Source organism: Sorex fumeus, unplaced genomic scaffold (assembly GCF_029834395.1).
Source record: "Sorex fumeus unplaced genomic scaffold, SorFum_2.1 ptg000047l, whole genome shotgun sequence".
NCBI classification, from domain to species: Eukaryota; Metazoa; Chordata; class Mammalia; order Eulipotyphla; family Soricidae; genus Sorex; species Sorex fumeus.
Window position 1 is genome coordinate 10,198,148 of NW_026606104.1, and position 72,089 is coordinate 10,270,236.

The 72,089-nt window shown below is 42.9% G+C and overlaps 1 protein-coding gene across 1 annotated transcript; it reads left to right on the forward strand.

Moving 5' to 3' along the window:
- The first annotated feature begins 8,606 nt into the window (after window positions 1–8,606).
- On the forward strand, window positions 8,607–15,022 carry BARHL2 (BarH like homeobox 2). The gene is made up of 3 exons (XM_056123272.1): window positions 8,607–9,989; window positions 11,961–12,186; window positions 13,925–15,022. The coding sequence occupies exons 1-3, from the start codon at window positions 9,365–9,367 to the stop codon at window positions 14,235–14,237; spliced, it is 1,164 nt and encodes a 387-aa protein (XP_055979247.1). The 5' UTR covers window positions 8,607–9,364; the 3' UTR covers window positions 14,238–15,022.
- The last annotated feature ends 57,067 nt before the right edge of the window (window positions 15,023–72,089 follow it).

The following is a 72,089-nucleotide window of genomic DNA, read 5'->3' on the forward strand; positions in this document are numbered from 1 at the left end:
TGCCTACAACTGCCTGTCAGCTCCTAAACCAATCGCTGTAATAACCGCTGGATCGTTTTAAATGTGGCTAAACCGACATTGGACAAAATCAATCTGCCATACGCTAGCTGGGAAGGAAATCGCTGGCGCCGTTTGACGGATTGCTTGCAGCGCCTCCAGCAATCCATACACCGCGCTCTCCCCTTCCCCTTCCTCTCCTCGGCATCCCCAAGCTCTCGCCCTTCTCTCGAGCTGCTCCCCCTTCTAGTTCACCCTCTCTCGCCGGCTCCAGGTAATCCGAAATGGCACTGACCCTTCTCATTCTCCCGTTACCTTTCGGAAGCATGAAGTTGGGATATAAAAAAAAAAAATCACACATCGGGAAATTCGCCGTAATTATTTTTGCGAGGCTATCAGCACCGATCAATCACCCACGCGGCCCAGTGTTGGAATGCCCGGCGTGGCCCGCGGCCCGCCTGACTGACAGTTTTGGTAATTAAGTGATTGTACAGCCCACTCAGACTGTTCCAACAACCTTGTCAGGGCCTGTCTGTGGACAGTACAAGCTGAAATCAATGTGCTTCCTGCTCTCCGAGAACTTCTGCTCATGTCCCCAGCACCCATCTGGGAGGAGGAAACTGACAAAAGGAAAACAGCAGTTCTGAACAATGAAGGAGGAAGAAAGTTTACTTCTTGGTGGGCTCCTTGAGGTGGGGTTCAGGGGCAATAGGAGGAGAAGATCGGACTGAGTCTCTGGAGCCTAGTTAGGGCACTAGCCAGGGCCTGGGGTGGTCACAAGTTGTGACCCAGGTGGGGCTTGCTTATCCTCTTGGGGTGAGGTGGGTGGGGTAGGGGCTTCTGGGTCTGGAGGCCTCAGAAAGGAGACCACCATCTAGGGGACACAATCCATCGAGTTCCTGATTACTGGCTCAGTGGCTGGTGGCTCAGTGTAAATGTCACAGTCATTGTTAATAAAGGGACGTTCAGAATGCTAGATTATGTGGTAGAATGTAAGTTCCCTATCCGGTTCCTGCACAAAAACCCTGCCCCACAGCCTTCTGAATATACACCACACCCCCTTGTATGTTACAGATACCTTACATATTCAGGGTGGTCTCACCCAGTGCCTCTGCAGCAGCACTCTCTTGGTCTGTGGTTCACATCACCTTGCCCAGGTGACCCCAACAGGCTGACCACTGCGACAGCCCAGAACTGGCCAAAGGCCACAGGCCCGACCTGCTCAGCTGGCATTGCTATAGAGCCACTGATACCGATTTCCACTGGAAACAAGGATCCTAAATGTTCAACGTCTAAGACATAGCCAAGGGGCTCTAGTTAAAGAGTATCTTCATTCTTTCTCAATGGCCCTCCTAATCTCACAACACAAACCAAACGGATTGAAGGCACATGCAAAGAAGGAGGGTAAGGGCAGTGAAATCAATCTTCTGAGTTCAAAGCCAGGGGTGTGGGACTAGAGACTGCCCCGGAGGCCGCTGGCTGCTTTGTGAAGTCATGTGGAGGGTCTCAATGACCTAGCAGAGACCCCTGGATTGCACCCATGCTCTTTCTTCTCTTTCTCTCCTCTCTTCTCTTCCCCCCTTCCCTCATTTTCTCCTTTTCCCCATTCTGTTTCTGTTTGTCTCTATCTTGTTTTGGTGTGTGTTGGGGGTTTGGGGGGCTGTCACACCCTAATCCATCCAGCTGTCTCCTCTTTCTTGCCAGCTAGGAGCCACAGCCCATCCTTACAAGAGAGAAAAATGTGAGTGTGAGCACATTACCCACCATTAGGGAGACACTACGGTTTTAATGTGACCTAATTAGTGCCGCTAACCGAGCAAATATTATTATATTGAATAATGATAATATGATGAAAATATTAATGCTTTTGAACTTGGCACGTGGGAGCCATTCTTCTGGTTCTCCTGGGATCTCCCAGGCACTCTCAGACCCACCAGCAGGTGAGGCACCTCCCCCCTGAAGGCGAGCCCACAGGCTAGCTCAGCCTCATCCACACCCATAAACTAGAAGACCCTGGGCCAGGCCACAGAGCGCCCACCCCGCCAAAGCCCTCCTCCCACCGGAGATCTCTTTCTTACTGCAGCCGACCGCAATAAACAACCGAGACAGAAATCCACTGGGGTCTCTCTTTGCCACGCTCCTGGCTCAGCACCCCAGGAATGTCGCGGTGTGCGCGCCTGGTGTGTTTCCGCCTTAACAAGGCCCTCCAGGCAGGTGGAGTTTCTGGAGAAGGACCCACTTAATTAGCATTTAAATTCACAGTCCCCTCTTATTGCCAAATACTTCTCCCGGGAGAATTTGGTGAAAAGCGGGCATTTAACAATTAGGAGATGCGGAAGGCCCCTCGAACTAGGAATTCTAAATCTTTCTTCTGACTTTGGAAGGCCAAAGTCGTGGGGACACGCGAATGCCTCGGGTGGGAGGCGGTGTGCGACGGGCATCCCGGGGGTTCAGCACTGGGCCCTCCCTCCTCAAACCCTCTTTCTTAAGGACCGCCTAGAGCCCAAAGCTAGGCACTCCTCGCCGTCTAAAAATTGTCCAGCTCTTCACTGCTTTCTGGTCCAGGCCAAGGGCCTGCGTTCCCAAAATGAAGGAATGGCCCAGGATGCGGACGCCTGGGCCCCGCCTAAGAACGGCCCCTCTCGGGCTGCATCGCATCCTCCTGCTGTGTACGGCCCAATTCTCTCCTTGCATCGCCTCGGGGGTTCAGTTTCCTGGAAGCCCTGTAGTTGTTTGCATGGGTTGTTTTCCGATGGATGCAAGCCCTCCACTCCTTCCCAGTACCCAAGAAACCACATTGCCCCCTAGACACACGAGCCCCAGGAGTTGGAGGTTTCAGCAGACCCTCCACCCCACCCCCTCACAGAGGCCGAGCGAATGCACAGACTTCCTCACCCCACCTCCAACCCGCACCAGGTCTGAGATCTCAGCCCCGCCCGCAGCAGAGGTTGGAGCTGGGGCGGGGAGCTTTCAATTTGTTCCAGTGATGGTTCTAACTTAATAAGGCGATTGATTAGCGCTCAAAGTGCCGTTTTAATTAGCCGCTTGTTAATTAACATCGCAAATGAATTTCCCCTTCCCTGATTGGCATCTTCGCCCAGCGCTAGGAGGCTTGCTTTTCCCCTCCGCCTCTCCACTCCACTCCTTCTTAACCTCTGGAGTTGGCAGAAGAATCAGCTGATGGTGCCACAGTGGGGCCCTTTCGTTTCTCCAGGATGGTTAGTGAACACAGATTCCGTTTTAGAAAGGATGAAATGAAATCACTTCTCGGTTTCCCCTGGTCTCCTCTTCCTACTGCCTCTACTCTGTTATCTTCTCAATCTATACTTCTAAATTGCGAAACTTCATTCTTCATCCAGAATGAAGGGAGAACTTAGAATTCTAGAAAACTAAAAGAAGCCATGGTTGTGGTGGAAGAGCTGTTACAGATTGGATTTGAGGAGATGGGAGCATCCCTTGGAGTGAAATCTAAGGTTTATGTAGCCTCCTCTAAAATTCTGCTGTGGAGGTGTGTGAACACCATTAGTTGCCTGTCATCCAAGCTGCGCGAAGAGTATTCCAAGGAGCACTCCCTAGAGCTCCTCCAAGCACTCAGGACAGATCCCCAGAGTCCACAGATTGTAGCCCAGTCTCAGAGGAAATAAAAAGCTTGAACAATGTGGGAACATTTTGCACCACCATTACTTAGCTACTATATCAATCCCTCTGTATATCCCTCCCTATTTTTTCATGACTGAAATACACACTTCATTTTTTTTAGGAAGTCTTTCTGTTCCCTAGCTCCTCCCATAGCCAGATGCCCACTTCCCTCTTTCCACCCCCACTGTATCACGTTCCTTTTTGCACCACAGCATTTATGAAAATTTCCAGCATATTCAAACCTCTGCCACCTCTTTAAGGTGTGCCTGTCTCCCATTCTCAAGCATCTGATCCATTAGTGATCTGATTATATTCAGGAGTGGCCATTGGCTGGGGGAATGAACCAGAGTAAAAGAAGAGAGAAGCTATATGTACGTATATATACATATTGCATTATTGTATATGTATGTACATAGCATATTATCAATTGCTAATTATCACCTTCGACCCGAGTTCGATTCCTCCGCCCCTCTCGGAGAGCCCGGCAAGCTATGGAGAGTATTCGATATGCCAGACACAGTAACAACAAAGTCTCCAATGGAGACGTTACTGGGCCCGCTCGAGCAAAATTATCACCTTTGCATTTATGATTTCATTTGAAAAATTATTGTCTTATTTGGTCATTATAAGAACTATATTTTAAGCAATTACAACTCTCTCTCATGAGGAGAAAGTTGTTGGTCTGATGAGAAAGGTTAAGTGCTTTGGGCAAGAACACTGGAAATGTCAGAATGAGAGTAAAACTCCCTATTCTGAAGTTATTTCTTCTATAGCTCTATTTACCTTTCTGTGGATTGCCTGACACCACATACATCTAACCCCCCAAAGGAGAGTCAACCTCACTATATCTTTGCTAAACTGCCAATACTTAAATTTCTGGATCCTTATACATCTTCTAAATTTTATTATGATTTAGAATTCATGCTTTCAACACTTTAATTCCTCATTACCTTATTCTTTCTTGTCTGCTTTCCCTTGCTCCCTATGCTCCCAATTTCAACTGTCATGATTTTAGTGCTTTTAAAAGATTCATTCTCTGTTTCATGAGTTTCCTTATTTTTTCGAAATGAGTATCACAAGCAGTTAGAAATAAGATAAAGTTTTTCAAGGTTCATGTTTTTGTAGATTTGAAATGCAGTGTGATTAAATTTTCTTCAGAAATTCAGTCCGAGTTAGAAGTTGGAGAGTTTATTTGTATATCATGCATTTTTTACGGTGAGAAACAATGGCTGATAATCCTGGTTCTCGGTTTGGGGCTCTTGGCGCCGCCCAGTGGAAGAAAGGGAATACAACTTATTCCCGTTCATTGGCATTGTCATAAGTGAACCCTGAGAAATGTTAAAATAAAACTGGCTTGGGAAGAAATACCAGTTCCAACTTTATTTTCAATCTACAGGCACATTTCTTCAAAACCGAGTCCCATTAAACAAATAAACAAAACCACATACTTCAAGTACTAAGCCGAAAACCTGGATATCAGTTGTAATAGCAGACCTCAAGAAAGTATATTAAAGAACAAAAAGTTGTTTTAAACATTCCAGTGGTGAACGACTTCTGTGGTGCAAATGGAGCATTTAAGGACTGAAATGTCTTTTGGAGCAAGAAAAAGAATTTTGTTTTTTAGTATCCGCAGTTAGCAAATGACGTTTTGTATAAAAAATTCAGATATCTTCCAAGGATTTAAAAAGTTTTCTTCCTTTATTCATCTATTATTGTTTAAGTGAAGACATGAAAATGGGAGTAATTTTCCTACATAAGTTTAAGATTATATATATGTGTGTATATATACATATATATACATCTCTATGTATATACATACATACACACATATAAAAGCACCCAGTGAGAAAGTCTGACATTTAGCCCAATTCATGTATTTTCTTGTATATAAATAGAATTTTAAGTATTAACATAAATTCTATTTTATTTAATAACATATTTTTAAATGAAAAGTTATGCTTGCTCTCATAGAAAATGCAGGACTTCTAGGATGTATACATTATAGTACTCTCAGAGTGGGTGAGGGGACTAATGGCAAAAAAAAAAAAAAGAACTGAGAAAAGTTAAGAAACAAAATCCAGTGCTGAAGGATTTATTTTTCATTAAGTTTTCAGTCTAGTCTTTTGAGCCCCACTTTTAGATCTTCAGACCAGTTAGCATTTCCTCCCTGATAGAGACCAAAAGATAGGAGGCTTGATAAAAGTCAAGGTCATGTTTTACCCTCACAATTGTTGCTTGGAAAAGCTGATCTCCTAACAGCCTAAAGAAATCCTCTATGATCTTAACCTTTTAAAAAGGAAATACGATGGGACGTTTTTTTCCCCCTCAGAAGGGGCCTACTGGGTTTCCCTTTGCTCTCCTTTAGAGTTTTCAAATAAGGAATATCACTCCTGCCTGACATTTTCACTTTCTTTTCTTTTTAGATGTTGTTCCCACACCCCTCCCCCCATAGGATCATATTTTTGTCTCCCCTGCTAATGTTGTAAATTATTGCAAGCAAAAGCCGTTGCAGAACCGACCAACACAAGCTGTGCCATCAAGCTTTTGAGTTCTTGAGTCATTTCAGGTGTCTGAACAAAACAAAAACAGGCTTAAATGAATTATTTATCAAGGTCGAGAATAATTGATTTGTGAGTGTTGTCAGTTGAGGATCTTAAATTTGTTTTCTCTCCCTTCCCACCTCCTGCCCGGGAAGAGGCAGACAGGGGATTGTATGCTGGAGCCTGAAGTCCGGGAAGGAAACGCATCTTTTTCAGGAAGCTGAGAACTGATGTCGAAATGAGAAGAACCCAAATTGATATTTGAAGGCAGAAGAATAAGAACATCGACCTACAGTGTCAGCAGCTCCACCGCCCTTACCAGGAGACCCACTGAGCCAAGGATGCGAGTTACTGCGGCGTTTACAGGCGGCCCTTGGCCCTTGGCTAGGTCTTATGTCCCCGGAAAGCCCAAAGTCCTGGGCGTCTGGAATCCTTGGCCGGAAGGCCAAGGCCTGGCCCCTAGATTCCTAAGAGGGTCGCCCCAGCCGGGGCGCACTTCCAATTCCAGGCCCCGATCAGGTGCCCCCGCGGCTTCTCGGCCCGGGTACTTTACGCTCTCCCGGCCAGCCAGGACTCCGCGGCCCGCCCTGCAGCTCGCCCCGCGCGCCGCCTCGGCCAGTCAACCCCCGGCCCTTTCGTCAAACTCTTCAGTTTGCCTAGAAAAACGGCAGCGTCAGATTGTACATTTCATTTCCCCGCTGGGCTTTCCATTCCCTAGACTACGAGATGGTCCCATAAGGGGGCGGGGGAAACCCGTTTGAAATAGCCCCACGCACCCTAGAAATAGCTCGGGCTCTTTATTTCTGGAACAAACACGCCGGAATCCCCCAGGAAAAAGCTGGGAGGATGAGCCTCCCACCTACCCTTTAGGCCCCGGGGGCGCACACAGCAGTTGCTCAGGACTGAAGCTGGATCTTGCCCCAGGAGGGTCTTGGGCTTCCTTGGTCCCACCCCCATCCCGCGCCTCTTCCTGCTCCCTCCTCAATGGGGAAAATAAAAGCTATTCTGCAAGAAGAGATCCTCGGAGTTGCAACTCAACCCCCGAGTTGGGCCCAGCCCTAGGAGACTTGAAAGGCCATTTTCTACTACCACCGTGCACCAAAGTCACGAAAGCGATGCCAGCCACTCAGATTCATAGGGCTCTTAAAATGGTAATTTGGAGTAAAATGTAACTCAAAGAACTTTGAATCATTCATTAGCACCTTATAATTACTCTGCTAATTAGGTTGACACGGCACTTAATCAGGAGTAATACGCCGTCTTGTCACTGGCACTTCCCATTACTCTGACATTCAACAAGAGACAGGTTGGAGACGTCCGGGAAAAAATAATGCAAGTTGATGCCCTCTGCTGAGGCGTCTCAGCCACATCTTTCTCTGGCTCCCAAGTGCACCCACAGTGACAGTCTCCTTTCCAAGGGTGCAGAGAGAGAGAGAGAGAGAGAGAGAGAGAGAGAGAGAGAGAGAGAGAGAGAGAGAGAGAGAGAGATGCACCCAATCCCCTAGTCCCAGTCCTGCCAAAGGGAACCGTGCCCAGTGGAGAACACCTCATCTCGCCCGACTCCGGACACTCTTTGTCCGTCTTGGAAGAAAGAGTCAGCTCAAGCATTCCTTCCAGCACCGGCTCTGATTAGATCTGCTCGGGCACCGGGTTTTGTGCATCAGGACCTCCCGGCCACGGTGCAAGCGGACCCCATTTCGTCCTCCGCCCCTTCCCAAGTGCGGGCCGCTTAGGTGGGTCTGGGCAATTCGGGGGTGGTGTGTGTGTGTGTGTGTGTGTGTGTGTGTGTGTGTGTGTGTGTGTGTGTGTGAAGTCAGAACACGAAATCTGCCGGCCCCAGAGTACTAGCTGTTGGCGTTGACACGCTCTCCCGGGCTTTCCTTCGGGGCTTTCCCTCAGCTCCCAGTGTCCCCGGTCTATTCAAGCGCAGGAGTCTAAAGGTAAGTCGAGAAAATTCCTTTCCCCCTCCTGTCCTCTTTCCCTCCTTCTTCGGACTTCGTAAATGAACGCCAGATCGTTATCGCCCACTTGCGTGTGTTCTTCCCACGCCCCCTCCCCCGGCGCAAGCAGTTCGCTCCTCTAGTCTTCCTCGGCTCGCGTCCCTCTCTGGCTTTGCCCCTCGCGCGTGATTGTGCACACCGGGACCGATGCAGGCGTTAGGTGTTGGGCTTTGGGTTGCAGGCAAAGGGACCAGCGAGTTCTCAAAAGAGCAGCGAAGCCCGAGCCGCGCTCGCTGACGGGTGGCAGAGCCGCGCACCGATTGGCTCCGGGCACGTCGGCGTCGTTCGTTCGCGCGGGCGCGGCCAATGGGGGCGCAGGACCCGGCGCGCGGCCTGGGCGGCTGGGGCGCGGGCCCGGCGCGGCGCGGGGAGCAGCGGCAGTGGCCGTGACGTCACGGGAGGGGGTCGGCGCCGCCCGCAAGAAGCCGGATTACAAGCGATCGCGCCCGGCTGCGGCCGGAGTCGCTCGGCGCCTCGTCTCCGCCGTCTGCTCCTCCTGCACCTGCTTCTTCCACCACCTCCTCCACCACCTCCTCCTCCTCTTTCTCCTCCTTCTAGTGTTACCGCGACCGCGGTGGCGGCGTCTGAGCCACAACTTTCCCAGAAAGTTCAGAAACTAGACTGTGGGGTGACCGAGTGGCGCGCGGCAGATACCTCGAGGACCCGGGAGCTCCGAGGGTGCGCGGCCACCCGGGCTCCGCGGACGTCTCTAGCTGCCACGTCCGCCGCCGCAGCTGCAGCTGGGTGCCAGGCTGTGGGCAGATCCCGGCGGCGGCGGCGTCGGGGGCCCCCTCTTGCCGCCTGCACCTTCGCCTGGGTCCCCAGAGCAGTCACCGCTCTCCCACGTGCGAGGTCGTTCTCGGAGCACACGCTCGGTGTTGCCTAAATTTTTTTTTCTGGCTTCCCCCCCTTCCCCCGGCCTTTCTTCCTCCCTACCCCTACTTTTTTTTTTTCCTATAAGGAAACAAAAAGAAAAAGGAAAAGAGAAAAGTTGTGTCGAAAGTGCCCACCGATTGCCACCTCCCGATAATCCCTCCTAGTCTCCCCGCCCCACTTTATTTGTGGTTTTGTATTTTTTTTTAAACTCGGCGACAACCTTGCTGAGTGTTTTGTTTTGTTTTACGATCGGTAGCTTCCTTTGCTTGGGCTGGCTGCTGAGCGGCGGAGTGGCGTGGACCTCATGTAGAAATGACAACAATGGAAGGGGCCAGCGGGTCGAGTTTTGGAATAGACACGATTTTGTCCAGTGCCAGTTCGGGCAGCCCCGGCATGATGAATGGAGATTTCCGCCCGCTCGGCGAGCCCAGGACCGCGGATTTTAGGAGTCAGGCCACTCCGTCGCCCTGTTCGGAGATTGATACCGTAGGAACGGCGCCTTCTTCTCCCATCTCGGTCACCATGGAGCCCCCGGAACCACCTCTGGTCGCAGATGGGCCCCAGCATCACCATCACCTCCACCACGGCCCGCAGCCACCGCCGTGCGCCGCGGCCCCCACGCAAAGTTTGCAGCCTTCGCCCCAACAGCAACCACCGCCGTCGGCGCCCCAGCCTCCTCCGGCGGCCCAGCAGCTCGGCTCGGCCGCGTCGGCCCCCAGGACTTCCACCTCTTCTTTTTTAATCAAGGACATCTTGGGTGACTGCAAACCTCTGGCGGCGTGTGCACCCTACAGCACCAGCGTCTCCTCTCCCCACCCTACCCCGAAGCAAGAGAGCAACGCAGCTCATGAGAGCTTCAGGCCCAAGCTCGAGCAAGAGGAAGGCAAAACCAAACTCGACAAGCGGGAAGATGCCCAGGGCGACATCAAATGCCACGGTGAGTCTCACGCCAGAGCCGGCTTCCTTATCTAGCATCCCCCCGCCTCGGTTTCCCAGTCTCCCCCCCCCCCACCCCCTTTTCCCCCTGCAGGCGCTCGAGATTCCGGGGAGTGATACCCGGAGCTTCCCCGGCCCATGGTTCCGTTGTCCAAAGCTGCAGTGTGGAGGGAGTGTGGAGTGGGGACTCGTCCCAAGTTCGTTTTTATTGTCTGTTTCTACCTCTCAACCCTTACCGCCATTCAGCACCTTCCTCCGTTTTAATCGGTTAGGAAGGGGGTGGCAGTGCTCCCACAGGGGAATTCGTTACTCTATCCTAGGAAAGAACTTGAAAAAATTTTTTTTCTGGCTGAGACCTAGATAGGTAGGACTGGGGGAAGTAGGACTAGAGAAGTAGGACTGGGAGAGAGAAACTGGTTTAGCTATCAAGCATGGTGGTTGGCAGTGATGGTGGTGATGGTGTGTGAGTGTATGAGTGGGGGGGTGTCACAATGTGGCGTTTATTCTTTAATGTGAATTATTTCATGCCACCTCCCCCCCCCACCATCACGTTTGCCAAATACCATCACAGGAATGCTCAAATTTAATGAATGAAAAATTTCAGAGGGGATGAACAGACCAACTTTAAGAAAATCACGATTAATCCAGGAAAGCCCGCATTCACAATCAGTTTCTTTAAACATCCTGCTTACCTCATGTGAACATCCACATTACAGTAGGATTTTTGGATCTTTAATCATAAGTGGGAGGTAGCATTTGTGAAAGCAAAATTTTAGGAGATAAAATTGTTCTATTTTGTTGAAATAAGAAGGTGGCAGTTGAAATTATCCTTTAACTCTTTTCCCATGTTTCCCTTGGAGAATTCTGTAAAAATTGTTCTTGTCTTTGCATAGCGAAAGAGTTTTAATGTACAGGAGAGTCTTTCCCCCTTTACTGATAAGTTTATTATTATTTTTATTATTACTACTTTGATTAATATTTGCCGTCTCTGGGAAAGACGTGTGCTGTCTGGAAGGTAGGATATTGGCACCTCATTTTACTATTATAGCATTAGCATAATAGCGCCCAAAACAGATGTACAGTCTGGGCTGACGATTTTTTTGTGCATCAACCTCCCCAGTGGGTCAATTAGAGAGATTATTGTTCTTCCTGCAGGGAAGATCAAGGAGCAGAGCAAAAACGGGTACAAACAGAGAGGGATTGACATATCGATTTCCCAGCATTTCAGGGAAAAACCAAAGTTGACAAATAGAATCCGGAAATCTCTGGGCTGTCACCTGAATGGGCTCAGTGATTCTGAGCTCAGCTCAGAGTCGTCTGAGCGATATCTTCTTTCTGAAGATTTGAAAGACCTTATGCAAAGATCTGCAGAGAGCTTGACTCCAACATTTCCCAAGTGCATCCAAAAAGAGAAACCAAATACCTATGGTTTTCAGCAAACAAAAATAAAATAAAAATTGTGCCTCCCCCTTGCCCCATTCCAAAAAAAAAAAAAAAAAGAGCACAAAATCTTTTAAGAACTCCCTAATCAGAGAAAACAGAATAAAAACAATCAAGCAAACTGGGCAGAGTTTCTCCACAGTTAAGGAAACAAGAACAAAAGGACCCTTTATTTAAAGTATTTATCCCCCTTTTTGACTTCTAATGCTAAGATGCTCAGAGAAACCTTTTAAGAATCCTTTCAGGAACTGTGGAGGAGATCCACACTCTCCAGTAAGAATTTGGCCCTCTTCCTCCATAGGAACATCACATCTAACATCGAAGTCTCTCTCTCTCTCTCTCTCTCTCTCTCTCTCTCTCTCTCTCTGTATGTGTGTGTGTGTGTAGGTGGGGAGCAGAATGAAGCCCCTTCCCTCTGTCCCCAGTCCCTGTGCAGTGGCTGGTTTGGGATTGTGGAATTGTCTGTGCAAAGAAGACAGCCACCTTTCCCTATCCCAGTCTCACTTATGGCTTGTCTGGGTTTCTATTGTAGGAACAAAGGAAGAAGGCGACCGGGAGATTACGAGTAGCCGAGAGAGTCCCCCAGTGAGGGCCAAAAAGCCTCGAAAAGCCCGTACGGCTTTCTCTGACCATCAACTTAATCAGCTGGAAAGGAGCTTTGAGCGGCAGAAGTACCTGAGTGTGCAAGACCGCATGGACCTGGCGGCAGCCCTCAACCTCACTGACACCCAGGTCAAGACCTGGTATCAAAATCGCAGGTAAGGGGGATGAGGATGGGCGTGGGGGGTGAGGGGAAGAGCTGCAGGTGCCTGGCCTCTCACCCACATTCTTCTCTCGGTGACTGGAATCAGAGGGCAAAGGGTGGGTGCTGGGAGCTGCCTCCTGAGCAGGGATTAGACACACCCCCATGGAGAGAAGAACCCCAGGACAATGTTGCACTTCTGAGTTTCTTCACAGAAACTACTTTCCCCCTCATACCCAAGTAGCTGAAATTCCCCTCTTTTCTCCCCAAATCAAGCCACCCACACTTTCTCAGATTGAGACATTCATGCAGCTGACACTTATGCCCCTAGAGTCTAGGAAGTACACCCCACGGGCCTGCCCCAGGCTGGTTTGGAATGTCTGTAGCCAGCCAGCCTGGCCCTTTCATACATAGTCTGCAGAGCTGCCCCAGCAACCTGCTTAGATGGCCTTCCAGTGGGGAGAGGCGGGTGGGTCGGCAGCCCAAGATTTTAGCTGGAGGATCAGGCAGCTGGCCAGTGGTTAGGCCTGGGAGATATGTCCCCTGTGCGGGCCATCTCACATTCAGCCTTGAATGCTGTTTTGCCTGAAAGAAAATTAAGAAAGGAACTGGTAATAATTACAGGCCCCTGAACGATAAAGCCAAGCAGAGACATTGGAAGCCTAGATTATGCTGTTTGCAGGCTTGATGGTTGTCTCCCCATCTCCATGTTCTCTTTCCCTCCTCTGATCTCGTTTGTGTTTTAATCATCCATAAGTGCAGTTGGAAATGCCCATTCAGTTGTCATCTTTACCATAATTTTCTGTCTCATTACATACGGCTTCAGCCACCCTAATTCTGTCGGAAAACATTAGTGTCATTTGTAGCCAATTTAAAATGGACGACATGTTTATTAATTTGGCTGGAGCTGTTGCATGAAGGCCCACCAGCCCTGAGTCCTTGGTGAAGGAATTGAGCAAACAGCCACTCCTCCCTTTCTAGCGGGTGTGGGGTGTGGGGAGGATTGGGGGGAGGTGGCCAGGAAAAGCTGATCACAGGTTTTAATTGTTACTATCTCCCAGAGGAGAAAATATCTTGAAAAGCAATTCCACCCCCCCCCCCCCAATGGCCCCGAGGTACTGTCCTCTTGAGAGAGCTCTCCCTCCAACAGATTCCATTCTGCAACCTCCACACCGGCCTTCTGTAAGCCCTGCTGCCTGGGGTCTGCTCCATCAGGGCTGTGCCTCACAGCCTTAGGGACTGAGAGGGATTGGGGCCAGATGCCCCACGACCCTCCTGTCCCTTTGTTTCAGTTTTTTTCTCACTGGACCTGAAGAAAGAAGAACAGGCAGAGAACAGGCACTGGAATTGAGTTGGAGGTGGGGAACGCAGTCGAGAAAAATTAGAGGAGGGAACATCTACAGTGGTCCAGGTTGGCTTCCTGGAAAGTTCTAGGAAGTAGCCTAAGGAAGGGGAGCAGCCGATCAGGGACAGGAAGAGGGATCAAATCTGGCCGGGTTACATTTGCGAGAGGTCTCAGGCGTCCAGGGTGTTCACTGACAAAACGGACTCGATTTAGGGCTCTGTGTGAGCAAGGCTGGGGGTGGGGGTAGAGGGTGGACAGGATGTGAATTAAGCTTAGAGCTCTTTGGGCCCTCTGGATCCCCGTGGAGAAAGAGGAGGCGAAAAGGCAGAGAGAAGAAGGGGTTGGGGCAGGTGTCCGAACGGCGCCCCCACGGCAGCGTCGCGCATACCTCTGTATTTCCTCCCCCCAGGACCAAGTGGAAGCGGCAGACGGCGGTGGGCCTGGAGCTGCTGGCCGAGGCTGGGAACTACTCGGCCCTGCAGAGGATGTTTCCGTCGCCGTATTTCTACCACCCGAGCCTGCTGGGCAGCATGGACAGCACCACGGCGGCGGCCGCGGCCGCGGCCATGTACAGCAGCATGTACCGGACTCCCCCCGCGCCCCATCCCCAGCTGCAGCGGCCCCTGGTGCCCCGAGTGCTCATCCACGGCCTGGGCCCCGGGGGACAGCCGGCCCTGAATCCCTTGTCCAATCCCATCCCGGGCACCCCGCACCCCCGGTGAGGAACGAGCAGCCCAACGTCGCCCCTTCCCCGCCCCGCTGCCCCCGGCCCGGCCTCGGACAGCCGCCAGCCCCTCCTGTCCCGCAGCGGGGCCGTCGAAGCACCGACGAGGGAGGCAGAGAAATGCAAGAGGAAGACGCCCACCCCCAGGCGGTGGCCCCCCCTAAAGGAACCCGCCTTCTGTTCGCCCACTCCCCAACCCCTCAGAGACAGGACTGCAAAGCCTCCCCCCCACCCCCAACTGCAGCGTGACTGGCGAGAACGCTGACCCCACACAAAGTGCGACCAGTAAGTGAACACACCCACACAAACAGAACCTCAAGTTCTTTTACGCTGTGACTTAAAGGACACGCAGAAAGGGGGCGGAGGGAGGGGCAGGAGGGAAGGAAGAAGGAGCTGAGAGGACAGCGCCCCGCGGAGAGAAGGGTCTGGGGACCCACAGCCTCTATTTTGGAGGCGCAGGGCGTGACTGTGGACATTGTCTCCCCCAGAGAAAAGAGGAGGGTAACTGAGAACTTTGCACTGATTTCTTATGACCTTTTTTTTTCTTTTGGAAAAGTGGCATGCTCCATAATATGAAAAAAAATGTACATTTGAAAGACAGAATGATAAGTGATATATCATATTTATTATATGTTGTCCAAAAAAAAAAAGAGTCACTTATATACGTTAGTAAAACATGATTTTTCTTTCCATGTCCTTTTCGATTCAGTCAAATAAATGCTTAGACAAAAATATAGATTTTTTTGTGATTGAAAATTACAAAAATAAAGTTTATCTTTTTTTAAACAAGCGATGAAATCCAAGGGAGCTGATTTTACTAAAGCAAAATGTGTTGTGGTTCTCTGATGACATGCATAACATGGTTGGGGGAAGAAAAAGAAAAAAACTGTCCTCCCGGAATATTCGAATGTACAGAATCTGTGAAGCCGTGGGTTTGATCTGTGGACCCCTAGCTCCCAGTGGTCATGTATTTGGTATTAACATGAATTTCCTACTCTCTGAATGAGCTTGGTTTCCCAGTAGCGCTGGCCACGGGAGAGTGTGCTCAGAGGCTGTCGGTGCGGCTAAGCGGCCGGCCAACTTTCGGCCATCTCTGCTTGCCGGCGGCCCCAGCTGAGCCCACGATGCCGCCTACCTCCTGCTCCTCCAGCCCCTTCTCTGGCTGCGCTCAGGCCGGGAGGGTCGGCAACGCGGGGCGGCGCCGGGCTTGCGGGCTGCTGCAGCTGCGGAGGGTGCCAGGGCCTCGCAGCTGTTCTGCTGCTGGCGCGTCGGGCCGGCGGAGAGCTGGAGGCCGCAGGGCACGCAATTAGGACCCGCTCCCTAGGGACTCGGTTAGGCCTGGTTAAGCAACATTCGTCGCGACTTTGATCCTTGTCTTTCCATTTTCCCGTCGGTGTCCCGTCCCCAGCCCAGGCGGAATCTCTTATAATCTGGGCTGGAGTGGGAATGCAGAGGCGTCCTTCTCCGGGTTCCTGGATGGGATTGGGACCCCAGAATGAGATCGGGACCTGGAGGACTTGCTTCATTCAGTAGGAGTGTGTTAATATTCGTAGCATCCTCGCAAAACAGGGTCCTCACAAGGTTAGTACTCAGGACTATGCTGATATGCAATGGAATGAAGGCTACAGCCTCATCTTGGATGGAGGTCACTTCCTGAGGAGCCAGAGAGTCAGATGGACCCCCCACTGGGCTCATCCCCTGTTATCTATTTCCATCCTCACCCCTGCCCCAGTATAGTGTCAAAGGGGTAAAGACATAGCTAGAACACATCGTAGCTTGCCCTCTGTCTCTGATGTTAGAACTTCAGTAGACTTAAAATAATTTTTCTGAAAATTTGCTGTGCTGTGGGGTTTTTGTATACTGGGTAGGAGCTGGAAGAAGGAAAGGAAGAGGTACCTCCAGCACCTTGACCAGATCCCAGCTTAGATCGCATAAATTTGCTTTAAGAATGGTCTTGGTCTTATTTAAGTTTAACAAAAGGGTCTGAGTTGCACCTCCTTTTCTTCCCACTGAGTTGGACTGGACTAGAAACTAGGTGGGCTAGAAACTGGGTATCCTCATTAAACTATGTCTGATGGGGATACCCGGTGCCTGGGTAATCCTCAGACTTTCCTTGTTGCGTTTCAGCTGCTGCTGGATTTTATAATTACATTTAAATAGTTCACAAATGGTATGTGTGGTCTCACAAGGCACTTTCCAAGAAGAGAATGCTACATCTTCTGTCTACATTGGCTCTGGGACCGGCTGGTCAACTTTGGGCATGATTGGGATCTGAAAAGTCACCGGAGTTATACACCCTCAGTTCTTTACAAAGAAAACCTCGGTCCCATTGGGGGGAAAATTTAAGACGTGCAAATATAAACCAGGTTACAAGTTCCCAGCAGCCCCCAGCAGCCTGCCAGTAGTTCACTGATCACTGGGCCAAGGAAGTTGCTGGCTGTCCCCTTATAGTCAGGGATGAACTTGAACTCCTTAGGTGGCTAGTGATGGGAAAGTACTACTTCTGCATGCTTGGCTTCTTATTAGTCTCTTCAGTTTTTGGCAAGTGCTGCTAGCAATTACTCTAGAATCATACCGATGCTTTAGATTTGCTTTTCTTAAAGTTGCATTTCCTTTCACTCCCAAACTGTGCTACCAAAAATGCCAATTCTCCTTCTGATTTTGTTTGGTAATCTTTTGTTGCATAGACGTTGGCAGCTTGAGATGTTGGAGGGGCTATTGTCCCAGAAAAAGGAGTGAGGGTGTCTTTTTCTTCTCTCCTTTCTTCAGCAGTATTATACTTCAGTAGACACCCTTCTATCCAGATATTCCAAGCTACTTCTTAAAAGTAAAACAAAAACCCTGTCATTACCCACAATATAGGCTCTTCTGTATTTATAGCAAAGTTTGAGGGGTAGCAAAAAGGTTAGTGGGTGGGTGCAACGGCAGGTTTTCTGGAAAGCAAGAAATAAGACAGCAAGGAAAAGTCTTTGAATGAGAGACCTGGAGTTAGTTTGGAGGACCAAAGAACACTCTCCCTGAGAGCTTTATCCCCTCCCCCCTACTTTGAGCTGGTATCTGAAGGATCGCCAACAGCTACACTCCATTTGGATGACTTCTTTAGTTAATTAAGCTGGGGACTGGCAACACAAGAACTTTCAGTGCAATATTTGCTTGCTAAGGAAACAGAGTTATACAACCTGTTTCAGAGATCATCAAACACCCCCCAAGTCCCTTGATTTTCCCACCCCAAGATCAGCTTCTGGGTTCCAGCAAACCTAGTACAAATCTGTACTGAGTGTGAAGATGTTCATGCCCTGGCTTTGGCCCAAGGTAATGTTTTCAGTGAGTCACCATCAAATAATGATTTCTTGCCTGCCTCCGCCTCCAGCAAATATACCTACCACCTCATATCAGTTTAGTTTTTGCTTCACTCTTTAAAAAATGAAAGCCTACAAGACAGAAAATTAGACAGCCAATTTCCTCTGCTGTGGAAGAAAGAAAAAGAAAGAAAGAAAGAAAGAAAGAGAAAGGAAAGAAATCCCACTTATCCTCCAACCAAACTTCCCCCCTCCCTCCCCTCATGCCATCTGACTCCTGTCTAGGCTACCCTTCCCCAGGAGTCTGCTGAATCCCACCTCCCATCTTTAAACAGAAGGCTGTGAGTAGTTTGTTTTGTTATATTTTTAACTTTCTAAAAATATTTGGAAAAGCTCTCCCCAGGGGGAAGGAAACTTTAGTTCCTTCTAAAGCACATGGTTATAAAAATATACTAGAAGAAAAGCGGCATGGTTTTGTAGAAACCCAGGTGCTGCTGTTTGAAATCAGCCTGTTGGAAAGAGACTGTTTTCACTGTTGCAGAGCATGGTCAGGGCCAGGGCCACAGCCCTCAAGGGAACTGACATTTTCTTCACAAGCTCTGCGTCACTCGAAGAGAAAGCTGGCTTGTGGCTAGAGGATGGCTAAGTACCCCAGTGGGGACTACTCCAGGGTTCAACTCCAGGATTCTCCGAGAATGGCCCCAGATTCCAAATTTCCCACTGGGTATCAGTCTAGGCTGCTTTCTTGGCCAGCTCCAGTCCTCTCAGCGGCTCACTTCTTTTCCTGGGGTTGGGGTACAAAGCCAGAGTCCAGTACCCCCTTTTTCCATTTTCTGATAGCATGGACACCCCCAGATCTGAGTTAGGGAGTCTGTGTGTGGGACTGAGAGGAGGTTGTGTGGTTTCGGAGAAGCGGTTGTTTCACGGTTCTCTTGCCTGGGAAACTCGGGTCAGCTGTCTCAGGGTGCTGAGATGAACCCAGTAGGGGGCTTGGCCCCTTTCGTTCTTTGGTTGAATCTGGAAGGTCTCTGCCAGTCTGAGTGGTGCAGGGTGAATTTTCTTGGTCAGCTTCTCAGCCTCTTCCCCGACCTCCCGGGTTTTCTTTTTCCTAGCACCACAGACAGCTCCCAGGGCTCTGGGCTGAGCGACTTGCCCGGGGCGGGCGGGCACCGGGAGGCCGTGGCGCCCGCAGGGGGCGCGCCCGCAAGGTGGTTACCAGGCGCCCTACACAGCAGCGCTTCCCGATTAGCTCTAAATCCAAACAGGGTCACATTCCAAAGAACAAAATCTTCAGATCAATAAAGTCATTTAAAACCCCCAAGATCTCGGGTAAGGAGTGCTCAGTGACAGATCAAGTCTAAACCGTCCCTATTTAAAACGTTCTTAGTGAAAGCCAACTGGGGCGGAGGAGCGGGAGGCCCCAGGGTGGCTGCTCCGAAGCCCTTGCACCGAGGCCACAGTGAGGTCGCCGGTGGAACTGCGTTGCAGGACACTTAAGAATTTTCTCTTTCCGTGTGGCCCGGACCTGGTCTTTGCAAACGGCCGCCTAAGGCGGGTGCCAGCCCTGCTGGAGCAGCGTTCCAGAAAGTTCCCGCCGCCCTGCAGGTCAGGTGGAGTGAAAATCCGGAACTCCACAGGGGCTCGCACCCGGAGGCGCGCCTCTTGGACGCGGGTTTGTCCCTCTCCACCTCCTGCTCCTCTCTGACCTCGGGAAATGGGGTGGCCCCTCGGGAGCTGTCCACGGACAGCAGATGACTTTCGCGCGCGGAAGGCTAAATTTGTTGGGCGACCAAAGGGCCCAGTCACTCCGTGCGGATTGTGGATTCCGCATCCCTCCCCACCCCAATCCTTATTTCGGGTCGCCTTGCTGTTTTGAGCCAAGAGGCCCCAGATGTCGCGGTTCTTCCCTCCCACTCCTACCGGCCCGGCGAGCACACTGCAGCCAAGAGGTTCGCGCCGTGGCTCCAGAGCCCCGCTTGCAGCGAGCCGGCTCCGCACCCGCTCCACGGAAGCACGCGAGCGCGCGCGGGGCCTCCACGCTCCTCCCGCCGCACCTTCCACCCCCCTCCCCCCCGTTCCCCTGGACGGCGGGCAGCTAATTCCTGCGCGGGCTCCCCGAGATTTGGGGCAGTGTTTCAGCGAGGAATAGGTGCATCGGGACTGCGATCCTGCAGACCAGGGATAGTAATCTAAATGCTCTCAGGACGGCTGCTTGTTCCGAACCTCCAGAGCAAGGAGCCTTCCCGCGCACCACGGTGGGCAAGGGAGGGAATAGAAGGCCTTCTCCTAGGAAGACAATAGATTCATCTTTGCTCCGTTGGCAGCTCCGTCCTGTACTCTCTTTTAAACTACCTCCCCCCAAAGGCCTCAATTTCACCCTTGGAAGCCAACGCCTCTTTGTTGATTAACCCAACCCCCGCCCTCACCCCTCCCGCTCTTCTTTCCGACTTTCCCATTACAGTTGGAGGGATGGAAATGCTAATGAATTTAGGAACTGATGGAGACTTTCAGCGGTATGGATTACCTACTTTTGTAGGTTCTAGCACTTAGTGGGGAGATTGAAAATTCCCCGCCCCCCAAAGTCTCTAGGGACTGGAAAAAGAGGAGTTCGAGGGTACTTCCCGTGAAATCAGAGGAAAGATTAGAGTATATGCATTTACAGTGTAAATATGCATTTACAGTGCCGCCTCAGGAGGAAGGAATTAGGTATTGGTGGTGCATCATTTCTCCACAACTCCGCATAAAAACTAAAGTGCCAGTTATGGATAAATACTCTACATTTTAGAAGGAATTGGCTTCTAGTATGTTAGGGAAAGAATTTAGAAATGTGCGCTGCTAGCTTCCTTCTTCAAAGCTAAGCTACTTGGCATCGTTTCCAAATGTGAGGGTCGTCCACATTTGGAAGAGACCACACACAGGTTTGTGGTTGAGTGAGTGATCTGCTATGAAATGGTTTGCTAATGGTATCATTTGAACTTCTTTCTTGCTATTTCGATTTTGAGAAATCGACGTGCCATAATTTCTGAAAGATACAGGTAACGTTTGGTTAACACCGCAGAAGAAGCAGATACTTCCCTCAGCTTCCCCTTGCATCAAGTCCTACCACCCCAGGCTGTGTACCACCAGGCCTAAGGGCAGGGCTGTTCTGCACAGATATTAACAGAGACAGAGTTGTCCAATGGAAGTAAAGCCACATGCACTTTAAAACATCAAATTATTATTCATCTGCCCCATTTTCCACAAACCCTTCTATTAATGGAAGCTTACCAGTAAATTAAGAGGATTGAACGAACACGTGGTGGCATTACACGAAACATGCTCATATATGAATAAATGCATAATCGTCACATAATCATTCATTACTATGCATCCAAAGTGTGGTCCCAAAAGTCACATAAAGTACAAATGGATAAGAACAGGAATAGGGTGCTTCATTTTGCCTTTCTGAATTGCTTTGAAAATTTCTGGCAATCAGTATTTTGGATTCCCAAACCCACTTCTCTAGATTTACTTTAGAGCACATCCCCAGGATACTGTTCTTTGCAACGGGAAACAGCCCCCTTTGTGTCACGTGGTAGAGCTTGGCCCGCCCACTTCAGTTATGCCCAATCAGAGAGAAGGAAAGGAAGTGGGGCCAGGTGGGACCCAGTCGTAGGCTATCCCCTGCTTCTGCATTCTCTTCCCTTTAGTTCCTACTTGACTTGAGTGGTGGCTCTAAACCAGGCCTGTGTGTGTGTGTGTGTGTGTGTGTGTGTGTGTGTGTGTGGGTGTGTGGGTGTACGTGTGTGTTTTAACTATGTTCTTCTACCCCTCACGATCATTTTGGGTTAAAAATCTCTGCCCCTACGGAAGGACATTATGCAGCTTCACACATGCCACCATGTGTCTTGTGGCCTAATTATCCCTGCAGAAGGGACAATTACTTTCACGTGCCCAACAGCCTCCCACGAAGATATTTATTAGGGTAAAATTCGATTATAATTTCTATAAACATTAAGACCGGCCCACCTCATTTAGTCAAGCAATAATAATCGCCTGCTTTTTATGAACAGAAAATGTACTTAAAGATGGTGCCCTGGAATCTGGTGAGAAGCTTTATATGAGAGAACTCAAGGGGAATGCTCTGTTATTTCCAGAGATTTTTGCTTTGGAACCATACCGGCAGTGCTCAGGGAACTGTCCTGACAGGCTCCAGGAGCCTATAGTGGTGCTGGGGATTGAACTCAGATCAGTCATGTGCAAGGCAAGTACTTTACCACTGTACTATCTCTCTGGCCCCTTTCCCAGAGATTTTTAATACCAAGGTACTGTTTTGCTCTCCATTCTTGATTTTTACCGTTCAGATTTTCAGCTTGTTATTTTATATGTATTCACTTTTTTTTTGAGGGGGAAAAAGTGATGGGCAAAGACAGTAATGTGAAAGGTTCAACTGAATTTATAAATATGTTGGACCTTTTAAGCATTTTGAAACAGAATTAAAAGAGAAACCAAATTATTCAAAACATTGTTTATTAAAGCAGCACTACATATGTTGGTGGAATTTCAGGAAGTATCCCCTTTATTTATTTGGGAACATGTTTTACCAGCTTCCCCCCGCTCTGTCATAATATAGTACTGTAGGAAAACATGATTATTACTTGGTTCTGGCCAGAAATTTGTAAGAAACTTATTTTCCAACCTTCACTTTGATATGTAATTTTAAGGAGATAATCTTGACCCAAACAACCCAGGATCAGAAGAAACTTCAAAAGTCATTAAGGTTTTTTGTTTGTTTATTTGGGGGCCATGCCCAGAAGTGTTCCAGGCTTCTCCAGGCTTTGTCTTAGAGAAGCTCAGGGTACAATAGCCCAGGCCTAAGGTCAATCTGGCATCTGCAAGGCCTTAACCCCTCTACTGTTTCTCTGGCCATGTCACCTAGTTTAGTACCTATTCTAAACTGTATTTTGTTCTCCAGGGTATTTGTTTATTGGTATTTTCTTCCCACCTCAACCTTCCAGTCTCTCCCTCTGCACTTTCCCCAATAAGGAGAGGGAGAGAGAGAGAGAGAGAGAGAGAGAGAGAGAGAGAGAGAGAGAGAGAGAGAGAGAGAAAGAGAGAGAGAGAATAAGGAAAGCAAAACTATAGGATTATAGCAGTTTAAGATAATTCTTGGCTTTCAATTTCATTGGAATAAAATTTATGTGGTGTTGGGGCCAGAGTGATAGTACTGTGGGTAGGGCACTGGCCTCCACACAGTAACTGGAGTTTGATCCCCTGGTATCCTATAGGGTCCTCTGAGCCCACTAGGAGTAATCCCTGAATGCAGAGCTAGGAGTAAGCCCCGAATACTGCCAGGTGTGTTCCCCAAAGAAGCAAGCAAATTTATGTGGTCAATACCAACTACTAAAGAAATTACTTTTTGTGAGAGTTAAAAGAAACTTTTCTATCGTAAAAGTCCATCATGCTCAGAGTAGAAAATTTATACTCAGTAGAAATAAGCAAAAGAGTCTTTTCTGTTACTCCAAGAAACTCACTGATAATATTATTTATAGATTTTTTGCTATGTATTTTACATAGTTATGATAATACTTCATCTGGGATATCATTTATGTTTTCATTATGCAAAAAGTATTTTTGTTATTTAAAACTATAATGCTTGGTACATAATTGTTTTCTTCTGCAACTGTCATAATTGAGTCTGCTATTCTTTTGCCATTGTGTGCTTAGATTATTTTTCTTAATTTAAGATAAATAATGCTTCAGCAAATGTAAAAGCAAGATCTTTAAGAATCGATTCTCTATACTATTTGGTTATCTCATTATTGCTTACCTTGATTAGGGCAGTGAAGCAATGAAAAAAAAGGATAAACAGTTCAAGAGGGAAAATTAACTACCAACTAAAGATAGTGGTTTTTATGAATTGCGAAACTCATCCTTAGTGAATTGAGAGCTATAGGAGTTAGCTGGTGTTGAAACTAAAAACATCACTCATAGTGAACATTTACGCTTCTCTGAATTTTGGCAGAAATTTGTCAACCTTCTCACTGGAGAAGGTTTATGGAATGGTAGAGGAAAGGTTAGGTCTACCCCTATTGGCTGGTAGCATGCTGCCCATCAAGCTTGCTCTACTATTTCTTTGCTCCAACTACTTTGTGGGTAAATAGAAGTCTTTAAAGCTTCTAGGACTGTCAATCTGGCACCTTTTATCAGAATTAAATTCAGGTTAAAGAAAAAAACCCCACCATAACCCACAAAGAAATTTACTTGTGGGGGTGGGGATCGAGGAAAAGAATGAAATCACGGTAGTCTACCCTTTCATTTACATGACACACGTTAACCGTAACATAGAAGTTCCAGGAGAACTGTCTTGTTCTCTTGTCTCCAGAAGCCCATGTAGGGCGCTTTAATTGCCACATTTTCAAACCGATATAATGGTGGGGATGTCTTAGTAATTACCTTAATGAGATAACACCTTTCCTTCCCTCAACCTACTCATTATCACGCCTCTTGTTCAAATTTCAACTACAAAGAACTATACTTGTAAGTCTGAAATGTATTGTTTCAGGTCTCATACCCTTAAAATAATCACATTGCACATATATTAAAAATATGAAAGAAATAGTACACACAGACCATTCAAATCTGCTCAAGGAATGGCTTGAGATAAGTAAACTAAACATCTGGGTGCCCTTTAATTATTCTTGGTTGGATTCTTTATCTTGACCTATAGTGATGCTAAGGTGCCAAAGTGATGAATTTTAAGATGTGGGGCTGTGAAGACGTGCAGCTGCAACACTGATGGATTTAGGAAGGGATGGTAACAAGGTTAGCTGCATGTGAAGTGTGAATTGAGATTTTTGCAAAGAGACTGTGATTGCAGATGGGCATAATGTTGTACCCTTGCATGAAATCTTGCTATTATTGTATAATGGTCAGACAGAGTGTGAAATGACTTATTACTTTTCTTTTATTCTTTAATGAAGTTGGTTAGAGTAGCAGTACTACTGCTAGTCAATAGCAGTAAAGCACACACACACACAAACTAGATGACAGGTGCCGACATATTAAATATTTATTTAGTTTTGACTTTTTCCCCTAATTTTCATGAATATCCATATGCAAACAGAAACATCTTTTTTATCAATATAGACAAATTTGCACTGGTTTGTGTATCTGTGCTTACCCTTATTATCCTGTATAAATACCCATACAAGGCCCTGATGCATATAAAAGATTTCAATGTCTAAGAGAATTTGAGAGAACTCTGAAATGGTTAAAAATGCTGTAAATATGTTGAAGCTGCTCTGTGCAAGAAATTCTGATTTGAAAACTATTTGAAATTATATGGATAATATTGAAATATCAGTTTGTCACTATGGTGACTAGAAAAATCACAGAACAAAATAGAATAGACACCCAATAAGAGGTACTCTCTGATTTAGTATATGGGGAAAATCAAGGCATGGTTCTTCGGTTTTGTAATGTAGAATACGTACCTTTCATTCTCACAGGGTATGTCATGTAAATGTTACCTTATTATGAAAAAAGTAATATCTTAGGCTTTACAAGTCAAAGGGAAATAGCATTATAATGTTAAAAACAAAATAAATAAGGATAAAGAGATAGTACAGTGGTGAATTCATCTGCTTCATATGCAGCTGACCTGGGTTTAATCCCTGGTACCCTATATGGTACCCTGAGTACCATCAGAAGTGATCCCTGAGTACTGAGCTAGGAGGAAACCCTGAGCATAGCTGGATGTGGACCCCAACCCCTGTGCCTCCCAATCCCCCTAAAGCTCCTTTTTCCTCTATAGTCAGTCTTCTACCACTAGTTACTTTGGATAAAAACACCAAGAAATGTACATTAAAAATATGCATTTGAAAACTGTGAATTTTATTACACAACAACTTTTAATATGACCTGCAGGATTCTAATCAGCCTTTTTGTATTGGTTTGAGACTCTTGATACAAATGATAATTGTTTAGAAATGATACAAAGATATGTCTTTAATTTATTCTTGAAATTGAAAATCAAACTGTGTGTGTCTATGTGCATGAGAATATGTGTGTGAGTGTGTGAGAGAAATTGGTGCTCAGGTGTTGCTCCTGGCAGTGCTCAGGGGAACATGTGGTGCTGGAGATTGAACCTGGGGCTCCCACATGCAAAATATGCACGTTAGTCCTTTGAGCTAGTTTCCTGATTCCCTAATGGAAAGTTTAATTTAAATTTGTTAGCATATTTCTTAATGTTATATAGTTATGTTATATAGTTAGGCCCAGATTTAACTCAATTTATTCTTCTGCATTTAAAATACTTTGAGATTCAAATGAAGTGCTTTAAAACCATATAAACATGCCTTCAGAGATAAACTTAGGACAATAAAAATAATATTATAGTTTATCCCTTGGCATCAAATTTATTGACCCCTTTTCTCACTCTCTTTGGGGAAAATCTATTTGCTCCATTGACAGAAAAAAAATCCATGTCTATGTACTTCCTTATGACCCCAAAATTAGAATAATATTTATTTACAGAAAATTAGGAAAAATATACCTCCTTTTTAAAAAATTAATTTTAAGAGACAAATTCCATTCTTTTGTGCCTTTTGTAGTAACTATAGTCTAACAATGATGTGAATGTTTGATTTCCTTAGGTTTGTAGACAATATTTTAAATTTTATTTATTTATTTATTCATTTATTTATATATTTGACAGTATTTTTTAATGGACTTAAATTTGTGAAGTCTATATATATATGGGCTGGAGCGATAGCACAGCGGTAGGGCGTTCGCCTTACAAGCAACCAACATGGCCGACCCGAGTTCGATTCCTCCGCCCCTTTCTGAGAGCCCGGCAAGCTACCGAGAGTATTCGATATGCCAGACACAATAACAACAAAGTCTCCAATGGAGACGTTACTGGGCCTGCTCGAGCAAATCGACGATCAACGGGAGGGCCTTTACTTTACTTTACTTTATATATTTATGAGGCTCATTTTAGGAAAGGCATACATTACTGATGCTGACTTGATGACGTAGTCCTAACAACAGAAAACTGGCCTTTTGACAGTCCTTTTCATTCTATATTCCTTTGAGTGAAGTGCTGTGATTTGCATGTAGTCTATTAACATCAGCTCTCTATAGCTATATGACGTTAATCAGTATAAGATAATCCATTTTCATTACTGCGTCAATTTCAAATGTTGAGTTGTATTTTTGGGGCTGGAGCAATAGCACAGCGGGTAGGGCGTTTGCCTTGCAAGCGGCCAACATGGCCAATCCGAGTTCGATTCCTCTGCTCCTCTCGGAGAGCTCGGCAAGCTACTGAGAGTACCTCACCCACACGGCAAAGCCTGGCAAGCTACCCGTGATGTATTGGATATGACAAACACAGTAACAACAAATCTCACAATGGAGATGTTACTGGGCCTGCTCGAGCAAATTGATGAATAATGGGAGGACCCAGTGTGCTCAGGGCTTGTTCCTGGCTCTGTGCTCAAGGATCTCTTGCACCGTTACTCTCTTGGGCTTCTCAACTAACTTTTTGGTTAATAGCTTTACCTTTGAGGTTTACACTATAATCTCATACTAAGATGAATGATATTCATCTTTATGTTTGAAAAAGCATAATGGTAGTTTGCTTTAGCTATATGAGAAACATTCTTTGTTGGTTGGTCAGGGAATGATGAAAAGAAACACTGAAAGTCTACTTCTCAAAAAAGGTATCAATATGTCTCTTGGTGTTGGTTTTTAAAATATGGATTGTTTTACTTCTACTCAGACTAGTGGATTAATATCTAGCATTGCCCTTTTAAATTTACTCATTTTATTAAATAGCACTGTAGCACTGTCCTCCCGTTGTTCATCGATTGCTCGAGCGGGCACTAGTAATGTCTCCATTGTGAGACTTGTTGTTACAGTTTTTGCATATTGAATATGCCACGGGGAGCTTTCCAGGAGCTTGCCATTTATAATATATTTATAAATAAATATATTAATTTGCAATTAATAAAATGATACACACAAAAGCATTTCATCATTTTTTTTTCTAATTTATATATTTTAATATTAAATCACTTTAAGATACAATACAAATCGCTTCAAGATACTCTTTGAGTACAATAATGGACTTTAAAAAATAAATAAAAATTTATTTTTAATATTAAATCACTGTGAGATACACAGTTACAAAGTTGTTCATGATTGGGATTCGGTCATACAATGTTCTAACACCTGTCTCTCCAACACCAGTGTACGTTTCCCACCACTAAGGTCCCAGTTTCCTTCTTTCCACCACCACTACTCCCCAGTCTGCCTCTATGGCAAGCACTTTTCTCCTCTCTCTCTCTCTCTCTCTCTCTCTCTCTCTCTCTTTTTCTTTCTCTCTCCCTCCCTCTCTCTCTGTCATTTTGGGCATTATGGTTTGCAATACAGATTCTGAAAGGTTATCATATATATTCCTTTACTCAGTTCTTGATCAGAGTGACCATTTCCAACTATCACTGTCATGGTGATCCCTTCTCTATCCTAACTTCTCTACCCCCAAATTGTGGCGAGGTTGCAAGCGTGGGCCAGTCTTCCTGGCCCTCTTTTCTACTGTCCTTGGGTGATAGTCTCATACTACAAGTCTTCCTGGCCCTCTTTTCTACTGTCCTTGGGTGATAGTCTCATACTATTTTTTGTATCTCTCAATGAGTGTGATCATTCTTTGTCTGTCCTCCTTCTGACTCATTTCACTTAACATCATACTCTCCATGTTCATCTACTTACAAGCAAATTTTATGACTTAATTTTTCCTAACAGCTATGTAGTAATTTCTTTCTTTCTTTCTTTCTTTCTTTCTTTCTTTCTTTCTTTCTTTCTTTCTTTCTCTCTCTCTCTCTCTCTCTCTCTCTCTTTCTTTCTTTCTTTCTTTCTTTCTTTCTTTCTTTCTTTCTTTCTTTCTTTCTTTCTTTCTTTCTTTCTTTCTTTCTTTCTTTCTGTCACACCCAGCAATGCTCAGGGATTTCTCCTGGCTCTGCACTCAGGAATTACTCCTGGCAGTGCCTGGGGGACTATATGGGATGCTGGCGATTGAACATGGGTCAGCCGCTTACAAGGCAAATGCTGTGTCCGTTGTACTATTGCTCTGGCCCACTGTGTAGTACTTCATTGTGTAGATGTACCATAGTTTCTTTATTCAGTCATCTGTTCTTGGGCACTGGATTGTTTCCAAATTCTGACTCAAGTGAACATAGTAGTGCAGAAGGCATTTCTGCTGTGTGTTTTTGAGCCCCACAGAGTATATTCTTAGACGAGGTATTGCTGAGTCAAATGGAAGATCAATTTCTAGTTTTTGGAGGAAAGTTTTTATTGTATTTAATTTTTTGATTTTTAGGCTACACTTGGTGTGCTCAGGGCTATTCCTGATTCTATGCTCTGGAATCACCCATGAAGGGGCTTGGAAAACCATATGGGGTACCTGGGGATTGAACCCAGGTCAGCTGCATGCAAGACAAGTGCCACCCCACTGTACTATTTCTCAGCCACTGGAGGAAAGTTTTGGTGTTTGCCATTCTTTGTGATGTGCGATGATACTTCATTGTTTATCTTTGCTGCCTCTTGCTTGGTCAGTGGTGTTTCATCTTTGAAGACGCCTTTACTAGCATTTTCCTTAATATGTGTTGCGCTTTCCTTTTGGTCACCTGTTTCTAGATGGTTGCCTAGTATAAAATAGGGATTTATATGGACTAGAAAGATATTACTGTGGTTAGAATGATTGCCTTACATGTGGCTGGCCAGTGTTCATTCCCTGGAACTCCATTTGGTCCTTAAGCACTGCTGGGTGTAATCCCAGAGTACATAGTCATAAAACCTGAGTACTGCTGGGTGTGCCTCCCCAAGTTTATATAATTGAACATGACCTCATTAGTTAAAAACAACATACCGAATTGATGTTTGAAAATTAATGCATATTCTCTGATGAGAGTTACTATGTTTGATTTTTTTTCTTGTTTTGGGTCATACCCATTAATGCTCAGGAGTTACTCCTGGCGGTGCTTGAGAGACTGTATGAGATGCCGGATATGGAACCCTGGTTGATCACATACAAGCAAATGCCCTACCTGCTGTATTATCTCTCTGGTCCCCTATGTTTGACCTTTCATGTATCTCTTGTCACATTTACTTAAAAATTCTAAAGTTACATAAATTTCTGTTGCCATTATTTACACTGATAATATAACATAAATTTTAAAACCCCAATTTTAATTTCAATTGTTTTTTTCAGTGAGAAAAATGACATCTAATAAAATTGTACTATTATATGACATCAACTTATTTTGTATTGATTGATTGTATCACTAACCTATATTATAATTAAACTAATTGGTTTTCATAGGTCTGAAGTATTTATGTGATTCACTAGATTTTTTTTGGTTGTTTTTGTTGAAAATGCTTGATAAGTAGAGTATTCTATTTTTGAACTCCTTTTTAAAAAATGAGGCTTTTATATAGGAATAAGAATGAATTCTCATATTAGACAATGACTCCATTTTCTAGTGGATCTTATATTCAAAATTGTGCTGTTAGGAAATTCAGACAGCTACATAATCTAAGAAGAGGAATAGAAAGACTTTAAGCTTATTAATAATGTTCTTAGCAGGGTAATGACAACTGGGAAATAAATTGAGCTGGCAATTTAATAGGTAAAATTCAAAGAGTAAACAGAAACAGTTAAATTTCATGGTTAATAGTAGTACCATTGTAATAGGCTGTTGGAAGCAGACTCTTAATGAAAACAGTGACTTTCAAAATGAAGCTACGTTTAGCAACTATTTTTCACTAGAAGTATTTGGCATGATGCTTCGGTTCAAAATTACTGTTCTTTATTGCTTAATGCATTGTTAACTGGAATCTGTAATGTGTGTGGCAGGAAAAGGAAGAAAATGGATTTTTTTAATATAATCTTCAGCTACTTTTTGTACTTCACCACACCGTATTTGAAGATGCTTAGAGAACAAAAGCACACCAATAAAGAAAAATCTGTAAAATTGTGTCAGATATTATTTATATATTATTATTCTGTTGTAAAAGATGTGAGAATATGAAGAATTAGAAAACAGAACAGCTAAAATAAGTTATAATGAATCACATAGCAAAAAACACACAAGGGAATAAAAATGCAATGGTAACACATTTTCATTATTCTAAAAACAAATTCTGTCTGATGGTTAAGCCTTATTAATTGGATATTTTAGATACTTACCAAAGGAATAAGTGGCCTCTCCTTAGAAGAAATAAAATAAGACTAGTATATTTCTATCTGATGATATTCTGGTTTCTTAAGGTGAGGGTTTTATGAAAAGAGTGGAGAGAATAAATGGTGATATTTCATTTGGGACTTCAAATCTCCTAGATATTTTAGGTACCAGGAAAAAAAGAATTGAAGAAACAAAGTAGGAGCCTCAGGGACATGATAACTATCCCCAGAGTACTACAGTGATTCATAATTCACAGGAGGGCAAGGCTCAATTGGATCTTACTTTTTATGGTACAAATGGGATTAATATTGTACTTCATAGTTACAACATGTTTATAACAAAGAAGGTCACATTTCAACTTCTATATACTGTATTAATACTTAGGAAAAAAGACTATTAAAATGTTTTTAAAGATTCCATATTAAGAAAAGACTTATGGTTAAAACTATCAAAAAGGGGAGGTAATTCTAAAGTAATTTTAGTTATTTTCCTAGGGCTTTGAAATCTCTTTATACTATAATGTTGCTATATTTGATAATTTTTGAAACACTTCTATGTGTAATCACCTTTTCAACCTAGAATTATCTTGTTGGCCTATAAATGTCAAGATTTCCCTTTTTGAAATTATAACTCCAGGAATAAAACGTCTGAAAACACTTATTTGCATGTACATTCTAGTTACCTCTGAGAGGTGCAGTCTTCAAAAACCAGGGTGAACAGTATGAGAATGAGATATTATTGCATGCGCACAATGGACTGGTCTATGAGCTAGTATTTGTAGTCATTCTACTGCTTTTCATTTTATATGTCAATTGATTTTTCTTTATTTTTTTCCCTTTTTCTCCTGGTGGTTTTTGGGGACCATATGGGTTGCCAGGTGTCAAACCTGGGTTGGCCATGTACAAGGCAAATGCCCTGCTCTTTGTTCTGACCTCAAAAGATACCCTCTTAGTTCCCAGTTTACCCTTGGTTCAACTACTTTGAAAGGATAATTTAAGACCTTTTATAGAGGAAAATTAAAATGTGTTTTCTTCTATTGAATATCTTGTCACCCAAAGAGGAATTGAAAGAGCTATGCTTGGAGTATCACACTTCACTCAAGTGAGAAAAGGAATCTGGAGTTCCAACCTCTGTCGACGATCGAAGATCAGGGACTCTGTCTTGTTTGCCAAGGTGTGGAAAATTAGATGGGCTGTACAGGTAATGCGATTTGGAGATGAACGATGGACTAGAGCTGTTACCGACTGGATTTCATGGGACGTCAAAAGAACACCTGGTCACCCACCTACGAGATGGTCGACTTCTTTGTTAAGACCCTGAATGAACTGTTTGATGCTCTTCATGTTCCTGGAGTGAGCAGATTCCATTGGGCTACACTAGCCTGAGACAGGGGTGAATGGAGACATTACTGGTGCCTGCTTGAGCAAATCGATGAACAACAGGATGACAAGTGATTCATGATCACGATCACCCTGTTGTTCGTCGATTGCGTCAAGCAGGCACCAGTAACATCTCCTTCGCCCTAGCCCTGACATTTTAAAAAAGTGCCATATTCAGGGCTCTTTCAGGATTAGAAAGATGAGACCCATCATTGTTACTGGTATTTGGCATATTGAGTACACCACGGGGAGTTTGCCAGACTCTGCCATGTGGGAAGGGTATATTCGGTAGCCTGCCAGATTGTCCAAAGTAAGAATGAGATAATAAGATGTCAGGCAACCGTGAATGTGGCTGTGTGCTTCCGGGAGCTGGGTTTTATAGTCTCTGGGTCTTGACCGTTGATGGGATTACACTGCGCTGGGGAGCAGTTGGTGGGTGTGACCCCTACCTACTGGAAGATGGAGGATCTGGGTGGAGGAAGCTCAGACCCGATTCAAGCAGGCTTGGAGATCTCAGCTCCGGGACCCACATGCCTTTGTTCCTCTGCCGGTACCTTCATGCGTGTGGAGAGTGATCTCAGCATGGTTGTGGCTGGTTCTGGAGGTCTTCGGCTGCCAGGGCTCTGCTCGGGATGGGGAGGGAAACTCAACCCGCCCCCCTCCAAGGAGCCCCGGTGAGGACAGCCAGGCGCGGGGGCAGGAGACAAGTGATTACAAGTGATTTATTATATCTTATGCCTGAATTTCGTTCAATTCTTTGTGATGCCAAAGACTGAGGAACCTTGGCAAAGAACATCTTCAGACTTTGGAAGTAGAGATTGCATTTACCTTTTTCAACTGCCCAAATATTTTGTCACTTTCCATCTCAGCAGGCACACTCTGCTCTTGCATAGCAACAGTGCATTTGGGAATTAGTATCCCCCCACCCCACTGCCTCCCTTCTACCTCCTGTGGGATTCAGACTTCCCTCTTAGACTATTCCTTGAAGATAAAGTTTGATACAATCTTTAAAAATATACTGTTTTGGAAGGATCTAGGGAAAGTCTGGTCAAATTATATGTAATGTCTGTAGCTTTTGTTCACTCCAATTGTATTTAGAATGTTATTTTCCCTTTAAGAAATAAACTTAGACGTAAGCAATATATTAGAAATGAATACTCAGTAATTTTCTGTAGGAGTCTCTTTTATTAAAACAAAAATTTATAATAGATGATGATCAGATAGTTAAATGATTCAAAATACTCTTCTAGAGGACTTTACTAAAAGCATTTTATGGTACATAGGTTATTTTACTGTGAACATTTCCAGTGATTGGTACAAACCTTTGCCAATGAATGACAAATTTACATACACATCATGTCAGCCAGCAATATTTTGCAGCTTTAATTGCTTTAGCTTCAGGCATTCCCTGTCAAAATAGAGTGTTTAATGTCCTGCAAGTCGCTCTGTTTCTTTGCAAAGTTAAATTATTCTCTAATTTGCCTGTTTTCTTTATAATGCATTGTCCATTAAGTTGTTTAAAATTTATAATATAAAATGTATGATGCAACTTTAAATAGACTTTACAGTTAAAAATTCTTTTTAAAGAAGTTTCTGGGTATGTGTCAATAAGACTAGAAAATCTGAAATGCATATGTATAACATATTTCCCCCTACCTTATATGTTTGTTAACAAGGTCCTTCATATGTTACTAAAGTTTTGTCTCATGTGAACTGTACTATTTACACTGGCATACATATGTAATAATGTATTTACTTTTGATTTTATATAAAATTGCATTTTTGGGGCTGGAGCAATAGCACAGCGGGTAGGGCTTTTGCCTTGCATGCGGCTGACCTGGGTTCGATTCCCTCATCCCATATGGTCCCCGAGCACCACCAGGAGTAATTCCTGAGTGCAGAGCCAGGAGTAACCCTTGTGCATTGCTGGGTGTGACCCCAAAAGCAAAAATAAATAAATAAATGAATAAATAAAATTTCATTTTTACTTAATAACTCCAGATAGGCAAAATAGAATCCATTAAAAGGAAAATGATAGTATTGAGTGGTCAACTACATTTAAATGATAATGTTAATTTTATTCAGTAAAGTTTAATAGTCTCCTGCTCCTGCGACTGGCTGTCCTCACCGGGACCCCTTGGAGGGGGTGAGGGCGGGTTGAGTTTCCCTCGCCGCCCCGAGCAGAGCCCTGGAAACCAAAGACCTCCAGAACCAGCCACAGCCATGCTGAGACCACTCTCCACACGTTCGGACAAGCCTCATGCATGAAGGAACTGGCAGAGGAACCCAGGCATGCGGGTCCCCGTGCTGAGATCTCCAAGCCTGCTTGAACCGGGACTGGGCCTTCTCCATCCAGATCCCCCATCTTCCAGTAGGTAGGTGTTACACCCATCAGCTGCTGCTGGCGCCAGGTGGTCCCATCAACGGCCAAGACCTGGAGACTATAAAACCCAGCTCCCGGAAGTGCGGGGCCGGGAACATCTTATTATCTCGTTTTTACTTTGGAGAACCCGGCAGGCTACCGAAAGTATCCTGCCCGCATGGCAGAGTCTGGCAAACTTCCTGCGTTGTACTCAATATGCCAAGTACCAGTAACAATGATAGGGCTCATTGTCCTATCCCTGAAAGAGCATTGAATATGGCTCTTTTAAAATGTCAGGGCTAGGGAGAAGGAGATGTTACTGGTGCCTGATCGAGGCAATCGACAAACAACACGATGATCGTGATCGTGATCATGAAAGTTTAAGAGAATGAAAGATATGAGAAAAAGTTGTTTGTGCTTGATAAATTAAGCTAATTTCAACAAAGATCTTTGGATATAGAAGTACAATCTTTGATTTTTCTTTTGACTGTTTCTTTTGAGTTATATGGAAAATATAGTCTTTACCTAACCTACTCTATATCTGAGTAATATTATTTTTAATTATTAGGAGTTTTCTTATAGACTATTTATAAAGAATTTAATTTGTTCTATAATTGTTTCTGATATAGTACTGTATATGTGTTTATATTGTGTCTTCAACAATAAAATTAGCAAAATTCAGAAAAATCTGCAAAACCCACATAATGTTAATTATTCTTCTCTCTATGGTGGGTATTGCAAAGCAGTGCTTAAGAGGTCCTAGGGCCCCACTGGTGATTCTTTACCATCCTGATGTGAATTCAGGTGGTTAAAAGCAAGGGCTGGAGGATGCGATATTGTTCAGACTCATTGGTGCTGGGGATTTCTGGGCCAAGCCAGGAAGTTCAGGGGTCCCTAGGAGAACCTGGTGATACTCCGGAAACCCGATGTTAGGATTCCAAGCCCGGTCTGCTGTTTGTCAGGCATGTGCCCTAACCTCTGTATTATCTCATGGCTCCTATTCAATTAATGTCATATTCATAGATAGCCTAATCCTTAGGTGTGTAAAATATAATTATTAAAATATGATTCACAATTATAATAATAAACATCCCCCAGTGTATAGTAAATATCTCTCTTTGCAAAATAGTATTAGAATCTTCAAAGAACTAAAATGGATTACTTTTATATTTTTAAAAAGTCCCATTTGCAAGAATGAAAAATTTTTATTTAAAATATTAAAAACAAAATCCACAATTTGTGTTATTTTCCTTTATAGTCACCAAAGTTTTATCTTTATTTTAATTTCTTTGGCTTTCCTCAACTTGTAATAGTGTTTTTCAACATTATTATGTTTTTTTTTTAAGTTTTGGTTTTTGGGCTACACCTTGGCTGTGCTCAAGAACTCAGACTGGCTCAGAGCTCAGGGATTACTTACCAGGTCAACCCCTTTCAAGCCAAGTGTCTCAATCTCTGTCCTATATCCCTAGCTCCTACCTTATTGGGTTTACGACTGAGCTCCAGAGTTATCTTGGGATATTTTAGTAATAATTTGTTGTTGGTTCTTTGTGAGCCTTAAATAAGTATCAGATAATTACATAATTGGCTTCATTAGAATTTTGGAGCACTGGAGGAATTTCTTGTATAATTCATTACAATGTATTAAATGTTTTGTTTTGGGGCCATGCGCAGTGGTGCTCAGGGCTCTAACCTCAGTGATCATTCCTGGTGGGGCTAGCCCTGAGTTTAAAGCCGGGCTGGCCACATCCAAGGCAAAAGTCTTACTAGCTATACTATTGCTCTGGCCCCAATTGAAGACTTACATTGTTGTGTGGTGTCAGGGATGGAACCCAGGGCCTTAAGCATATAAGCAAGTGGGCTACCCCCAGTCCTTATTCAAAATATTTTATACCTTTGAACTCAGAGGAAGGTATATTGCCTGATTAAAGAATCTCCAGATATAATTGATCTGTGGCTCTTCATGAATATCTCCTCTTGTTAGCTTCTCTTATGGAGGAGCTCTTCACACTTAAAAGGTATTTGGAACTCAGTCAGAATACTTAGTGTGTGTGGCATTAAAGATAATACCATATGTTTTTAAGTGTGTGGCACTATTTTAATGTTTAAAATTACAAAACAACATATCTATAGTACTTGAGTACCATGAAAAGGCTTTCTCCTTGATGTATCTTTTCATTTCATTTCCTAAGGCAAAGATTTATAAAGATATATATTTTGACTCCTTTCCCCAATTGTAAACTCAATTGATAACTTATAGCAAAGATCACCTTTTTTGCTTTTGTTTTGTTTGGAGACCACAACTGGCTGTGCTCAGGGCTTACTTCTGGCTTGGCATTCAGGGATCACTCCTGGTGGACTTGGGGGCCCATGTGGGGTGCTGGGGATTGAACCCTTTTTTTGGTTAGAGGAAAGACTGTTAAGAAAAAGCAGAAAACGTGTCAAATGAATGAAAGCAAAACCGTTTTTGGATTTGGTGGAATCAAATTTTATATTGTGACTTAGATTGTGAAACGATAAGCCAGTTTCTATCTTTACCTTTGAAATTCTGAATTAAGTAGTGGTTACAAGCATTTTCACTTCACAGTTTTCTAAACCGCCCAAGTCGATTTGAAAGAGATAGGCATATGCTCTGTCAGTGTTTGATTATCAAGTAAGTTTGGATTATTAACAATAACGTTATTTCATTTTTCTGCTTATTCTATTTGTGATATAAACTATGGTTAGAAAATTTTATGCAAGCAATGTCAATTGCCATGATTGTGGCTTAACAATTCCAAGAGGGAATGCCTACTGTTCGCTAATTTCCAGAGTAGTCCCTGGTAATTAGAACAGCCCTCCACTCAAAAAAGGATAAAGCTGGGTAAGTAAAGTCAGTTTTCCTGTTTACTCTCCCAGGCTTAGACTTCTTTTTTTTTCTTGCCATCTTTACGGAGTTCTGAGGAATAACTTTGTACTCCATCACCAGTCTGGGGTGGGGAGGGTGCAGAAAGGGTGAGGATAAGGGTGCTTGTGGCTACATTTCTGTATTGAATTTAATTTTTCATTGATAATTAGACTCTCAAAGCCACCTGATATTTTTGACCAGCAGGAAACAAAAGCCCACTGATTGACTCAGGGGATGCGCAGGAGCGGCCCCCACAGCGCTCACATAGCAGCGCCACAAAGACTCAAAACAAGAGCTGTGGCAAATTGGATCACCATGCAAGTTCCAACTGGCCCATTGTGTACAAGTAGTAAATTGGGAGCTGATATTTCTGAGAACTATTTATTAGCAAAGCATGGTGTTTTACTCCTTCTCCCTCCCCCTGCCTTCTCCCTTCCAGCCCTTAGTTTATTTTTATTTATCTATTTAGCAGACACATTTTTTAACCAGTTAGATAAACAATTGACTTACAGAAAATTCAGGTAATTATCCAAATAATTGTCCAGACTAGAAATGTACTGATTACATGTGATAAACTGAATAAAAATTCCACACAGTATTCTTAAGGCATTTATAGTTTTGTAATTGTACAAAAGGCAAGGGGTGATATTTGTGAGAGTTGAGTAAAAGGCAAAAAAAAGAGAAATGCTTTTAAAAAGAAATTATATTGCCTCCTGCATTATTAAGATTTTAAATGAAGATGTCTCAGTGACAACTCTGGTGGAGTGATCAGTGCTAACCATTTAGTACAAAAAAGGTGTGAAAATACTAGGCTGTGGCCAGTTAGCAGAAATTCTAGTTTTACAAGCCTAGACCTGCATGTCTTACAGAAGAATTGATAACTCTGGAGTTTTATCAATTTGAGTAATGCAGAGAGGGAAAAATGGAGTCTTTCTTTAGTTGCTTATATATGCTCTCTGTTTGAGAGTCTTCTGTCTGGGTGAGTTGTGAATATGGGGTTGCTACAACCAACATGACAGGTAAAATGTATACAAAAGCTTGTAAAACTGCAAAAATAAAGACAAGATCTTAGTCTTCCTTCATAAGGATTTTGAAATACAATCAATTCATTTTATAGGCATTTATTCATTTGCTATTTTATAGCCATTATCACCTATGGTGGATTTTTTATGTTTTTTTAATTTTCATTTACCATATGAACAATATTTTTGACAATCAACTGATTTACAGTTAACATGGTGAAAACTTGGCATTTCAGGCAGAAGACATCACAAAGCCTATCATAGAGAGGATGCAAGCAAGTCCTTGTTTTATATTTTTTTCTGAATATTAGCACTCAACGATGAAATAATAATCAATGCCTATGGTGTTCAGTAATGTCTCAGGTGCTGTAGGGCAGGAGAAGAGTGTGATGGTTGGTTTCAGTATATGCAGAGACCATTACTTAGTAAGCAAATAGACATTAGTGGCATAAAACCACTAGCAAACTACTTAACTACAGCAGTTGTTTGTAGAGCTGTGAATATTGAATGTTGTTTTATTTATGTTTTCTTTTAGAACAAAGAAATGTAGTTTTCCTTAACCTGAGAGTTAGCATGGGACTCCGTGCCAGGCTGTGGGGTGGGTGAGAGCCTTCTCCATCCCAAGGGACCCAGTCCCAGCAGCCGATCTCCACTGTCCAACCACTGCCATGTTCCAGGCCGCTCTCCGAACACTCAGGCTGAGCCTCACGCAAGAATGAAGTCCCAGATAATGTGGAACTTTGTGACCTTGTACTCTGGACTCAATGGGACCCAAAATAGAGATCTTCTGCCTGCTTCCCTCAGTCTCTGGTGACTCAGGGATCACACCCAAAAGCCATACCCTGCCAGCACCAGAAAATCTCCTCATTGGCCACCCTCCAGAACACATGGATACTCCTCCCAGGTGGGAGTATAAAAGGAGGCTCCCAGAACCATGCCACTGGACTCCACACCAGGCTGTGGGGCAGATGAGAGCCCTCCCCACCCCAAGGGACCCAACCTCGGTAGCTGACCTCCACTACCCAACCACCGCCACCTCCAGGCCACTCTCCGGACCGCACAGCTACAAAGTGACTGCACTACACATAAGACACCTCCTACCCATTTATGCCTCTCTCAGAGAGCCCAGCAAGCTACAGAGAGTATCCTGTCCACATAGGCAGAGCCTGGCAAGCTCCCTGTGGCATATTCGATATGCCAAATACAGTAATAACAATAGGTCTCATTCCCCTGACCCTGAAAGAGCCTCCAATTATTGGGAAAAGAGGAGTAAGAAGAGGCTGCTAAAAATCTCAGGGCTGGGAGAAATAGAGATGTTACTGGCGCCTGTTCAAGTATTTCAACAATCAATGGGATGACAGTAATAGTTAGCATGAGGCATGAACTTGGGATTCTAATAAGATTCAAGATATTTTAATTCACTAAAAAAAAGACTCTCCTTTGTTTCTTTGGAACCAAAGCAGACAATAAACTTAGAATTCAGAGATATTGAACTACATCAAAAACTGAGGGGATGTTATTGGAATATGGTCTCTTGAAGAAAACTTCACTTATGTGGTTTTGGTCATGCCTGGTGGTATGATGTATGGTGAAGGAGGAGAGGCTAGTCTTGCTAGGTCTTAGGAACCCTGTGGTCCCAGGGATTGAACCTGGAGCCCCAGCATACAAAGCATGCACTCCTTTGAGCCATCTCCCTGGAAACTTCTTGTTTTTGCTGATACATATATTTTAATATGGAGAAATTGAAGTGATGTGTAATGAGGTCTATTGGTATCTCCATCTCCTACTTTTCATAAATTTTAAGTTATGTAACTGTGCATTGCACAAGCTCTACATTAGTACATGTTTTTGCTAACTGAAAGAAACACAAAAAGCATTTTCACTTTTAGTACAAAGTTAGCAAACAGAAACTAGCATCTGTATTTGTTTTGTAGCAACCATTGTAGAGGTATTTTAGGAGAGAGCCTTTCAGGAGTCCTTTATACAAACTTTATGTCTCAGATTATTCATTCTTTCATCATATGTTAGTGTTTATTTTAGGTTCTATGTGCTGTTTTAGATAATTTTATAGGTTACGTTTTAGGTCTGGAAATGTGAAATTATTTCCATAATGGTCCAAAAAAGATAGCATAGGGCAGTTGCCTTGTGGGTAGAACTGTCTAGACCTGGGTTCAATTCTCAATAGCACATATGGTCTCTGGAGCCCCAGGAGTGATCCCTGAGCACAAAGCCAGGAGTAAGCCCTGAATAGCACTGGATGGGGCTCAATTTTCCCCCCGTATAAAACAATGAAAAATCCTTTTTTTATTTTATGCTATTTTAGCTTAAGTAAGTTTTCCTAGAACTCTTTTTGGATACAGTGGAAATCTATACTCGTGATACTTCCTTATTGAGATGCTCTGAGGATTAAATGAGGGAAAGCAGATAAAGTGACTGGCACACACTAGGTTTTAAATGAACGTTAATTATTATTAGAACAAGGCTTTTCATAAATACTGACTAGTTTCGATGGGGTGAGGAATAGTGATTGAGTTGGAAGTGATGAGTCTTTTTTCTCCATTGACTCTCAGAGGTCAGAAGGACTTGTAACAGTCACATGTATTCCTTTCTTTACCCTTTGTTGACTCCTAAACCACCTCCTTTCTATCACTACCACCACTTCCAAATAACAGAGTTAATTTCTATGTTCTGTGGATTTCTCTGTGTGTCATTTGGCATTTTGTCTTTGGGCCTCCCAAGTAGTGCTTAATGCTCAGGTGAGCAACTCAATATAGTTTGGTTATGGTGTTCATGGCCAGGAGTCACCAGAGCCACATCCAAAGGTGCTTCAGGACCATATAGTGATGGGATCAGACTTAGGGCCTAGCAAGGCATGCATTTTAGTTCTTTGAGATATCTTCCTAATCATTGTTTTTGGGTAACACCCAGCTGTGCTCAGGCTTACTCCTGCCTTTTCACTCAGGGATAACTCGTGGAGGTGCTTGGGGGAAAAGTATGGGATGCTAAGGATTGAACCCAGGTTGGTTGCATACAAGGCAAGCACCCCATCTGCTGTACTTTCTCTCTGGCCCTCCCTAACCTTTTGGACAATTCATTTTGCTCTTCCTTTTAATGTAATAAAAATTATTTTTCCCTTGCGTCTGGAATGATCACTATTTCTTATTTTTTTGCATATTCCCCTCATTCTGTGTTCTCTTCTTCCACTAAGATGAACACTTTTGCTTTTTTTTTTTTTTTTTTTTTTTTTTGGTTTCTAGGCCACACCTGGTAGTGCTCAGAGCTTACTCCTGGCTCTCTGCTCAGGAATCTCTTCTGACAGTGCTTGGGAGACCATAAACAGTTCTGGGGATCAAACTGGGGTCACCACATACAAGACATATCCCCTGTACCATCTCTGGCTCAACATGTGATTTATAATAAACGAGAATGTGCATCTAGAATTACTCTTCTATAGCATATAAAGTCTAATACTTGAAGGTGCTGGGAGAAAACAAGGCCAACGTAAGTGATTCTGACCAGGCTGAACAGAGAAAAAAATTATGTTTATTTATAATAGAGATCTGGTACACTAAGATTACAATTAGCTTCTTTCAGAATTAGAGAATTCTTGTGAGGCTGAAGAACACAAATCTTCTTATTTATGACAGAATGCAATTTTCTACATGAATTTATCTCTTCCTAAGTTTTTGACTTGTTTAACAACACTGTGCTTATTCTATTTGTGTTTATACACATTAGTCATTATAGGTTAGCATCCTTATTCAGAATTAAAGTGTGTTTCTAGGGATATTTCTGAGATAGAATACTCAGAGATAGGATATTAAAGATATGGGGAGAAGAGGAGTGAAGGAAAATTCAGATATGTCTGTCTTGGGAGACTGAGTGGATAGTGAAAGTGACCAAACAGTTCCAGATTGCTCAGGATTTTCTTATGACAAGTGTCATGTCTGGGAACCCTCTTATTTTCAGTAAAGATATACTAGGCAGATCTGTGTGTTAGATACTACATGATAGGAAGAACAAAACCATATAAAGATTACAGGAGATAGAAGAATTCTGTGTGAAGATATTGGATTCTAGATCACTTGTATCACTTGTCACGCTGTTGCTCATTGATTTGCTCAAGTGGGCGCTATTAACATCTGCATTCATCCCTGTTGTGTGCTAGTGTAGCCCAATGGCATCTGCTTGCTCCAGGAACACGAAGAGCATCAAACCGTTTGTTCAGGGTCTTGACAAAGAAGTCTGACCATCTTGTAGGTGGGTGGCTAGGCATTCTTTTGACGTCCCGTGAAATCCAGTCGGTAACGGCTCTAGTCCAACATTTGTCTCCAAATCGCATTATGTGTCTGGCCCATCTGCTTTTCAATGCCTTGGCAAATGAGGCAGCATCCCTGATTCTTGATCGTCCACAGAGGTCGGAACTCTGGATTCCTTCTCTCACTTGAGTGAAGTGTAATATTCCAAGCATGGCTCTTTCGATTCCTCTTTGGGAGACCCGAATAGTGTTCTCATCCTTTTTTCGTAGGGCCCAGGTCTCTGAGGCGTATGTTAATGCAAGAAGAATGGTGGAGTCAAAAAGATGTGCCTGGAGCCAGAGTTTCTTCATCCTCTTAGCTAATTCTTCGACACTCTTAAAGGTTCTCCACACTGCTCTCTTTCTCCTGTGCAGTTCTGGCTCCAAGTCATTCGTCTTGTTGAGTTCTTGACCCAAGTACACATAACTGCTGCATTTGAAGATGTTCATTCTATTGAGAGCAAATGGAATGTCAGGAACTAGTCCATTTCTTATGAACATTGTCTTTGTGAGATTCCGCTGCAGTTTGACCTTTCCACCGGCATGGTCAAAGTTGCCAGCATTTGTGTGGTTTGGCTAATGTTTGGTGTTATTAGAACGATGTCACCAGCAAAGTGGAAGTGGTGTAGTTGCTGACCATTCCCATTCTTCAATCCCATTCCTTCCCATTTCAGTCTTCGCATGACATTCTCGAGGATGGCACTGAAGAGTTTTGGTGAAATTGTATCTCCTTGCTCAATCCCTCTCTTTACGTCAATGATCACTTCCTTGTAGAATGGTGAGATCCTAGTGGTGAATCTGTAATACAGCTCATGGAGGATCCTGATGTACTGAGTTTGGATGCCCTGTTTGGCTAGGACTTCGATGGCCACTTCAGTCTCAACAGAATCAAAGACCTTCTTTAAATCAATGAACCTTAGACAGAGATTCTAGATATCTATAAAATATATAAGAAGAAAAAAATTGGAAATGAGTTCTTATTTGGAGAGGGCGTTACACCACACCTGGAGGTGCTCAGGTGATGGTCACTCCCATTAATAGTCAGGGGACCATGTAGTGCTGGGACCAAAGCCAGCTTCCTGCATGCAAAGTATGAACTCTCTTTCTATCCCATGAGATGCATTTTTAGAAGCCAGTGGGGAGACTGGGGAAGGATAGAAAAATGTGTCACCAGATGAGAATTACTGTCATGCAGTGAATAAGAATCTTCTTGAGAGGTCACGCAGAATAAAAAGAAAAAGGGGCTGAGAATGGAACTATTTTAGAAAAAAATATTTTAAATTAGAGGAGTTTATTTGTTTTTTTTTTTATTTTTATTAGTGAGACATCATTAGGTACAGTTGTAGACTTACAAATTTTTGTGCTTGGGTTTCAATTATACAATGACTAAATACTCATCCCTCCACCAGTGCCCATTTCCCACCACCACGGATCCCAGTATCCATCCCACCCCGCAACCCCCTCATCCGACCCTTCCTCTGTGGCAGGACATTCCCTTTTGTTCTCTCTCTCCTTGTGGGTGTTGTGGTTTGCAAAAGAGGCATTGCGTGGCAATCCTGTTTGGTCTATAGTCTACTTTCAGCATGCTTCTTCCATTCTGGGAGGATCCTCCCAATGGGTCTCCCTTCTGTATCTGAGCTCCCTATTCCCCTAGCATGTGTGGCTGGCCTCTAAGCCATGGAACAAAATTCCTGGTACTAATCTTAGCCATTCTTGGGTGTTAGTCTAGAGGAGTTTATTTGGGTTGGAATGATACAAAAGTTTATGCTTGCCTGTATGAGACTGACCCTGTTTTATCCCTGATGCTATATATGGTTCCCTAAGCACTGGTAGGAGTGACCCCTAAATACAGAGCCAAGGGGTATATCTTGACTATAGCCAGATGTGACCTTTTCCATTTTAAAATAATTATGTGTTCCCTCCTAGAGATGTCTTTCCTTCTGTATAAATGTCCTTGGAAAAAGTGTCTTGGGATTTATTCCCTTAGAATAAATCTGGACATGAGATGCTTAGCACTGTAGCTGCTGACCTAAGGTTGGTGGACACAAGTGTCTGATGAAAATTTGAAGCTTACTTGGTGACATTGCCTTGTTTTATAAATTTAGGCTTAAAACATCACTGAAAAGCTCAAATCTTAGGAAGCAGATGGCAACCCATGAAAAGGCCTCTGGCTGACACTGCAGAACCATTCCTTTTCTAGTCCAGCTTTTTTTCCTTTCTCTCAGCCTTTGTCCAGGACTTTTCACTCTTTTCCTCAGGCTCCTGTAGTTTAAGTTGTCCTCCAGAAAAAGAAAAAACCCACCAAAGCTCTTCAATCTTTTGTCCATTGAATAAATTCTTCAATTCTCTTTCTTATGCCCTTTAATGTTTTTTTTTCTCTGGGCTGAGATTGGGCTCCTTGGTTTCATATTCTATTCTCTGCGGGAAAGCATTAAAAATAAGAACTAAACAAAAAGTTTTACTGTAAGGAGAATTTTTTGGCTTTCTTTCTCTCTTTTTGATGTTAAATCTATTCTGCAAACACAGAATCTTTGTTAATTTGTCTTTCACAAATTTATTTGTACTGGAAATGTGTGTATGTGTGTGTGTGTGAGAGAGAGACAGAGAGACAGAGAGAGATATTGTGTAAATATGTGTGCATCAGAAAAAGATAAAGAAAATTTTCATCAAACATATCCTTTCAAGTGTTTTCAGCTACTTTAACAATCTGTGAATAAGAGGAGGAAATAGATGGTGATGTTTTACATGGCAACAGCTTTTTGAATTTTGAAAAGTTATAAGGTAGCAGTTTTCCCTGCCAGTTTCTTTTCTTTTTGGTTATTTTTGTTTTTGAGCCATACTGGGTGATGCTCAGGGGTTGCTTTTGGCTTTTCACTCAGGAATCATTCCTGACCAGCTCAGAGGACCACATGGCAAGTGTCTTACCCTCTGCATTATTGCCCTGGCCCCTCCCTGCCAGTTTCTTAATTTCTGATGTCTTAATTTCCTTCTCCACACCTAACCCCATTCTACCACAGCTTGGTAAATTTAATTTTGCAAAGTTGTCATTATTTCATGCAATTATTAACTTGTTTTGTCTCTCAATATACCACAGACCATGATGTATATATTTATAAAAACTATTAAAAATTTCAAAATATTGTGGGCTGGAGAGACAGCACAGTGGAGAGGGCATTTACCTTGCATTCAGCCAAATTGGGTTCGATCCCTGGCATCCCATATGGTCATTAAGCACTGCCAGGAGTCATTCCTGAGTGCAGAGCCAGGAGTAATCCCTCATCATTGCTGGGTGTGACCCAAAAGGCCAAAAAAAAATTCAAAATATAAGGTACCAGAGAGGTAGTACAGGAATTGTAGAGAACAGAGGAAATACAGCACTTGCCTTGCACATAACCAACCCTGGTTTGATCCTGGGAACCCTATATAGTACCCTAAGTGCTGCCAGGACTGATCCCGAGTTTAGAACCAGGGGCAAAAATATATAAGTATAGCTGGGTGTTATTCGAGAAAAAAAATCAAGCATAAAAAATAAATGAAATATATAGATAAAGTCTATTTATTACTATATTTTACCCAAATTCCATATTTTTCTTTTTCTCTTTATATACTACTATGTCAGATTACATTCTTCAGCAAACAGATTCAGGGACTGATATTAAAAAGAGAAACCGGGGTGTGGTGCCACCAGCAGATCAATCTGTATCTGCAAGGTGAGTGCATCAGCAGCCTGAGGGTGCCTTAAGTCTTCCTGATCCCCAAAACTGCCTCAGTGACTCTGGCTGGACCCCAACAATTTGAGACCAAGTTTCCTGAGACATTAAACGACCAAAAATTAGGTCTGTGGGAGCCACACCCACAAACCACCTCCAGCTCAGCTATACAAACTCTTTTTTAATTAAATTAAATTAATTTATTTAACATTTATTGACCCTGCTTCAGACACCCATAAATAAATCTAGAAAGAGTTCAAAAGCTATAGTTAATCTCTGATGCAAGCAAGGCTGAACAGACAAGGGTAAATCAGAGGGAGGACAGTTCAACCTAGTGCCCATCCACGCAGAGCCCCTGGCAGCTGCTTGCTCCTATAATCCCAAATCACTGCCATGCCCCCAGCCGGATTCCCCTGTCTGGGGATAGAACTCACTGATATATAGCACTGCACTGTCCTCCCGTTGTTCATCAATTTGCTCGAGCAGCCCAGTAAGATCTCTGTCGTGAGGCTTGTTGTTACTGTGTTTGGCATATTGAATACGTCATGGGTAGCTTGCCAGTCTTTGCCGTGTGGGTGAGGTATTCTCGGTAGCTTGCTGGGCTCTCCAAGAGGAGTGGAGGAATCAAACCCAGCTCAGCCAGGCTGACTGTATGCCAGGCAAATGCCATACCAGCTGTGCTATCACTCCTGCTATAATCTGCTAAAAATTTGGGTATGTAGGTTTTGTGACTGAAATCTCCAGGCTATCTTGGAATTGGCATGGGCTATCTCCCCACACTTCCCTGTACTTCTGGAAGCCTTGGCAGTCCTGTCCACTCCCCAAAGCTGCCACCCATTTAAAAAAGCTTCTTCATCCTTACCTTCCTGATAAAAATACTCAACACCCTGAACAAACACAATGACCTCTTAGTATCTGTATTGCAAAACATAGACACAGAAGGAGAGAGAAAAAGAAGAAAAGTACCTGGTGGGGGTGGTATTGGGGGATGGTGGGAGGGAGATGGAGAACACTGGTGGTGGTTAAGCGTACAATTTGTGGAAGGATGGATGTTGAATCATTCTATGACTGAAACCCAATCATTATGACTGAAACCCAATCATGAATAGCTTTGTAACATTCTATCTCACGGATATTTAAAAATAAAAAATAAAAAAAGAGAGATGGAAGGAAAAGAAGAAAGTATATAGAGAGAAATAAAGCTAGAGTAGAGAAAGGAAGGAAAAAGGGAACAATAGGAACAATGAAAGAATAAAGAAAGAAAAAAAATGGGGAGGTTTTCATGGGTAATCACAGATATACTTGTGAAAGGTGAGGGAAAAAGAATTGGGTCAAGTTGGGAAGTGGTTGAACTGTGATTCAACAGACATTTCCATTGATCCTGAAGCTGAGTCTCTATTAAACAAAGGTTGTTCCCCTGAATTGATTTGTTATTAGATAGATTCTTTCCTGGGAGAATATCTGTCATTTTGGTAAGATAGATTTCTTCTGAGTTCTGAGTCTGTTCTGATTATTCTATTATAAACATGTTTGTACAGGTTTTTATGTGAACCTAAATTTTTATTTCTTTGGGATGAATACCTGGAAATAAATAGTATTACTAAATTTGGTAAATGTAGGTTTAATTTTTTTAATGGAACCAAATTGTTTTCCAAACTCACTGTCACTGTCCTCTCGTTGTTCATCAATTTGCTTGAGCGGGCCCAGTAACGTCTCCATAGTGAGACTTGTTGTTACTGTGTTTGGCATATTGAATACATCATGGGTAGCTTGTCAGGCTTTTCCGCGCGGGCGAGATACTCTGGGTAGCTTGCCCGGCTCTCCAAGAGGGGTGGAAGAATTTAACTCGGGTCGGCCATGTTGGCTGCGTGCAAGGCAAATGACTTACCAGCTGTGCTCCACCCCCTTTCCAAAGCAGTTGTATCATTTGATTTTCTATTGACAATGTGTGAGAGTGATTGTTGCTTTGCACCATCACCAGCACTTGATCAGTAATTCCCACCCTCAGCCCTATTTAAATACATAGAGGCAGGCTGGGGTGAGGGTGGGGGGCAGGTGGGATTTTGAGGGAGGGAAACTGGGGACATTGGTGCTGGGAAATGTACACAGGTGAAGGGGTGGGTGATGGAGCATTCTATGACTAAAACCTATTCATGAGCAACCCTTGTAACTGTGCATCTCACAGTGATTCAATGAAAAAATAAAGCAGCGAGTAAAGTCAGCTTATATATATACATATGTATGTATATGTTTGTATAATAGTTTCTCAGTGTGATTATCATGTGCAATTCCATAATGTCTAATGATGATGGCTGTCTTTTCATGTATTTATTAGACATTCATTATTTTCTTTTTAAACATTATCATTATATTTGAGATGGTCACAATAGTATTTAACTCTGTTATTATGATGATTGCAGTCCTGGAACTTTCTCTAGTGTCCCCATGTTACTTCCAGTGTGATTTTCTTTCCTGTTTGCCTTTACAACTCAGCTCTTAAGTCTAAGATAAAGTTTGTCATTGTTTGGTGTTTTATGTATTCTCTTATTTTGTCTCTCTGTGTTACACAGATAAGTAAGATCATCTGGTATTTGTTCTTCTACCTTTGATTTATTTCGCTTAACCTGACATTCATATATTTTCTTTGGTCAAGTAGCTGTACTTATCTTTTTCTCATTTAAATAATTAGACTAATTGTTTTTATATTGGGCTGGAGTGATAGCACAGCTGGTAGGGCGTTTGCCTTGCATGCAGCTGGCTCGGCCGAGCCGGGTTTGATTCCTACGCCCCTCTCAGAGAGCCTGGCAAGCTACCGAGACTATTTCGCCCGCCCGGCAAAGCCTGGCAAGCTACCAGTGACGTATTCGATATGCCAAACACAGGAACAAGTCTCACAATGTTATTGGGCCCACTTGAGCAAATCGATGAACAATGGGAGGACAGTGACAGTGGCAGGTTTTTTTATTGCTCAATTTTGTGAGTTTGTTGTATGTTCCCAGAACATATTTTGTCAGATAGACCATTCACAAATAGGCTTTCTGCAATCTCTTTTTAAAAGTTTCTTTAAATTTTTATTAAGACATTGTGGTTTACTAGAGTTGTTTCAAGTGCACAATGTTCCTATACCAATTCCACCTCTAGTGCTCCCCTCCCCATCAATGTCCCCAGGTTTCCTCTCACCCCCTCACTATGCCCCCTTGGCGGACTTACAACAAATTTGTTTCATATTACTTGCTCGCACAAAACTTAAAGGAGTGGCAAATAAGATTATCAGAAAATAAATAAATAAAAATCAGTTTGTGAATTGCTAAGTGATTTAACTAATATAAACAAGACATTAACTCATTACTGCAATGTATAATTTTTTTGGCAAGGTATGAATAAACATACCTTTTTAAATCTAGTAGAGGGTAACAAAATACAGTTGGTGAGTGCCATATTCAATGACATGCTGGGAAGTTTCTCCTGTCCTTTAGAGAAACTTTTTGCAAAACTGGCTTCAATGCTATGAATTCCCTAAACTGTTGCATATCCATGAAGCTCTGTTTATTTCCTTCACATGTGAATAATAAGCTAACTGGGTAGAGTATTATTGGTGAGGTGTTCATTTTGTTGAGTTTTTTATTTTTGGCTTTTGTGGGTCACACCCAGCAACGCATAGGAGTTACTCCTGGTTCATACACTCAGGAATCACTCCTGGCGGTGCTTGGGGGACCATATGGGATGCTGGGAATCGAACCTGGGTTGGCCGTGTGCAAGGCAAATGCCTTACCTGTTGTGCTATTGCTCCAGCCCCCATTTTGTTGAGTTTTTGTATTACATTCCTCCATACTCTTCTGGCCTGCAGAATTTCATTTGATAGATCTTTTGGGTTTTCCTTTGTATGTAAGTTCCTTTGTTATCTTGCTCTTTTAATATTACTTCCTCCAACAAAACATAAAGGAGTGGCAAATAAAATTATCAGAAAATAATAAACAAGATCCTTCTCAGTTTGTGAATTTTTACAAATTACAAATTGATTTAAAGAAGGACTTTGATTCTGTTGAGATGGAAGCAGTCATTGAAGCCCTAGCCAATCAGGACATTCAAGCCCAATACATCAGGATCCTCCATGAACTGTATTGTGGATTCACTACCAGGATCTCACCATTCTACAAAGAAGTGATCGTTGATGTCAAGAGAGGGGTTCGGCAGGGTGATACCATTTCACCGAAACTCTTCAGTGCCACCCTCGAGAACATCATGCGAAGACTGGAATGGAAAGGAATGGGAGTGAAGATAGATGGTCGGCAACTACTCCACCTCCGTTTTGCTGATGACATTGTTTTAATAACACCAAACATCAGCCAAGCGGCACAAATGCTGGCCGACTTTGACCGTGAGTGTGGAAAGGTAGGACTACAGCTGAATCTTATGAAGACAATGTTTATGAGACACAGCCTCGTTCCTGATGCCCCATTTGCTCTCAACGGAACAACCATCTCCGAATGCAACAGCTATGTGTACCTAGGTCGAGAAGTCAACATAACAAATGACCTGGCACCCGAGCTGGCAGGAGGAAGAGAGTGGCTTGGAACGCCTTCAAGAACGTTGAAGAAATAACTAAGAGGACGTAGAACCTCTGGCTCCGGGCACATCTCTTTGATTCCACTGTTCTTCCTGCATTAACATATGCCTCAGAGACCTGGGTCCTACGCAAACAGGATGAGAACGCTATTCAGGTCTCCCAAAGAAGAATTGAAAGAGCTATGCTTGGAATATCATGTTTCACTCAAATGAGAGAAAGAATCCGGAGTTCCGACATCCGTCCACGATCAAGAATCAGGGACGCTGTCTCATTTGCCAAGGTGTCAAAAATCAGATGGGCTGGTCACGTAATGAGATTTAAAGACGACCGCTGGACTAGAGCTGTTACCGACTAGATTCCACGGGATGTCAAAAGACCGCATGGCCGCCCACCTACCAGATGGTCAGACTTCTTCATCAAGATCATGAATGATCGGTTTGAGGCTCTTCATGTTCCCAGAGCGAACAGATGCCATTGGGCTACACTAGCACGCGACAGGGACAAATGGAGATGTTACTGGCGTCTGCTCGAGCAAATCGATGACTAACGGGAAGTTAAGTGATTTTAAGTGAAACAAATAAGAGTCTGCCTCTCTCTTTAAATTTTGTCATTTTGAGTACAATGTGTCTTGGAGTTTTCCTCATTGAGTCTATTTTCACTAAAACCCCTTCAAGCCTTTGGGTGGCTCTCAGTGCCTGTACTTTAAACTCTGGACAATTCTTATTGATGATATCTTTAACCATTGTTTCTTCATCACATTTGCTTTCCTGTTCTTCAGGGTTTCGGATGATTCTTATACCATTCCTCTTGAACTCACCCCATAGTTCTTTGGCATACTGTTCATTTCTTTTCAGACTACTTTTCACCTTCTGCTGTTTCCTAGCAGTTTCCTCCTTCTCACCTTGGAGCTCTTCAATTTTTTGCTCAGTTTCTGTTTATTATTCAGTTTCTACCGAGCTTTTTTTTTTTATCACCTACCATGTTCTTAATTTCTGTTTGTAGTCGTTTTTCATTTTGACTCAATTTTCGTGTGCTTTACTGATAACCTGTGCCATCATTTTTTGGAGCTTGTTCAGAATCCGCATCATGGTGTCACTAAAGACATTGTCTGAGGATTTACCGAGCTGGTTGGTGTTGTTTATTTCTTCGGTGATATTGTTTCCACTCATTGAGCTTGATGGGTTTCTTCGTGTTTTCCCTACTGGTTTTCTAGTGTTTTAGTTGTGCTGGGGATAAATTTTTGTAGTTAGACCCCTGGTAGATGCTGAGGGATTAAGATAAAGCTGTTCTCTTTCTTTTCTGCACATCTTCACCAAGTGACTAGAGAAATAACTGAAGTGGTGGTGCAGCTGGCAGAAGGTCAAGAAGGAGCTCTGATGTGGCTCATTTATTTGGTGCAGGTCAGTGTGGAGGCTCCTGGGAGCTTGAGAGAAGGAAGGGGCTCTACCTCCCATTCTGGGTTAGTCCCAAAGATATAGGCAGACCTCACCCAGAGTGATAGAGCAGTGGGCAGAGTTCAGTGTTTTCTGTACTCTCTTATTTATCTTTTCACTTTATGACTTACTTTATGGAACAGAACTTTTTAGTGTTTTTTTTTTTCTTTTTGGAAAACAGCTAGTGATGCTCAGGTGTTACTCCTGGCTCTACACTCAGGAATTACAACTGACGGTCATCAGGGGGCCATATGGGATGCCGGGGATAGAACCCGGGGTTTGAACCTGGGTTAGCTGTGTGCAAGACAAACACCCTATGTGCTGTATTCCAGCCCAAATATTTTAGTTTTGATAAAGTCCAATTTATTGACTTTTTATCTTTAGGAATTTAACTTTTGCTATCCTAAAAACGTTTTGAGGGGCATGAGTTTAGGGCATACCTAGTGGTGCTTAGTGCTTACTCTGGTTCTGCGCTCAGGGGTGACTCTTAATGGTGCTTGGGTGACCATATGTGGTATTTGGGGATAGAACCTTGGCATGTGAAAGGCAAGCACCTTGCTATCTCTCTGGCCCCTAAATTTACTTTGGCAAACCCAAGGGCATAATTTTTTTCTTACTATTATCTTTTAAGAGTTTTATATTTAATCCTGTAATTTAAAAAATACTTTTAACTTTTACTTTATTTAATTTATTATTTATTTTAAATTCATGGTGTAACAAAGTTACAAAGTTATTCATATTCGGGTTTTAGGAGTTTGGCCTGTGATTAATCTTGAACTCACACTTATATACAATGTTAGTATAAGTTGAAGTTTGCTTTTATATTTTATTTTATTTTTTTTTGGTATAGAGAGATCCAGTGAAATGAATCTGGACAAGAATTGAATACTGAAAGTACCTTTATCCCAAACCATAATGCCCAAAAGGAAAAGGAAAGGGGGAGAGAAGGAGAGAGAGAGAGAGAGAGAGAGAGAGAGAGAGAGAGAGAGAGAAGGGAGGGAGAGAGAGGAAGGGAGGAAAGAGAGGAGGTGAGGGGGGAGAGAAAGAGGAGTGAGTGAGAGGGAGGGAGAGAGCCAGAGCCAGAGAGAGCGAGCAAATGAGAGAGAGAGAGAGAGAGAGAGAGATGTCTCCCACAGAGGCAGGTTGGAAGGGGTGTGGCAGGAAGGAAACTGGGGATATTGGTGGTGGGAAATGTACACTAGTAAAGGGATGGGTGTTGGAACATTATATGATGGAACCCCAACATGAACAACTTTGTAACTGTGTATCTCATGGTGATTCACTAAAAAAATTACAAAAAAAACCCCAACACCCAAAGAGATCCAGTTGTGCTAGCACTACTGGGATCATTTGTGGTGGAGAATGGGTACTGGTGGAGGGATTGGTACTCAATCATTGTATAACTGAAACCCAAGCACAAAAGTTTGGTTTGTAAGTCTACAACTGTACCTCATGGTGTTTCACTAAAAAAAAAAAATTTCTAACCCGCCCCCCCCCCCCCCAAAAGAAAGTTACATGCTTAATCTCTAGATCTACTTTTGGTTCTTGCTTCTGAGTAAAACAAATCCTTAAATCAAAGTAATCAGAATTCTAAGGCAAGATATTTTGCTTTGTGTGATTCAAATTATTTTAACACAGTGAATTTAATGATGAACCATTAGTCAAAGAATTTCTCAGAGATGAAGAATTCAGGCATCCAGATGCAACAGTTTCTAAAGGTCTCAATGAAACTAGACTAAAAAAGGAGAACTCTAACTACCTGGTTCTTCCTGAAAAAGAAAAGAAACGAAAAGAAAAGAAAAAACTCTAATGTTATTCTCTGATTGAAAAAAGCTAAAGAAGAAGATGGGCTACTGAAAGCAACAAGATAAGAAAGCAAGCAGGGGGTATTGTGCCGCCAGCAGGTAAATCTGTACCTGTGAGACAAGTGCATCAGCAGCCTGATGGTGCCTTCAGACTTCCTTAAACCAAATCCAGATACCCCCCAAATTGCTGCTGTGCCTTTGGCCAGAACCCAAAAACTTGGGGCAAAGTTTATCAAGAAAGTAAATGGCCAAAAGTTAAGTATGTGGGAGCCACACCCACAAAACATCTTCTGCTCAGCTATATAGTTGGAGGCATGGACGCTCTGGTTCCTGATTCAACTGCTTAACACCTATGATCCCAGAGACTCAGAAACAAATCTTGGAACCCAACGGCTTTTGGCAGAAATGCATCCAGTCCCTGCAGGAGGCTATCGGCGCTGGGCCACCCCAGGTGGGAATAGGTTTCATACCTTGGCCTGTTCCCCCTGGCAGCCTGGTGACCGTCATCCTGGACGGAGGCCACTGAACAGTCAGGTTTGGGCCCGCAGTGAGGGACACGTGGGGCCTCAAGGGATGGGGGTGGAGCTGGTGCTTTCCTCCCCATACCAATGAGACCCCCAAGTCACCGCCCACGAACGACCTCTCTGGCTCCTGATCAAGCTACTTAACGGCCATGATCCCAGAGACTCAGACACAAATCTCTAAACCCAGTGGCTTTTGGCATAAATGTGTCTGGACCGCGCAGTAGGCTATTGCCGGGGCCACCCCAGGGTGGAAAGGGTGTTGTCCCTCCTCCTGCTCCCCCTAGGCAGCTCAGTGGCTGCCATCTTCCAGAGGCCATTGGACAGTCAGGTTTGGGCCCGCAGTGACAAAACTTGTTGGGCCTCACAGGATTGGGGTGGAGCCGGTCCTTTCCTCCCCGTCCCAATGAGACCCCAAGTCGCTGCCCACAAACAGTCTCTCTGACTCCTGATCAAACTACTTAACAGCCATGATCCCAGAGACTCAGAAACAAATCTCAAAACCCAACGGGTTTTGGCAGAAATGCATCTCGTCCCTGCAGTAGGTTACTGTTGCTGGGCTACCCCAGGTGGGAATAGGTTTCCTGCCTTAGCCTGTTGCCCCTGGCGGCTCAGTGACCACCATCCTCCAGAGGCCAGTCAGGTTTGGGGCCTCAGTGAGGAGACACATGGGGCCTCACGGGAAGGGGGTGGAGCTGGCCCTTTCCTCCCTACCCCAACGAGACCCCAAGCCATCGCCCACGAACGACCTCTCTGGCTCCTGATCAAACTGCTTAATGGCCATGATCCCAGAGACTCAGAAACAAATCTCGGAACCCAGCAGGTTTTGGCAAGAAATCCCTCCGAATTTAATTGTTAAAATTTTGGAATTTCAAAATCGCACAGCCACTACTACAGCCATGCGACATCATATGTTACTCATAACCAGCAATAGAAAACAAATTGTCTACTGTTGCCTTTATTGCAGAAGTAAGTGTTGTGGTAAAATCCCAAATAATAATGGTGAGTGTGGTGTCGAAATGCTGAATGTAATCAAAGTATCGAGAGATTAGTTTAGAAATTATCTGCCCCACAGGTAGGGAGAGGGTGTGGGATTGGGGGTATACTGGGGATTTTGGTGGTGGATAATGGGCACTGGTGAAGGTGTGGGTGTTTCATTGTATGACCGAGACTTAAACCCGAAAGCTTTGTAACTGCTCTCATGGTGATTCAATAAATACAATTATAAAAAAAGGGAAGAAAAAAAGTAAGGTGGGGTTCATGCACAATTCAATCAGCCTAATCAGTGGCTGAATAAATAGCAGTACTCCTACATAAAAAAAAAAAAAAGAAAGATAGAAAGTGGGGCTGGAGAGATAGCACAGCAGGTAGGGCTTTTGTCTTGCACGCGGCCAATCTGGGTTCGATTCCCAACATCCCATATGGTTTCCCGAGCACCAAGAGTAATTCCTGAGTGCATGAGCCAGGAGTAATCCCTTTGCATCGCCGGGTGTTGTAAAATCTTCGCACACAGAAGGTTGTGTGTTAGCGAGCTCTCTGGATGGCACTGTCTCACCACCCGAGGTTCTGTGCTTTTGAGCCTCTGTGTGTGGCCTGGATTGGGATGGCTGTTGGGCAAGAGCAGATGAAGGAAGAAACGAGGGCCAGGCTGGTCAGTATCACGATTATGGTCACGGTCCTCCCGTTGTTCATCGATTTGCTTGAGTGGGCCCAGTAACGTCTCCATTGTGAGACTCATTGTTACTGTGTTTGGCATATTGACTACATCACAGGTAGCTTGCCAGGCTTTGCTGTGTGGGTGAGATACTCTCGGTAGCTTGCTGGGCTCTCTGAGAGGGGTGGAGGAATCGAACTCGCATTGGCCATGTTGGCTGCATGCAAGGCAAATGCCCTACCCACTGTGCTATCACTCCAGCCCGGACGGTGTCAATTGTAGTTTATTCCAATCCTCTTCATTCCTGTCTCGCCTCTGCCTCCTTCTCTCCTGAACCCTAATCTGGAATCCTTTCTCCTTCTGGCTCTGACTCTGGATCTCTGGAGCCCGAGCTCTCTCACTTCTGACTCTCCCTCTCTGAGTTTACATTCTTAGTTTATATAGCAGTCATGTAGGGTGGTGACACAAAGGTGGGTTGAACACTAACAAATCAACAAAGAGAGGTAAGACCACTCCTCCAGGAGATTAACTCAAGGATAAAATCTCACCTAAAGAGATTACTCCAGATTACTAGGAGATCCACTCAAGGGTGGGATCCTAACAAGGGTGTGTTCTTTCTTCAGCTAGTAATCTACTTAAATAGTTGTAGTAAATCTACTTCTAATATTTCTAGCAATGTCATTCTGTGTGAGCACAGTAAGAGATATGAACATCTCACTATACATTTCGCAGTCCTCAGGCCAGGTTAGTCTTCCTAGCCCCAGCAGGGTCCTAATCTCATTGTTACTTACTTTTGGATCATGACAGCATTTGTCCATGATCATGCTCTCAACTTACAGTTGAGTATCGTGGCTCTTTGGCCTGGCCCATTTCGATGCCAGGGTAGCTCACAGCTTGCCCTGGGTCTATTCAGTCCCTGTTGGGACCCTGCTTTTGGTGGTGTGCTAGGAACTAAGGGCAACTGAGTCAAGAAAGCAGATGTCCAGGAGTAAATATTATTCGGAGTCAATCAACTCCCAAATTACAAAGCATAATATTAACTATCCTCCTATGTCCATACAGAAAGGACATTGCTTACAAGTTCATTGCCTGTCTGTCCTCCAGATCTCAGAAAGAGCACCTTTTTGGGGACAAAATCTTTGATTCTATCTACCTCTGAAAGGTTCTTAGTATATTTATATTTCTTTTATGGCTTTTGTAACTCCCCTGTCATTGCTCTTTGGTGGAAGAGGTCTCATCTTGAGCTGTGTATGACAGATTTGATAAATATTTGTTGAAATATTTGCATGAATTAAGGACATTAATAGAATTTTTAAGAGCCCAGAGCTATCCTCTTAGCTTACTCCATTAGTTTCTCACTAATGACAAAGTGCTGTTCTAATTCATAACAGGAGCACACAAAATAAACACTACACAAACCAGTCTGTTTTCAGTTCTCTTTTTTCTTGGTGTGGACTCCTAGCAGAGTTCAAGGGATAGGGCACCACACCAGTAGATACTGGGTCAACCAGGCCAGTGGTCCAGTGCTAGGGCCCAAGGATGGGTGCTTCTTGGGTCCTTAAATGCTGGGAACACCAAAGTAACACTGAAATTACGTAGGGACCAGTAGGGCCACACCTGGTGGTCCTTTGGGGCCTCCAGAGCCATACCATAGTGCTGGAGAAGAGCATGGCTATTTCACTTTGGGAATTAGGGCTTGCTGTTTAGCTGATGCAAAGAATACGCCCTGACCCCAGTTCTATTTATGTCCCCAGACCCTTCAGTTATTTCTCATTGGAAATTGGCTTTCTACAGAAATTTCTGATTGTTTCTTCTTGGACAGAATGGTGATGCTGTGGAATGTAGCTGGAGGAGCTAGAGTAGGCTGACTACTTGTGACATGGACCACAATACTGCAAGTACTGTTGGTGGGGGTGTTATCTGTATATTTACAAAGAGTGCTTTAAAAATATGATACAGTCTATGTAAAGCATTCCTTTGGATTGAAAGAAGGTTGGCTTACTGCTTAGTGCATAACTCTGAGCTTTGCATCTTGGTGTTTATTTCCCATCTGGACACTGAGCATCAGGTGTTTCAGCCCAAGGTGTTAAGGTAGGGAAGGCCATGTTTATCCTTGACAACCTGGGTCTGGGATGATTATCTAGAGAGCTCTTACAGTATATGAATATCAGTTTTCCCCCTTGTTCAATGCAAGGCAGGTGTAGTTTTCATTACCATGTTACCTAGTTAGTTAGCAATTCTGTGAGACTGATTATATAAAGTGTACAGAGAACTTTATTCATGAACTTATTCTAAAAAAACAAAAACACACACCTCAAATCAGAAACAACTCACAAAGGCAAAGAGCTAAGCCAGCACATCATCTAATTCTCAATGTAAAATAATGCAGAAGTGCGGAAGATGAACATCTGATTTGTCACATCTGATACACTAATGTTTTATCCAAAAGGAAGAACACATTGTAACTTGCTCAGTCATCTGCATAAATACCACCTGGCCCTTTACAGGCACCTACTCCAGTAACAGGAGTCCTCGAATAGCAACTCACTCCTACCCTTTTTTACTAATAGAAACAGGAAAATCTCTTTCCTTCTTTAAAAACAAAGAATTTATGTATTAAAGAATTAGCAGCAAAAATTTCCCCCCAACAACATCTGATTAAGGTGATTAAAGTCAAGCTACTGAAATTGTCAATATAAGGGAATATCTGATCAGAGATTCTCAGTTTTGAGCAACTAAGAAATATTGTTACCCTTTAAAAAGAGGGAAGAACAAATCAGACTGTGTGCAAAAAATTATTTATTATAACATGAGACCATACTCCTACCACCCCAGGTATCACTTAGTAAGTCTTGCATTGGAATAGTTATAGATTTCTAGCATAAAATATTTTGCTAGAGAAGGAAGTTTTTCCTTCCCTCAGAACTGACACATTCTGATTGTATGCCTCAGTGAGCATACCTTTGTGCTACATTACACACACAGAGGTAGCATCACATTTTCCAGCCATTCTAATATGAAAATGAGGAACCCAGACCAGTTAAACATATTATCCTAGTTTTGCATGTTTTTAAACGAAAGAGTGAGTGGGAGGGTGAATGATCCTGATAGGCTGTCTTAAAGAAAGGGCTAGGAAAACAAATTTTACTTGTCTTTACATTTTAAATTGGCTAACTAGAGAGTGTCAACTACTTTGTTTACCCCATTGAGAAAATCTGGCCAAACCTCCATGTATTTCTGCCAACAGAGAACAATTAAATATGTGAGTACCAGCTTTTAATTTTTATTTATTTGTTTTTGGGCTACACCCAGTGATATCAAAGGTTACTCCTGGATCTGCACCCAGGAATCCATCCTGAGGTGTTTGGGAGATGAGGAGGATTGAAGCTGAGTTGGCCGCATCAAGACGAGCACCCTATTCACTGCGGTATCTTTCCAGCCCAGCTTTTTATTTTTAAACCAAATATTTTTCTTATTTTATTTTTTCAAGTGTGTTTTTGGGTCACATCTGCAGTGCTTAAAACTTACTCCTGGTTCTGTGCTAAGGAATAACTCTAAGATCATGCTCAGTGGATCATAATTAGTGCCAGAGATTGAATCAGAGAAAGCTATTCAAAGCAAGCACATTATTTCCTGTACTATCTCTCCAGTCCTCCTTACAAGGTTTAAGGAGGCACAATGTTCAAGAGTCATTGAACTCCACCCTTGGCCCACGTCTTTATTGATTGCCTGTGAGCCCTAGATTTTGAGAGTCATCTATTACCCTCACACTCTTCCTGGGGTCATTTGAGAAGTGACAGTTCTATTGGATTTCTGGATTATATGCCCAGAGTTAGAGTTTATGCATCTCTTTGCTCATGATGGTTGGGACCTATTCACTCTTGGATTTAATATCTTATGACATTCTATAGATTAATTGTACAGGACATCTATGTCACCCTAAGGCAAATGCTTTATTTTAATTACACTGTTAATGCATCTTTTATTTTGCATAGAATTCTATCTTCATTTTATCTCTTGATTTGTATTGGAAGTAGATGCTTATATTAGGAAGCAAGAAAGAGCTTGCTCTTTTCACACTTCCTAGTGTAGCCTGGAAAGGAACTTCATGCATTCATTCATTCTAGTAACAACCAAGAGTTTCTACTAAGTTCCAGTGTTGGGCAGAGAATGATAAAAGTGTTGGAATGAGAATGATCCATGCTTTATAATAAACTGTAGCACCGTAGCACTGTCCTCCTGTTGTTCATTGATTTGCTCGAGTGGGCCCAGTAATGTGTCCATTGTGAGACTTGTTGTTACTGTGTTTGGCATATTGAATACTTCATGGGTAGTTTGCCAGGCTTTGCTGTGCACGTGAGATACTCTCGGTAGCTTGCTGGGCTCTCAGAGAGGGGTGGAGGAATTGAACCTGGCTCGGCCCGACCTGCGTGTGCAAGGCAAATGCTCTACCGCTGTGCTATCGCTCCAGACCTTATAAGTCCTTAGAAGAAACTAGTTTTATTTGTTTTTGGGTCACACCTGGCTGTGCTCAGGGATTACTCCTGGCTCTATGCTCAAGTATCACTCCTGGCCGGAATCAGGGTACTATATGGAGTGGTGGGGATTGAATGCAGGTTGTTCATGTGCAAGGCAAGCACCCTACCTGCTGTACCATCTTTCTAGCCTCATATAATAAATTAGAATAAATAGTCATCTTAATGAACTCAGATTTTAAAAATTTGATATACACATGAATTGCTACAAGTGTGTAGTCTAATGCATTCTGAAGATGAGTGTCCTTTTTGTTCATAGAAAAGACTAGACCTACTTTTGATGGGTTCCCAAATCTTTTCCTGAGGTGAAAACATTTCACTAGAATATAAGTTGGAGCTAAAAATTAAGCATAATGTTATTGTCCCGTCCCTTTTTTTGGTTATATGTCATACCCAGAAGTGCTCAGAAATTTATACTCTTGGCTCTGTGCTCAAGGTCATTGCAGACAGTGCCAAAGATCAAACTGGGGTCAGCCACATGCAAGGTGAGTTCTTAACCCCTGTACATCTTTACAGTCCCTGATTTTGCTCCTTTTTCTTTTAAGACTGATATTCTTGATTATTGTTTATGGCATTGAAGGATCTATATTTTCTTGTAAAAACAAAGTACCAGGGAAACGTCTTATTAGGATATTCAACTACAGTTCTTTCCCTAATATGACAGTTTTGGTTAGAATATTAGAACTGGAAGGAATATTAGTAATAATTTGATTTTTATTGATTCTTATAATCTCAAGTTAATTTGGATATGATTAATTTTAATTTATAAACTTATAATAAATTACCAGTTATAACCTTTATTTTGATTTAAAACCCAGACACATTTCAATCAGTCAGTTTAATTTTATTTGTTAGTTTATTATGTAAATGTCTCATCTAGCATCTATTATATGGCCATTATGTTAGAATCTGAACATAAAGTAGCTGAACAAGATAGATGAAGTTCCTGGTATTATGAAGTTTATATTCTGGGATGAGAAGAAGAACAAATGTTTTGAATTTTAGTCCAAGTGTAGTGGGACTGATGTGATTCATTGTATGATTCCAAAGGGTCATTCTGTCTTCTTTGTTAAATTTTTAAAATTTTCTTATTGAATCACTGTGAGATAGAGTATCACCTGCCTTCTGATGGTGAACAGCAGTTTCACTTCTGAGCATGATCTGAGTTCTGGCAATTAAAGCTCCTTCCTGAAAACCATTCTAAAAGCCTTTCAAAACTTATCATTTAAAAAGCACCAGGAAGGCAGCTATGCTAACCACTATACCAAGTGGTGGTGGGAAATGGGCACTGGTGGAGGGATGGGTATTTGATCATTGTATAATTGAAACCCAAGCACAAAATTTGTAAGTCTACAACTGTGCCTCATGGTGTCTCACTAATAAAAATTAAAACAAATAAATAAATTAATTAAATAAATCACAGAAAAAAAATAAAAAGCACCAAGAAGCTGTGGGAGCAATAAAGGCAAGAAGAACCACAATTTCAGGGAAGGAAGCTGAGGACCAGGAAGCACGGTCCCTTCTGGGACATTTAGTGATTCTAGACCTGGCCTGAGGATGAGATAGATGATGGTCCAGACTGAAGACTGTTTCTGGGGGAAAATTAGGCTTGAGTGCTTATGTGCAGCTCGAATGACAAAATTCAAGATTGGCAGAACCTCAGATGCATGGCGTTTCCTCCAAGAGATAGTAGTTGCACTTTTACAGGAGACTAAATAGTTAGGTCAGAAACTTCTTAGAAGAATAAAATACCTTAGAGTCTTGTGATGCTCAGGAGACAGACTCCTCAGGGGAGAAGGCACAAAAATCATACAGGAAAGGGAGAAAATCCCTAGAGGAAATGGTGAATTAATGTGCTGGTACTTTTCAGCTGGGAGACTCATTGCATGTTAGGTAGTCTGGAGCTTAAAACCCAGTCCTGATCTTTGGTAAAACCGTTCTTGGAGGGCTAGAGTGATAGCACAGTGGGTAGGGCATTTGCCTTAGATGCGGCTAACCGGAGTTTGATTCCCAGCATCCCATATAGTCCCCTGAGCACAACCAAAAGTAATTCCTGAATGCAGAGCCAGTAGTAACCCCTGTGCACCGCTGGGTGTGACCCAAAAAGAAAAAAGAAAACCCATTCTTGGAAAACAGAAAAACTCATAGAAATTTTGATTTTGGAAGTTTGAATTGCAAACTTGGAGACCTAAGAAATCTCAGTCTATAATTAAAATAAGACATTTATTTGAAACTCTATGGAGGGGCTGGAGAGATAGTACAACAGGTAGGACATGCCTTGCACTGCCTTGCATGCAATAGACCCATATTTGGTCCCTCATACTACACACCCCTGCACCCAGCTAGGAGTGATTTCCTTAGCACAGAGCCAGGAATAAGCCCTGAGCAAGATGGGTGTGGCCCCCAAACCAAACCAAACCAAACCAAACCAAACCAAACCAAACCAACAAACAAAAGACTCTCTGGGTAGAGAGCTGAAGAGCTAAGTGCTGAAGGACAGAAGTAAGGTGATGTGCTCAGTGTAGAACAGTGCCTTGCATGCCTAAGTTCTAGGTTTAATTGTCTACACTTCGAAGGTGGGGAGTGGGAAGCAAAACCCAATAAAGGTAAAATTGAACTTCAAAGGTGGAAAGTGGGAAGCAAAACCCAATAAAGATAGAATTGAACTTCTTTAGTCTTGATTTGAGAAAGCAAAGCCAGTTTGCAATTAAATGACCTGCAGGGAACCACATGCTGGGAATCAAGCAGAGCTAGATTGAATTTTATCAAAATTTTTATCATTCACCAAATCCCTGACTGGCTTGTAATGATCAGGTCTTTTCACAGTTGTCTTTGCTATTACCAGAAAGTGGCAAGACCTTCTAGAAGATGAGTCCTAGACTTTTTCATTTTGCTTCAAAATTTTTATTTTTAAATTGGAGAATAGGTGAAGAGAAAATATTTAAATAGAAGTGTGTATGAAAACACACACACACACACACACATCAAATGAAACGCTCACTCAGATTTCTTTCAGAGCCGGCTGATCTCATGGGCTCGTGGGTGAGTTTAGGCTTCAAAAAGGGCTCTTCTGCTTTCCCTTGAGTCTCCAAACACTAGCTTCCATCTGGCATGAGTCATTTTTTTCCAGCTTCAGGACACTGCCCAGTGTCTGTAGGTGATGTGTCAGAGTTCAGTCATTTGCAAAGTGCCTTTATAATTGGTCTCCTATCAATGTACCAACTGCTATATTTAACATTTTACAACATTGATGGCATGTTTGCAACGTAACTTCCTTTAATTTAAAATGGAAAACTGAAACTTTATGCCCCAACGAGCATCAGATGCCAAAAAGAGAAGGCGACCAAAAAATAATAGATATAAGCAATGTTAGAAAGCTCCATTAGCACTGTCGTCTGTGTTTTTTTTTAAATAAGAGGCAAGCAAAGTTTCAAAAATGACAAAGATTTGCTAGCACAAAAATTGAGATCTTTTCTCTAAGAATCACTATCATTTTAGTTCTTTTATTTTAATTTTTTAATTGAATCACTGTGAGATAGACCCTTATAAAGTTAAGTTTATGATTAGGTTTCAGTCATATAGTGTTCCAACACCCATATCTCCAGCAGTGTACATTTCCCAAAACCAGTGTCTCCAGTCTCCTCTCCCATCCCTGCCCCCCACCCTGCCTGCCTCTATTGCAGGTGCATTTCTTATCTCTCTCTCTTCTCTCTCTCTCTCTCTCTCTCTCTCTCTCTCTCTCTCTCTCTCTCTCTCTTTCTCTCTCTTTCTCTCTCCCTCCCATTCTCTCCTTTTGGGAATTGTGGTTTGCAATACTGATACTGAAGGGTTATCCCTCTACCTACTTTTAAAACTCAGTTCTTGTCCAGCATGATAATTTTCAACTATTATTGTCATACTGGTCCCATCTCTATCTTACCTACCCCCTGCCCCACACATACTTGTGGATGATTCCAACCATTGACCAGACCTCCTAGCTCCTGTTTTCCCTGGCCCTAGATATTAAGATTTACTGTCATTTATATGTTTGCAAATCATTTTGTGAAAGAAAGAGACTAGTAACTTTTCACAAAAATTCATTTTTACTTTTATCGTAATAAGCTAATGGCTAACTTAGTGTTCTTATGGTCTACGTTAGCATTTCTCAACTGGGGATTCTGTGGCTCACAGGTGGAATTTGTGTACAATGGAACTATGGAGGGCCGGAGCGATAGCACAGCGGGTAGGGTGTTTGCCTTGTATGCGGCTTACCCGAGTTCAGTTCCTCCACTCCTCTCGGAGAGCCCGGTAAGCTACCGAGAGTATCTTGGCCGCACGGCGAAACCTGACAAGCTACCCGTGACTTATTTGGCTTTTTGTTTTTTTTGGTCACAACCAGCTATGCACAGGGGTTACCTGGCTCTGCACTCAGGAATTACCCCTGGCAGTGCTTGGGGGACCATATGGGACGCTGGGAATCGAACCCTGGTTGGCCGCGTGCAAGGAAAACGCCCTACCCACTGTGCTATTGTGCCAGCCCCCCCCCCCCCCCCCGTGACATATTTGATATGCCAAAAACAGTAACGAGAAACCTCACAATGTTACTGGACCCGCTCGAGCAAATCAATGAACAATGGGAGGACAGTGCAGTGCTACAGTGCTATGGCATGAGAATAGGGGGTGAACTGGTAGGACAAGGAGTTGGGGGGTGCGAAGGCTGTCAATAAGGTTGGAAGAGGGTCACAGTTAGAAAATGATTGAGAGAAGTTAGTCCTATAATACTTTTCAATTAATTTTTCTATTTAAAAAAAAAAGAAAATACTTGAGAAACACTGCTTGGAGAGGCTTGTTTCTTCTGAATACAATGTAAGTGGATGTATCTTTATTTTTACAAGGTAAGGAAAAATATTTAAGTCCTGTCAAATCACATAATTGTTTAAGCTTCTTTAAATAATGGGGTGTGTGTTTCAAATCCTGTATCCAAGTTCTTACTTATCTTGTCATAGCATGGTAGGGGAGAGACCCACACATGGGACTGTGCCCACTTCATTTTCTTGATTATTTCTTGGGTTGATAATCAGTTCACACCAAGATTATTTAATTAATTTATTTTGCTTCTAGTACTTTCTTTAGATTTGGGTTGGATTAAGCAGCATTTCCCACCAGTTAGATTTAGAGAACTTATTGACATTTATTGTTGGTTCATTTCCCAGGTCCTGCTATGAAGGCTTCATGAACATACAGAGATAGTTTTTCAAGTTCCAGAACCTATAAGTGTAGTCTATTGGAAACAAAGCAATAATTGGAAATCATCTGTACTAAAAGCCTCTCTTTTCTGATATGAGCCTTTGTATGTTTCTTCATTTCTTTGAACATTGCAGTGAAAATAAAGTGATGCCGGGGAAGAAATCCAGAAAACTACCAATACCTCATCCAAATGACCTTCCCAATCAAACTAAAATGTCCTCAGAAAAAGGCTTTGTTCCCCTCCCTTCTTTTCCGTCTTTAATCTAGAGGCAGTATAAAAGTGTAGGTAGTTTCTGGGACTACTTTAATCAACTTAATGCAGTGTGTAGACTTCAGGCTTTGGGCTAGTACAAAGAGACACTCAGATGTAAGCCAGAGAGTGAATGCTTTCACAGGGCATTGGACTAAAAACAGCTCTATGTGATAAGAGCAGAGGTCCAAAAGGAGTCAATGATATGGTCTATTCTGGTTGGAGTTATAGAGTGTGGAGATGTGTTATGTTACTAAGGGTGTAGTGGCAAAAGCCAGCTGGTTCACTGTCTAGCATAATTTCCTTTATAAGACTTGTGAGAGAAAAAAGTGCACAGTGATGGACCTTTGTTAGTTCAAAGGTTTTTACCTCTTTATTCTAAAGCCCCATTGTGAATTCACAGGGCTTAAAATATGTATTACTGTCCCTTTCATTTTATCATTCTAAAAGAAATCAAAGACTGAAAACTTTTTTCTTCCCAATAAGCTTGTCTGTTTGAAATCATAGGGTGCTTGTACATACAGTTTCCTAATATCTCAACTGAAGTTTTGTGATTTCTGTGGGAGTTGATGATGCATCTTTCTTCCTTGTGAGTTACAAGGAACTTTTGCAAAAAGACTTGCTTTCTCTTCCTTTTCAATGATTACAGTTTAGCTTATTATAAAATGCAACAGAGATAACTATAGGTACATTGTTAAGAAGCTCTGAAAAACTCGTAATCCTCTTCCTCCTTTTCAATTAAATTAGAATTATTTTGTCTTGTTATAGGTCTCAACCCTTCAGTATTCCTATGCACAGCTTTTGTTCCAACAAAACCTCTGATAAATCAAACAAGTTTTGAGTACAAACAATTTGCAACTAATAGATTGATGTTAGTTTAAAAAAAGTTTGAATATGTAAATAAAATAGCACTCTTACTAGCAGTATTAATTGCTATTTTGGCCTGAGGAATTTTTCCTGAAGCCACATACTTCAGAAAGTAAATTACTTGCTCAATGGAGTCCTTATATAATGTTTTCTTGTCTGACTACAATTCATTCTTTCAAGCCTTTCTTTTGTCCATTCAATACAATTTAGGGCATAATTTTAGTGACTGTCAGTTCATTAATGAAATAATGAACTTTTTTTAATACTTTTTTTAAACTGAAAAAATAGAATCATCACTCAGTAGTTCAAAAACACTGGTCGCACTTCCCTTCCCAGGAGAAATGTCTATTCATCATCACCTGAAATGTGAATCAAAACATTCATGACAGGTGACTGAAGTTTGTATACAAAAGAAAACTGCCAGGTAATGGAGAGTCTTTCTGCTAATACATGGCATTTAGGCAACCAGAAATGAGTTGAGGTTTGAGTATTTTGCAGTTCATATAAGAAGTTTGGGGTTGGAGCAATAGCACAGTGGGTAGAACATTTGCCTTGCATGTGGCCGACCTGGGTTCAATTCCCAGCATCCCATATGGTCCCCTGAGCACCACCATGAGTAATTCCTGAGTGAAGAGCCAGGAACAACCCCTGTACATAGCCGGGTGTGACCCAAAAAGAAAAAAAAGAAGTTATTCATAGAGTTTGAGTTTTCTTCTCCTAATTTTTTTGTTCAGTAAACATTATTTTTTTGTGATCTAGGCTTTTTCCTGGGTTTAATGAATAAGGGTTTTTTCTTAACATTGCAGTAATTATAAAGACTAGGCAATGCCAGGAAAAAAATGTTATATGTGAGACTGGAGCAATAGCACAGTGGGTAGGGCTTTTGCCTTGCATGCAGATGAGCCAGATTTGATTCCCAGCATCCCATATGGTTCCCTGAGCACTGCCAGGGGTAATTCCTGAGTGCAGAGCCAGAAGTAACCCCTGTGCATCACCGGGTGTGATCAAAAAAGCGAAAAAAAAAAAAAGAATGTTATATGTTATGTAAATTATGACCCTTTAAAGATACATGTACATATATATCTCATAAAATTTATAATTGTAGGGCCTGGAGTGACAGCACAGTGGGTATGGTGTTTGCCTTGCATGCAGCTGACCCGGGTTCAATTCCCAGCATCCCATATGATCCCCCAAGCACCGCCAGGAGTAATTCCTGAGTGCAGAGCCAGGAGTAACCCCTGTGCATTGCCGAGTGTGACCCAAAAAAGCAAAAAAAAGAAATTATAATTGTAATATTCTCTAAATGGATTAATAGTTGAAGGGTTCCCACCTATCATGTTGGCTATGATAAAATGTTATTATAAATTTTGAAATGGAAATGAAACAAAAAGGATAATATATTTTGACATCATTCCTTTCCTAAAAATCAATGTATAAGCTACAAGCAAAATGATGGACTTTTTAAATTTATGTACTCAAAAGATTATTAACTGGATCAATATTATGGGATATGTATTTGTATCTGTTTATTATTAATACATTTCTTCCTATGTATTCATTGCCAATTTTTTTAGGTACCGAGTAGGCTAATAAAAAATGGATGGGAGAAAAAAAATAAAGAGTAGGCACAAATAGGATGTAAACATTTTTTTAATTTTATGACTTATTAATGTTATCCTTAATTAGTTGAATACAGTTAATTTATTTTAATTTATTATGATGTTGTTTTGGGGTAATTCTCTGGTGGTGCTCAGGAGCTACTGTAGGCTTTGTGCTCAGGTTGTTCTTATGGTGCTTGAGGGACTCTGTGATACTAGGAATCAAACCTAACCCTTGTTGCACTTGAGCTTGCTGAAGAATCTCTCTGGCCCATTCCCATTCCTTTATTACTTGAGCTGTGCACTTGAATGTTGTCACATCTCATTGGTAGTACCTTTCAGTGAACCTCTCTGGTTGGCTACTTTGTTTAAAAAAAAAAAACTGTCCTCCCATTGTTCATTGATTTGATCGAGCAGGCCCAGTAACATCTTCATCGTGAGACTTCTTGTTACTGTGTTTGGCATATTGAATACTATCGGTAGTTTGCCAGGCTCTCCGAGAGTGGCGGAGGAATCAAACCCGGCTCGGTCGGCGGGCTAGCTGCGTGCAAGGCAAATGCCCTACCACTGTGATATATCTCCAAAACATTGTTCTCCAAAGGCATCTTGAAGATGTGAATTAGGAAAACCACTTTTATTCTTCATTTCTTTATTTTATTTCTTTATTAATTTTTAGCCACTGGAATTTATAATTCTACAATGGTAGGGATTCATGCATGAAATATTCTGACACCAGACCGACCTTCACATTTTTCCTCCACCATTGTCTCAGGACTCCCCCTTCATCTTCCTCCCACATCTCCACTTCACAATTCTCACCTCCCAGTCTTCATTCTGTAGAGCAGATCTTAGATTCTGATGCTTTGGACCTTGCTACTACCATGCTCTCAGTTTTCATATTCCACACATGACAAAATCATTTGTGCCTGTCTCTCATTATAGCAGAATTCACTCAGCATAATTCCCTCTCTTTCTATCTATGAAGTGACAAGTTATTACATAATTTCATCTTTTCTTATAAACCAAGTAGTATTTCATTTATGTATATGTCTCATAGTGGGTTTTTTTTAAATCTAGTTATCTGTACTTGGACATTTGGGTTCTTTCCAGATTTTGACTATTGTGAATAGTGCTGCAATGAACATAGGAGTGAGGATGTCTTTTCTGAGTGTGTTTTGGTCTTGGGTTAGATGCCCATAGTTGGATTTCTGTGTCATACGGAAGCTCAATTCTTAGTTTTTTTGAGAAGTGTCCATAAAGTTTTCCAGAAAGATTCAACTGGTTGACATCCTATCTGCAGTGGACAAATGTTCATTTTCCCCCCACATCCAGGCCAACACAAGTTGTTTTTTTTTTCTCTTTGGGTCACACCCGGCATGCACAGGAGTTACTCCTGGTTCATGCACTCAGGAATTACTCCTGGCGGTGCTCGGAGGACTATATGGGATGCTGGGAATCGAACCTAGGTCGGCTGTGTGCAAGACAAATGCCATACATGCTGTGCTATTCCTCCAGCCCCCAACCCGGGTTGTTTTTATTCTTGGTAATGTATACCAGTATACATTGGTAATGTATACTGGTATACTGGTAATGTATACCAGTCTCACTGATGTGAGATGATGTCTCATTGTTATTTTGATTTGCATTTCCCTAGTAGTTATGCTGAACATTTTTTCCAAATACCTCTTGGTCATCTGTATGTCTTTAAGAAAGCTTCTGTTTAATCTCTTCTCCCCATTTTTTTCATGAGATTTGTTTGTTTTGCTTGTTAACATTTGCCAGTGCTTTATATAATTTGACATTCACCCTTTGTCAGATGGCTGGTGGGCAAATATTTTCCCTCATTCTTTAAGCATCTTTTTATTTTGGTGATCTTTTCTTTCATGCTGCAGAAGCTTTTAATTTGATGAAGCCCTATTTATCTTGGTTTTCATTTGCTTCGTCAGTAGTATGGAATCATTGAAGATACTGCTGACTTCTGTGTCATGAAGGAGTCTACCTATGTTTTTTTTCCAAATAATCTATGGATTCAGGTCTGATATTGAGGTCTTTAATACATTTTTAATTGACTTTTGTACATGGTGTGAGGGCAGAGTCTCCTGCCCCAGCACCTGGCTGTCTTTTTTCACCAGGGCCCCTTGGAGTGGGGCATGTTGAGTTTCCCTCCCCACCCCAAGCAGAGCCCCACAGCCATGCTCCAGGCTACTGTCCACAAGCTCGGATAAGCCTCATGTGTGAAGGAATTGGCAGAGGAACCCAGGTGTGCGGGACCTGGGGCTGAGATCTCCAAGCCTGCTTGGATTGGGACTGGGTCTCCTCCACCCAGACCTCCCATTTTCCAGTAGCTAGGCAGTCACACCCACTAACTGACAGCTCCCACCCCCCAGTGCCATGTAATCCCATCAAGGGCCACGATCCAGAGACTATAAAGCAAAGCTCCTGGAAGCGACCTCTTATAGTCTAGTTCTCCCTCTCGGAGAACCCAGGAAGCTACTGAGTGTATCCTGCCCGCACAGCAGGGCCTGACAATCTCCACGTGGTGTATTTGATATGCCAAAAACAGTAATAATAATGGATCTCATTCCCCTGACCCTGAAAGAGCCTCCAGTGCAGCACCATTGGGAAGGACGAGTAAAGAGAAACTGCTAAAATCTCAGGGCTAGGATGAATGGAGATGTTACTGGCTCCCGCCCGAGCAAATCAATGAACAATGGAATGACAGTGATTCAGTGATACAGTGATACATGATGTGAGGTAGGAGTCTGAGTTTCTTTATTTAGCATGTGACTGACCAGTTTTCCCAGAACCATTGGTGAAGAGGCTTTCCTTGCGTCATTTCATGCTCTACTCCATTTTTTTTTTTTTGCTTTTTTGGGTCATACCCAGCGATGCACAGGGGTTACTCATGGCTCGTGCACTCAGGAATTACTCCTGGCAATGCTCGGGGAACCATCTGGGATGCTGGGAATGGAACGCATGAAAGGCAAACGTCCTACCTGCTGTGCTATCACTCCAGCCCCTCTACTCCATTTTTAATGATTAATTAATACTTAGGAATCTGTCTCTGATCTAGTAGAGTCACTTTCTTTGACAATAATAAAAAGGTTCTGGGGCCAGAGTGATAGTTTTAAAGGCCAGAGGTGCTGCTTTGCATGCGGGAGGCCTGGGTTTAGTTCCTGGTATCACGTGTTCCTCTGAACTCTATTAGAGTGAGCTCC

Bases quoted from the DNA above. Each gene is read 5' to 3' on its own strand.
- BARHL2 (XM_056123272.1), top strand. From the start codon at position 9,365: ATGACAACAATGGAAGGGGCCAGCGGGTCGAGTTTTGGAATAGACACG. The intron at 9,990-11,960 runs GTGAGTCTCACG...TTTCTATTGTAG, and splicing joins GGGCGACATCAAATGCCACG to GAACAAAGGAAGAAGGCGAC. The intron at 12,187-13,924 runs GTAAGGGGGATG...TCCTCCCCCCAG, and splicing joins ACCTGGTATCAAAATCGCAG to GACCAAGTGGAAGCGGCAGA.